The sequence below is a fragment of the Empidonax traillii genome, unplaced genomic scaffold (assembly GCF_003031625.1).
Source record: "Empidonax traillii isolate 1590-97213 ecotype Southwest subspecies unplaced genomic scaffold, ASM303162v1 scaffold558:size415862, whole genome shotgun sequence".
Classification (NCBI taxonomy): domain Eukaryota; kingdom Metazoa; phylum Chordata; class Aves; order Passeriformes; family Tyrannidae; genus Empidonax; species Empidonax traillii.
The window spans coordinates 22447-93319 of record NW_020955751.1 but is presented as its reverse complement, the minus strand read 5'-3'; the positions used below and the strand labels follow the sequence as shown (position 1 = coordinate 93319).

Sequence of the window (70873 nt, the reverse complement as noted above, 5' to 3'; positions counted from 1 at the left end):
ATTTTTTTTTTTTTTTTTTTTTTTTTTTTTTTTTTTTTTTTTTTTTTTTTTTTTTTTTTTTTTTTTTTTTTTTTTTTTTTTTTTTTTTTTTTTTTTTTTTTTTTTTTTTTTTTTTTTTTTTTTTTTTTTTTTTTTTTTTTTTTTTTTTTTTTTTTTTTTTTTTAACTAGTCACTCCTAACAGTGTCTCCTTGAAATGCTCAATTCCTCCTGTGGTTTTGTGGGACCTGGACCTGAAAAAAAACACAGCCGAACCCAGCATGATGTAGACTGTGTCTTAAAGCTCATCCTATTCAAAAATTTCTGGCTAATGGAAGGGGAATCCCATAAGAGCAGAAGGTAAAAGGATGATGTGCCCAAATAGAAGTGTGAGCACAGAGGTGCAGTGGGCACAAAACCACAGGCACTGTTACAATGAAAAAAAGCCCCTGGAAGATAAAGCCAGGAGAATGTGGCACAACAGTCCCACTACTGCATATCACAACACCCTCCAGGAACGCTCAGGGCCTGTATCAGGCTCCAAGGATATCACTGGCTGACTCTCCACCGGGCACTTCAGTCAACAAGCCACATTTGGGAAAAGTACCATCTTTGGGTGCTTTCAAAACAAGAAATATAACAGCTGTAGATCCCCTAACTGTAGTCATGGCACAAATTGCTGTGGAGTCTAGTCTTGCATGTAAATGGCAGTTAGGTTCTTAGATCACTCGGGTTAGAAAATTTCACAGTGGACCATCTGTAACATGCAGGAGCAGTAGTCCTGACCAGAGGCCACAGATTCTTTTGTATACCAGTAGAAATTTAGCTGTCTGGGAATAGGGCATCTCGTGCTACTCTGTATGGAAAAGCTGCCTGTGACCTCACATTCCTGGTGATGACCTCACGCTGGCTCTATACCAGTAATTTCTATGGGATGATTCCCAGTTTACCACATTGTAGAGAGGACAATCTGGCTCACTGAGATGAATGTGTGAAAACTGGCAACTCTGGGAAGATGCCACCGTGCCCTGCCACCTGCATCTCCTACGCCTGAGAGACAAGCCCTGAAGAGGAATACCTGCCAAAGAGCCTCCACCTCACATTATGCACTATAATAAAAACTCTGATATTTATGTTGCCAAATTAACAGAAATGATCATCACAAAACTATCTTGGCAGTGTCTAATAACAAGCCTTTTAGAGGCCTGTATTTTTTCCATAGCTGCAACTCTTCAAAAATGTAATGCTTTGTTTTGACTTGACTAAGGGCTGGGGTGGGTAGGTGGGTGGTCTGAAATCCATATGGGCCACTTTAATTACCTTAGTCACACCAGAAGCTTCAAGTTACCACAGCATCCTCTCTGTTTTTCCTGTTAGCAATGACAGAACCTTAAACTGAAATTAAAAAATAAAAAATTCCAGCTTAATTAGCTACAAACCACTTTTACATCGTGTTTCCCTTTCTAGTGATACTCAGCTTATGAGGCGTTTGCTGCCTGGCGGCTGGTTTCTCCAACTAAGTTTTTAGAAATAAAGAGCTCAGCATGTTTCATTTAGTTATTATCTCACTGACTTGAAATAATACTTGCTTATTTATTCCACTTTTCTGTGATTTTGCTTGTTCATTCTTACTGAGTTCCACTTGTCAGTATTGGGATGGGAGACCTTAGAGAAAACCCTCCTCGAGGGTAGATCCAACGCTCTCACATGGTATCCTGCAGTCTTACACTTCCCAAGATGCTTTCTGATGCAGTGTAAAAGCAACAAGAGATCAACACTTTAAAGATGCCTTTTCTAGAGTGTCACTATTGGAAATGATGTACCTAAATAAAAATTCCTAGTACTTCCTCCCACCATGAATGTCCTAGCAGCATCTGCTTGACAGTTTTCTTTTTCCTGAAGCAATTTGGTCTGTCATGATGTCATGCAATATCCAACAGCTGCTGTCAACCAAGAAGTAGCTACAGACCCATGGTGGGTGAAGTTTCTTCAGCCCTGGAATCTCCACATTCTTGCAGTCCTGAAGAGGGTTTCCTGTTCTCCACGATGAATCACTTGCTTTCGATTACCGCACCCAAACTTGTGCCAGGCAGGTAGCATTTTAAGAGTCCAGAATTGCACAAACACCATTTGGGAATGTTTAAGAACAAAATATAATTTACTTGGGTATAGTACAGTCACATTATTCATGCAAATCCACTGCCAAGAGAGTCTTGTCATAATATACTATCTATTTAGAAAGAATGAAATGAGTTTAAAAGTTCATCCTTCTCATAACGGGTGAGACATTATAAATCCTGGGTTCCAAGAACTTCAGCCCTACACTGTAACACTGCTAATTTCTTTATGCCTTCTCTCTCTTTACTGAGACTTCTATATTCCCACCAAGTGTTGTTTCTGTGTCCTTCTCTCCAGGCTTGAATAGATGCACTCGTCCCTCTTTTCTCAGTACACCTCTATACTCTCTGTGGTGGCAGCCCTCAAGTGCACCAAGGGGAGCCAGAAAAATGCCAGAACAGGCCCAGATAAGCACAAGGAGGGAAACAGTGTAGATGGCTATAGGGCTTGAGTCAAGCACATACCAAAATGATCATAGTGCCATGATATAGTAATTGGAGTTGGATCAGGGGTTGGACTTGATGATCTTGGAGGTCTCTTCCAACCCAATCTATTCTATGATTCTATGATTCTATGATTCTATGATTTAGAGCTGTCCTCATATTACCTTTGGGCTATAAATCAGCTTTGTCTCAGTGATAGAGCCTCTTTATACCATTTTGTTTTCTGCCGGTGATCCTAAGGCTGCAGACCATGTGAAATACAAGAGATGCTGTTATTACTGCACTGCAGCCTGTGAGGTGTGGAAAGAAGTCACCAGTGTGACCACATGGTCCTGATTACAGCCTGTGTAGGTGCCGCTGTGATGGAGACTGCACGTGGTACCAGATAGCCTGGGGAATTGTGTCCAATGGGCTTTTAAGATAAATGCTTTTAATTCTAATAATCTTTCATTTCTTCCTTGCCAGTGGGTCTGGTCTCCTAGCTGAGCAACTGCATCTATTTTTATTGCCCAGTGGGTTTAATTTCTAGTTTTGCAGACTGCACAGGAGCCACACGCTCTGGGTTCTTGGCAGATGGGGAGTATTTGACATGGGCCTGACCATTTACAGTGATCTATGCACAAGCAATGAAACAAGAGAGTCCACTGCCTTGACTGTATTGTGGAACAAGAGAGGGCCACAGGGAAAGCACACACAGAGGACGTACTATTTTTGCACCCCTGCTATTCTGGGCAGTCCCTTCTATTGATTATATTACCCTACACTTCATGTTGCAAGGAAGGACCAGGTTTCATCAGCCTTGTGCTCGGAGGCTGGTATGTTTCTATCCGGAACCAGATGGAAAGGGAAGAGGAGCCTTTGAGAACCTACACGCAGGAGAAACAGTAACACAGCAGTCAACTTGCCCTTGCATCAAGGGCAGCTAAGACTGTGTTAGCAAAAATAAGAAAGACTCTGCTGGCCCAAGTGCCAAGTCCCATGCCTCCACTACCGAGCAACCCCCTGGCCGACAGCACTTCACTCCTGCCCCAGGGCTCATGGCTGAGCACTGTAGCATCAACAGGACAACGGCCCCTGGGTTGCTGGCAGGTTGCAGGCAGGCGAGAAGATGCTGGCTGCTCCTGGGGGCTCAGGGGGACTGAGACCACGGAAGTTCCTGGGTGCTGTCTAGATTTACAGGCTGGATACATCAGGCATGATGGATAGAGCCAGGACTGAAGCTATGTGCATGGTTATTGTTCTGTAGTTGCATTCCTATAATCTGTGGTGTAGCTTGTAATAGCCAGTGGGGTGCTTTCACAGTGAAGGCTCTTACAGGTTATTAATGAATTGTGTTGTGGTAAAAGCAACAGTAAATAGAAGTTGCTAATTTAGTCAGGAAGTATTTTAAGCTCTGATTGGTTTTGCTACAGCAGCCAAAGATTAATTTGGGTTGGACATTGCTGCTTGTCTGGAAGGTCAAGCAAAAAGCCTGCATGTGTGGAGCGATGTTGCTGTGCGTTACCAGGGGCCTCTGCACGAGTCAGAGGCAAAGGTGACTGGCGGGCCTGGGCAGCACAACTTCTGACACAGTGTCACAGCATATCACCACATTTTAAGGCTTCTTTAAAAGCTGGAGGTGTGTTAATGGATGACAGGGCACATGTGCAGTCCCAATATGATCCCTTCAGGCAATGGGAGAGTTTTTGTCTGTGCGGATTGCCTAATGCTAAGAAGCCCTCAGCTTCACTTCCATTAGTGAGTTACTTTTGTGAAGTTTTTCACTGATTTTGGCCACTCTGTTTCAAAGTGAACAGCCCTGGGGAAAAAAATACACTGAAATAAATTAACCTGACAGTTTGTATTGCATATCTCTTACCTCAACTATCTTAAAATCCCACAGAAATTTTATTACACAAATACACTAGCTACCATCTCATTTTCCCTTTTCAGAACCTCTAAAAAGCACAATCTGTTTAGAAATCACAAATAAGGCAACTAGTAATTACAGTATTCATGTAAAATTATTTTTCAAAAATATGGAATTATTTAAATTTTTCCCCCTTGGCTTTCAAACATCTAACTTTCATATTTTAAAGCCCTTCTCAGCAACCATTAGGAAAACACACACTAACTCAATAAAAAGAAAGCTGACCTTTGATTAAGCCCAAAACTCTGATATAGAACCTCTAACTACTGAGAAACTCACACTAAATTAAGGAAATCTGAAGATAATTGCCATAGTTCTTGAGGAATCACACACACATAGAGAATATTCTGAGTTGGAAGATTCAGAAACTGGCTGGCCTAGGAGAAATACTGAAACAAAGATAACTTCATACTAGATCTAAGCCAGCACTGAGTTTCAAACTGGTCTATAAATACAACAGGAAGAGTCTGTAAAGCTACTTCCTGATGAAAGAAGACCTTGTCCTTGAGGGCCTAGGATATCTCTGTAAAGCTGTCTCATTCCCTAAATCTGCCTTTGCTGTCAGAAAGATATACCTGAAGTCACATAGCTTTTGTAGGGATTATTCAAATCAGAGACAAGAGTTTAAGGAATTTAAAGCACTGAAAAAATGTTACTCTTTATAAACAAGTTTGGGAAAAGGGTTTGGTTTTAGCTTGCTCTGGTGCTCAGGGATCCTAAAGAAAAAACCTTAGTAATATCCTCCTCCCCATCTCGATCAAAAGGTAAGAGGAATGTACAAGGTATTCCTCTCCAAGGCCTACAAGGTGGGCCACAGATACATCTTCCAAGGCGTGCTCCAAGGTACAGCCGGCTCAACAAACACATCACCAGAGGCCAGTAAAAATCTGTCTTTTCAGCACCTCTCAGTTTTTTATAGTTTCTTTTCCTTTCCCTAACTAACTCACTAACTTCATTCCTTCACCCCATTTTCTCAAACCTTCTCATCCCCATTCCTTTTTTCCATTAATTTTCTTCACTAGATCCTTCTCTAGTGTCCTTCCTTTAGTTTTCCTCTCCCAATCCACCTTGTTCCATTCCATAACTCTTATTCTGTTCAGGATGTAGAAGAGTTGACCCAGCTTTTGATCCTGAAACAGGACCTTACAGGATCACATCCTTAAACTAATTTTTTTTTCCTGGTACCCATTTATACAGGGCTTTACCTTCCCGTTGATTTCTGGCAACATAAATCATTCTCAACAGCTGATTTAACTTGGGATTGTATGGCCCAAGAAGAGTCTACAAATAGGTATGTCCTACTGAAGAAATGTCTCTCTTCTGCATAGGCGCATATTCTCCCTTCATCTCCCACCTGACTTCTGTGGGCTGTCTGTCTTGCAGGAGTGGCTTCCTTTTTTTAGACACCCCCCTGTACAATTATAGGAATTTTATATATAATTTCCAAGTCAGACATTAGTTTGCTGCCGTCATCTCCTTTCCAAACACTGTCAGGCATTTGGCACTTCTGTGGCCTTCCAAATGATGGCACATAAGCCCTCTGTCATGAGGGTTATGTAGCTTGATTTAGCTTATCTCCTCAGGTCTGTGTCAGCATAACTGAGAGCACATCTTGACATCCTGGGTGAGGTACACAAAGTAGGTTAACTATCTGCCTTCACTTACAATGCAGCATCTGACAGTGAATGTTTAGCACCTGGTGTTTATCCACTTGAGGCTATGCCAGTTATTTGTAGCTCAGACCAAGGGGTTCATGCTCAAGGGACTGTGGTAGCCTCTGCTGAGTCAAAGCACACTAATAGAACAGGACCAGCAAGAAGCTGTCAGGATCAGTGCCTGGCCCACGCATGCCCTAGGCTCCACTCCTGTTCCTGCTTAGGGATATCATAATAGCACCTAAAGGCTCATCCAGAGTTAGGGCTAGCAGTGCTAGATGGCACACAAAGATACTGTTGAGGTTAGTCTGTGCTGCAAAAAGTGGAGCACTGACACAGGGTAGACAAAGGAACAAGAAAGCATTACCTTCCCCAGATCAAAGACAGGAACTGAAACAGTAACTGTGACTTGTCAAGGTCACACAAGAATTGAGCAACAGAGATGAGAACAGAAACTTTTATTTTCCTGAGTCGCAACTCAATGTCTCAGTCACAAGACCATCCTTCATCTCTCACTCTTACTCCAATGGAAGAACATGTCATTCCTATTTGCTTACCTAGCAGCAGTCCTATCTACAGGCACTAGGGTCCTTCTGAGTGAGCACGGTACCAGCAAGAGTGGAGTCCGAAGCAATAGGAACACACGAGAGCTTGCCTCCCTGCTGGAGGCACATGACACAGCTGGTGTGCATTACAAAGGCTGCCTGATTCCTACAGCACCCTCAGATTTCGTGCCTCATGAAGCTGACGCAGACAAGGAGAACTCACAGCCCGATCCCTCTCAGATTAGGTTTCTGAACATTTCCTTTATGGCATGTGGAGAGAATCTGAAGGAGAGCTCAACAGCACAGATATTTTCCTGGCAAGGGGAGAGCTTTGAAACTCTCAAGTGGTCCCAGAATAAACTTCATGACTTGGGAATGAACACTATGTGCTGACAACATCATCAGTTCACGGCTTTAAAGGCAACCTTCAGGGCAGCTTTTCTTGGTGCTCACTGCAGGGCTGTGATCCAGCCAGATTTTCTGGAAAGAATGCAAAGGGTTGGGGGGGATGCCACCGTGGGATGCTTCTGTGGGCACGCATGGTCATTCCCACGGACATCAGCTGGGGCATCAAGGAATAGTGGGGACACTCCCCCTTGAGAGGCAGATGTGAGTTGAAGCTTTCTGGTAGACCCAATCCTGATAGTTGCAGTGTCTCTAGATAGGTTCCCCTCAGAAACTTGGAATCTTATTACAGGGGGAATGGAGAGGAAAGGAAACCATTGGGGCACAATCTGGGAGAGCAATTGCAATAAACACACTCTAGGCTGGTATGACATAACCAGACAGGCTATGGAAGGCCTTATGGATATCTAAAATAATCACAGAATGAAAAAGCTCATATTAAGTGTTTTTTTGCAGAAGATGGACAGGAATTTAAATGAGAGGAAGGCAATGGTCAGGTAAATATTTCGAGATGTACAGTGGCTAAGGAGCAGTTTGGAGGATTAAAAAAGATTATTCTATGAAAGTAGACGTGGGGGCAAAATTCTGGCTTCATTGAAATCCAAGACAGAGAAAGGCTTCACTGGACTCTGGGTTTAGTTGGGGAGATTGGCTATGCTTGTAAGCCTGCAGGAATTGGTTTTGCTCATAGTCACAGTATGGTGCATGTATGGTGCACTTGTATGCCATCTAGACCTGTTTATGAGAAAAACTGCGGGCTAGAAAGCATAGACTTGTACTTATATCATACACTCCATCTTCAAAACTTTTGAAAACTTGGGGGGCTTATTGGCTTCAGACAGAAAATCTGAGCAAGCATAGCTTCCCCTGTTCTTCCATGTTGTCCTGTGAACTCTTCCTTAAAATCTTTAAACAAAGTTGGTTTTCTGCATGAGGACAGGCACCAAGACTAATTTTCATAATCCACACTTCTACTGTAATGGAAGTTTTGCTTCCTACTCCTACCAGGTCTCAGAAAGAGGCTGTGCAGCAGAAGCAATAGCTTAGGAACTATGGCTTGGGGAAGAGTGGCTGGAAAACTGCCTGCTGGAAGAGCCTGTAGGTGCTCCTTGACAGAAGCTTGGCATGAACCAGCAATGTGCCCAGGTGGACAAGAAGGCCGATGGCATTCTGATCTTTATCAGAAACAGCGTGGGCAGCAGGACTAGAGCAGGAATCATCCCCCTGTCGTCAGCACTGGTGAGGCTGCACCTCGAATCCTGTGTTCAGTTTTGGGCTCCTCACTTCAAGAACATTGAGGTGCTGGAGCATGTCCAGAGAAGGGTAACGAAGCTGGTGAATGGTCTGGAACACGAGTCCTGTGAGGGGTGGTTAATGGAGCTGGGGTGGCTTAGCCTGGAGGAAAGGAGGTTCAGAGGAGACCATATCACTCTCTAAAACTACCTGAAAGGAGGCTGTGGTGAGGTGGGAGTCCGTCTTTCTCCAAAGTAACAAGCTGATAGGCCAAGAGGAAATAGCCTCAAGTTGCACCTGGGGGGGTTTAAATTGGATGTTAGGAAAAGTCTCTTCACGGAAAGGGTTGTGAAGTACTGGAACAGGCTTACCAGGGAAGTGTTTGAGTCACCATCCCTGAAGGTGTTTAAAAGACATGCAGCTGTCGCACTTAGGGACGTGGTTTAGTGTTGAACTTGGCAGTATTAGGTTAATGGTTGGTCTTGATGATCCCAAAAGTCTTTTCCAGCCTAAAGGATATAAAGAGTCTAACTAGTGTCTCTCTGCAGAGATATTCCTGGGCTCAGGACATTTTCTAAAAGTGAGGGACCAGAAGTAGCCACAGAGCAAGACAGTCTTTCTTCAACAGGGAGACTCACTCTGCTCCTCACCTTGCCCAGTGCTCTTCCAAGCTGAGACCATTTTTCCTTCTTACAGGGGGAAGAAGAGTAAAGACATTATTATTGCCTTACTCACATCTGCCCCTAGTTCTAGGAACAGATCAGTTGCAAACAAAGCTACAAGCAAAAAGCTGGTGACAGCTGGATAGGTTTCATAATTGAAAGCGAGAAATTCTAGAGTCTCCCCACTGAGACCGACTTTCACCCTTGCAGATTCTCCCACCTGATGGAATGCAGTGTAGGAGACCACCACAGAGGAGCTACACAAAATTAAAAGCCCATACAGATGTTGTTGCTGCCTGCCACCATATCCTTGAGCAGACACAACCTTTGCTGGAGTTTAGTTCACCACTTTTTCCCTTTCTGTTTCTTATGCTGTATCCCCATACGGCAAGGTGATGCATTGCCACATCACCACATACTTATTAAAGCCTGCGATGACAATCCCAGAGCCAGTAAACTCCCACAGGTACTTTAATCACAGGTCAAAGAAGGGATAGCAGGAAACAAGCTGCTGAAAATCACTGACACAGAAGGGGATGTGACAGTTAGGCAGCCTGATGACAGAGGCCAAGCAGGAATACACATGCAGGCAAGAGAAGATCACATCACAGGAACATTGGTTTTGACCACTGAACCACAGGGTTAGAATCTCGTGCTGTTATCATGATGTGATGCCTCAGAGAAAAGGCAACAAACTCACATCAGTCATTTAGCTAATGGGGAGGAGGAATCTCCCTGAACAAAGCAAAAAGCTGTGCGTGAAGCTTTGCAAAGGAGCAGCTGAAATAAGAAGTTGGCTTTCCTTTAATTATCTTGGCAATAATGAAAGTGATACCTCTCCAGGGGGCAAGACTGAAGTGCAGTAGTGGAGATAGCAAGATCTGAGCCCTGAAGTCTTCACTAGAGTGTGTGAGCTCCTTAGTTGGAAGAGAGGATGGAGGGAAGAGGGACATAGTGGGACAGAACTGTGGCCTCAGCCTTGTCAGAGAGTCTGTGGTTCAAAGCAGGCAGAAAGCTGATCAAAAGGATTGTGCTGAGGCAGAGTGTAGCACTGCTTCTTAGCAATCCAGTCTTTACTAAAAAAAAAAACAAAACAAAACAACAAAAACCACAGCTCGCTGCTTTTCCTTTATAATCAACTAAATATTAAACAAAAAAATTGCACATGCCTTTATTTTTTCCTCCTATTTATATAAATTAAATAGCTTTTTTTCTCCCTCTCCTTTTTGTTGTTGCTTGCAAGCAGGAATGTAGGTGTGTATTTTCTTTAGGTGTGTATTTTTACAGTACTTTGTAGAAAACCTTTAATGCCTTACCAAGCACCTGTCGTCTCTGATAGCAAGTTCATAAGCACTGACATGAAATACACAGCTTTATGTCTCTTCTTTCTCTTGTTATTTAGAATCAGGTAGGGTAGAGCACATCTAAATCTCTGGCCACTGTAGCAGTCTCCAAGGGACATATACCAGTGGCCCAGGTAGCGCAAACCCTAAACTTCTTCTAATAGCATTATCCTTGGATCTGTTTTAATCTTCTTGGAGGATGAGAGTTTGGTAAAAATGGATAAAATGTTAGCTTATGTCACTTTTCCCTCACACTTATTCTAAGACAAATATTAATTCATTTGAAGGTCTGGTTCATTAAGATTAATAATTTCTCAAAATACTTAAAGGCACTGAAAACGTTTATATGTAACTAAGTAATTTTTTTATTGCAAGCAATTGCTGCAACTATACCAAAAGTTACATCCATGTAAATAGGACAGTGACAGGAAGATTGTGAAAGGCAAGAATCTCTTTAACTGTCTGTACAGTCAGATATCATTTTCACCATGTCACAGTTGTTTTTGAGACTCCCTACTTGAAAAGATATACGTATTATGAGAAAAATCTTCATTCTCATCACAGCCTAAACACATAAAAGTCCTGATTCTTCAGCGAAAATCTCCATACCCAAACCACCAGGTTTCCACAGGCCTGCTCACCTGAAGGCCTGCAGCAGCATTGATGGACACTTTCTACACTGCACATAAATTTCAATTCTGAAGACTGCTTTCTTCTCTGATAATCCTTTTTTTCTCTTCCATGCAATTATATTGGTGAAGTTGCATGTGGCCCATTGGCTCACTTGACAGCATGACAAGTTTGTGTCCTGCTCTGTGGCACTCTTGTCTCCCCAAATGATCTTCACTGGATTACTTTTATGCTCACCAGCTGTGCCTGGCATGGGAGGGTGGCGAAGGGGAGACAGAGGTTGCAATGCTGCAGAGAAAACACAGAGCAAAAGCCACCTGCTGCAAGGACCACAAGGTGGGAATTAATTGCCTGAGTTTTGCCCTAGATGAACAAGACCTTGCAAGTGTGTCATATTAGCTTCTATCCACCGCATAAACCAAAAAAAATCCTGCCGAGTGCTCTTCCAAAGCCCTCTTCCCATTTGTATGTGTGTATTGCCTCAGCTGGAGTCATAATAACTCATTTCTTCTATGTTCATCCTAACCACCCCTGTGCTGTTGCTGTGGTGATCTACAACCATGACAGCCCTGAGAGTGATGGAACAAATGGAAAACCATGAGAAATCAGAGGGCAGAGGCTGCAGCAGGGCATCTGAGCCATGGGCTTCAGCTGGCGAGAAGAAGGGAGTGAAGAGGCCATGCAGGAGCTTGACAGAAGCAGACCAAATGGAAGGGGAAAACGAAACAGAAGAAACTTAGCATAGACACTGGTTTTAGGGTTACATAGGGAGTAGGGATTTGGTAGACAATTTGTTCTACTACATACTTCACAAACAACTTTGGGCAAGTCATCCCATCAGTTTGAACATAAGTTTCTCTTCTGCAAAATGTTTCTGTGAGATGAACTGTCACAAAATGTCCTGGGGAGTACAAATACAAAATGGCAACCACCTCTCGTATGTGGAAAAAACAGTCTGAACAATATCCAGGAAAAAAAATAAAAAAAGACGGCTTTCAACAGTCTCAGCAAAGTCAAAGTTCATGGAAGAAAGCAAAGAGAAAGAGACAGGAAGGGAGTTCAATACGTTTCTGCTTTTCTCACGATGGATCTATACAAAGTGTGTGCAATTGCTGTACTTTTAGGAAGCTCTTTTGGCTCATCTCTTGGCATCAGCATTGCAGGGCTATATCCCCAATTTGCAAATGTGGTGTTATCTCTTGTCCCTCAGTACCAGGGAAGGATAAGGGCTCTCTGCTGAAATAGTATTTTCATTTCCCTGCTGTCATTCTCTTCCCAGTAAGTGTTTTCCAGTGAATCATTGTTTTGAACCCTGAGTTGTACTGGTGTGGCTGAAAGCATAGACTTTAATTTAGATAAAGTGGAGACCTCTTGGAGATGGATGCTGTCAAACTGATTTGTGATTAGGCAAATATAGCCCTGGAAACCTCTCAGTCACTGAGTGCTATCATAGGAAGCCACAGAACGAAATGTCTTTCATTTGAGTGAAATCTTTTTAAAGCATCTGGCCTCTTTCCTTGCCTCTCCCATTAGAGACTGTTCCTGAACCTAATTGCTCTGATGGCTAGAGGCTTTCTTTTAATTTCCAGGGTAAATTCCTTTATGGTCATTTTATACCTAGTTGTTCTTGGGATGTCCTTCAGCTTTAATAACTTCCTCTTCTGATTTTTACACTCAGATACATTTACAGAGGGGAAATCCAGCCTCTCTCATCCTTCATTTTGCTGGCTGGAAAAGCCAGTCTCTCTTAGATTCTCCACATAGGCTAGGAGTCTCCCTGGTCCAGCTATCATGAGCTTACTCTTCACCTGTTCCCATTGGATCTCATATTTCTGGGGAGTAGGCAACAAGAATTGCACACCATTTTTCAAATGAGATTTCTCATAAGTCCTGCATACCACTATTCACTCTTCCTCCTCTCTCTGGATACATTGTAGGATACTATTTTTCATGTTGGGGCTCACAGTCACTCTGTGATGACAGTGCAATATATTGGTGAGTGCAAGCTTTTGTCCTTCTTTGGCACTTCCAGCTCTTGGGCCACAACAGTGTTGCTGTTACAGATGCTGATACATTTCTGCGTATTAAAGCTAATGCACTAGAAAAGTTAGCTACTGAATTCCATTCTTCCAAACTGATACTTTTCTGTAGAACCTGCATTTGTCTCCCCATCAGCCAGCTCTTTACCTACCTTCTAACTTTTCCATAACTTCTATTTTATCTATTAATTACAAATATGTCACAGTGTCAAGTACTTTATTGTAGTCTGGACAGATAAGATCTCTACGATTTCCCCAGTCCAAAATAGTTGTCTTAGCAAAGAGAAATATTGAGTTATTCTGGCATGCTCTGCCTTTGATGAACTAATATTGCATTGTACCTCACTGTTGATTTGCCTCCATGTTTTTTTATTATTCCCTCCTACAGATCGGCTCTAAAGCTGTAGGCACTGTGGTGGTCAGGAGAATGGGTCTGCATTTCCCTAGATTACACCCTTTTCCTTTTCTTAGAGATAACAGAAGTTCTGCATCTGTTATTTTGCAGTCAGACAGTGCCACCACCAACTTGACAGATTAATTAAAAATCCGCCCTGTAAGATTTGCCATTACATACGCCAGCTATCTCAATATTCTGAGATATTCTGGTCCCTGTCACTGGAGCTGATCAAAATGCTTACATTCCTGTGTCATCCTGCATGCAGTCATTTCCTTCTCTATACACACAGTGCTTGCCCTGTATTCTCCTTTGTCAGAATTACTGAAAATCGAGAGTGTTAACTCAATTACTTCATTGTTGTACTTGGGTCACACCTATGATCCCCTCATTGCTTTCCCCAAACATGAACATGTCCTTTCCACATCATGTCACAAAGGAATCATCTGTTGTTTCTTCTACTTGCCTTCACAAGGTGTATCACAGGTTGGCCTTTAATCATTCTTAATTAGTCTTTAGAGCTTTAGCCCTCTTGGCCCCCAACATACAGCAACTGTTGCTTACTTCTGGCACAACCTGTGCTTTCCAGGCCATGGCACTCTAAAGGACATTGACAGAATAAGTTTGGAGCCAATGTAAAAGAGATGTCACACTGGCTGTCCTGGGTTTAATAATAGCCGTGTTCTAAGCTGTTAAAAATGAAACTTGTTCAACAAGTGTGTGAAGATACACCCTAAATCCTTCACTGAGATTTAAATGAAAGCGTTTCATGGCCACAACCCAGTTGCTTTGGGTCGGGCAGAAAGAAGCATTTTTCTCTCCTCGCCTGTTCTACATGTTCACTTATTTTCTAGATTGTCTCTTTTGTATTTTTAGAAGTGGATGTTGCTAAGGCAACCAAACTAGCTGAACATTTTGTTTCCCCAAGAACAATACATGTTTAAATATTCAGGCAATTTTCCATTGTTCATCAGGAATGGTGAGATCAGTCAGATTATCCAGACCAGAGGAGGAAAGTTTAGGTTGGCTTTCTATTATATATAAAAGCCTTCAGTGTGCTGACAGGCATTCAACAGCTTGGTTCAAGGAGGAACAATACATGGCAGACACATAGACCACCCTCCCTAAATGGGAGAAATGTTTAGGTTTATTCCCCATGTATCACTCCCCACAATGAATTAAAGTATGTATTTCCAGGTAGCTGAGTTACACTCACTTCTGTGTTGATGCTGACACAGGGCCTGCTCGTGCTCTGAAAGCACAGCATCAGGTGACAATAGTATCATACAGATCAGAAGGGGCAAAGAAAATATCTATCCACTTTATGAAATCCTTCCTTCTTACTTAATCTGAGGCTTCCAGGCATATGCTTTAAGCATCTGGAAAAGATTTGGAATATTCTTACCTAACCGGCTGCTTGTTGTTACCCCCAAAACTGGGCTGGTGATGGAATCCTGTAAATGACTCCCACCTACCTATCCAAAGCTCACCAGTCTGACTTCCTGGCTGACCTTGTACTGGGAGCAGATTACAGAGGGGCTGGCACAGCCCATCCCAGTGGCTGATCTGTGATGGCAGGAACTGCCGCCTTGTAAGTGGCATGGAGCAGAGTGCAGTGTTCATACCCCGCAAGGGAGCCAGAGCCATGCACGAGACTGAGATACCCTGAAGTGTGCTTCTGATTTTGACACGAATATTTCCTGTGTTGATCACCAAGTGTGCTTAGTTTCACTTTTTCCCACTGTGAAAAAGTGCATTGTGAGATGGCTAAAACTATAAAAACTTGAAGAAAACATGATTATGGCTTAAGAATGCTTTTCAAAGAAATGCCAAATACTATTATAATGCTGAAAGCAGCAGGAAAGGAAAAGGGGAGGAAAGAAATAAAGGAGATTAAAAGTATGGAAGTGGTCAGCATGTGAGACGGCAAAGGCATAGAGGCACAAAACCCATGGCACAGTTAAGAAAGAGGATGATCCAGAAGCAGGGAGCAGCCTGATACTAGAGGATGGAAGGTGCAGAGGAGAGTCACAGTGGGAAGTTAAATGAGGAATACAGGTCTGAAGCTGTCAGTGACAGCAGAGATGCTGTTCAGCAGAGCAGGCACTCCTCCACTGAGTGACACACAGCACACACCTGACTGACTAGTGTTACTATGAGAGGGAGCTACTTATCCTTTCCAATATCTAGCTCCAGAAATGTGCAGTTCCCTCTTCCTTCTAAATATCTTGTCAGGAGACATGAGCAATAGACAAGTAACACTGATTGCAAGTCATCCATTTGAAAAGAGAACTTTAGAAACCTTTTTGGTTTTCATAACTGGGTAGTTTCTGTGTGTATATTTGGGTTCTTCTGTGTCCTTCTCTTTTTAAAGTGAAGCACATCACCTAGAGCATTCAAATACTTTGGTCTAAAAGTTAATCAGTGCAAGGAGAGTTATGCTGTTCAAAGAAGAATAGGAAAGTCTCCTAGTTTTTCTTGGCCAGACCCAAGCATACCAAAGAGTGAGTGTTCTAGGATTGCTGAAGATACCAGGTTGAAATGGCAGTGTTGGCACAGAGCATTAGTTTTCAGGAAACTAACTGGTTCCTAGGATGATGGACAGCTAGGCAAAGTCTGAATAACTAGAAAAGGCAATGAGTCATGGGTTAGCCTGACATAGCCATGGGAGCCATAAAAGAGCTATACAAGTCACAAAACTCCTAGCCTCAACACAAGCTTCTCTGTTTGGCTCTTTTGCATCCCATCATTTTTGCTGAAAGATAAGACAAACTGTCAGATTAGGTGTGGTCCAGGATGGTTACACGTCACATCACAGGTAACTAAACTGCTGCCAAAAGCATTTTTTCGGATGATTTCCACTGTCTCTCCTTCTCAGCCCTCATTCTCTGTGCAGACCGGACTGCCTACCTGACCAGCCTCCTCAAGCTCAGGGCCTGGCCAAGCTACAGGACTAGGAGGAAGGTCAAAGTCCAAAATGGGCCTCATGGGGAGACAGTGCTTTAGTCAGAGATAGAGGTCTTGCAGATGCTTAGACCTAGACAGATGAAAAGATGAAACTGTTGCTCCAAAGTCTAGGAATGAGGCAAACTGGTGCACCCCTGTCTCACAGAGAGATTGGTGAGAGTCGTGATCCCTCACACTGCAATGTATCTGACTGCAAACAAAGGTGATAGTTTCAACTTTTGCCTATGATCTACAGAAACTTTGATACAACCAGGGCATGGAGCACCTGAGCTTAATGCTCTCCCAAGGAAGCCATTGTAGGGAGTAAAGGAGGGGGAGAAAAGAAGTGGAAATTGCAGATTAGAGTGGATTGGGAGGGGATGCAAAAGGGATGAGGAGCAGAGGAGAAATACAAGGTGTGCTGGCTCTCAGTGCAGCCTATTTGTGGAGCATCAGCAACTAACAAAGCCTTTGTTTCATTCCTACTGACTCTTTACATGTCACTGTCTCTGCTCCTGCCAGGTGTTACCTATAAATAATTCTGTCACCCAACTAACCAAATCATGTGTCCAAAAAGGGAAGAGTGGGCTGAATAGGACTAAAACCCAGAAGGGATTATTTTAATTTAAGAAAGAGCAGCTACTGTGTAAAGAATCAACTACCTGCTCACCACAGACACCCTGAGGAGAAAAAAAGGGGAAGGACCCCCAGCAGTACTGTTGGACCAGAGCCAAGACAGTGATGCACTCACAGTGCCAGCTGTGACAGATGTCTGCAGTGAGTCTCCCTGGGGCAATAGGAGGAAGCCCAGGGATGCTGCTGCCCAGTTTACTGCACATTTCACAGAACCTGGCCTAAGCCAGGATTAGTTTCAAGACTGGGCATTGCCAGCGATATTAGTCATATCACTTTGAGAAAATCACTTGCCCTCCATCTGTCTCGGTTTCTTCACCTGTGAAACAGAGCCTGACTGTGGCTTTGCAATGCATGACTGCTTTTTTGGCCCTGGCCTCTCTGCCTGCTCTACAGCTGCTGGCAGGGCAGCCTGCAGGTGGGTATGCTTTCAAGTCTGTAGCCTTCAGGGAGACAGCTTTTGCTATGGGAGACCATGGCTGTATGAATATATGAACAGAGCAGTCAGTGTTACCGTGATTATTACGGACAGCAGTAGTGGCTGATACAACTTTTCAGAAAAGGTGATTATAGCTCACTCAGAGAAGGCAGATGGTGCAGATATAGAAGACATGCATGTCTACCACTTTAAAATCTTGTTTGCATTCATAAATGTGAACTCACTGCAAGGTGATTTACCCATACCTTTCAGTTAGCCAGCTAAAATATCCTCTCTGAATATGGCACAAAAATACCTAGATAGTTCTCTTGTGACCATTCCCCAGTGCAGCTGCCTAATGATGAGGCACTGTGGCCTCTGCACATGACTGTCAATGCTCCACCTAACCTGAGAGAACCCCCTCTGTCATGCACAGCAGAAAGGACACCTTTCATAAAGGAACAACCAGAAACTGCATTGAGGACAGACATTGTCCTGTACTGAAGAGTGAGCCTCCCAAATGATTTTTATTATCAGTCTTCTGAGGACAGCAGCTTTATATTTAGGCGATATAAGAAATACAGCCACGGGCTTAGGGAGTTGTATGGATGAGATTACTTCTTTCTCTTTTTTTTACACACCCGCTCTTCCTATTACTGTTCTTTATAAGCATTTGGGGAACAGGAGGTAGGGGACCAGGAGAAGAGGGGATGAAACAGACAAGCTGAAGGCAGATGCTCATGTTAGTCTCCTGAAGCAGCTAATCAGATTTTCTTTCTACACAGTGACTTGAATCTTGCAATGCAAAACGAAGAAGTTTAAAATAAAGCTGTCACCTTGTTGTTCCCACCAACAGAGCAAGCTATCTGCAAATCACATTTTAAAAAATGCTGCAAACTCCAACGTGAATGAGAAGGTTTTCAAGAGGGAGCAAAAGGGAGGTTTGGATTTTACTCCAAATTTCACTAGTTCCTCACTACACGGACACTACACCGATTTTGGTGCCATGAGTAAGACGCGTTACATAACTATGCAAAATGCCAGAGATGTGGGGGCAAGAATCCTGTCGGGGCTCAGGTATTAGACTGTGACTCTGAAAATATTGCCATCATTTCCATAGCGAATCCACTGAGTCATGGAAATGTTAGGGATTATTCACGCTGTGGGAGGAGCCAAGGGAACACAGATCTGGAAGGAGAACTTTTGCACGAGCCAGCATCTGCTTAAGGCAAGCAGAGAGCACTTTCTGGTGTACCTGCAAATATCCTATTTCAACTATTGCATGAACAAATGTTTTTACACCCTCCCACACCCAGCACATCTTAGGTACCTGTGTACAAGGATTCCTTTGGGATTACCCCATATTCAACCAGCTTGGCTCTCACAGAGCTTTTGTATACTACACAGATGCAAAGAATTGGCAGCATATTTATCCTTACATTGGCCAACCTGACTGGAACTTCTTGACAGCAGGCCCAGAGCTGAGGACACAGAAAGATGAGAAAGGAGGATCTCCATACGGGAGGGGATCTCCACACAGGCTTGAACAAGCAGCCTTTTGCTTTGATTTCAGAGTGATAATAATCTTCTCTACCAAATGACAGCTTAGGGCTCAGCTGCTGCGATACTGTTTTTGGAATCAAATTACTAGAAAGGTCAAAATCATTAACATGTGCTTTAGGAAGAGGGAAAATACCAGGCAAAACCTGTAAGCTTCCGCAGCTGAAAGATGCCCCCTGGACTAGCAGATGCTATTATTTGCTTCCTTTCACTCTAGGCAGAAAGGTGTCTTCTCACCAAGGGAACAGAGAAGGAGGTCATTCTGCTTGGAGGTCTTTCAAAAATGTGCATAGCAGGAGGAGTTTCTTGTGACTTTTTATAATTTAAAAGACACAAAACTGTGTTAGAGGGAATTAATAGATTACATTCCTCTTACCTGACACGCCCCTAACCTGTACACTCTCTGTAGGGCCCCCTTGGCATTGTTGGGTACAGTTGTCTTAGTGTTAAAAATGTATGAACTTACTCTTGCTCCCACATTCAGCAGGAGAAAATTATTATGGAGCTGGTGCTACACCCAAGGGACAAGACCTAAGAAGAGAAGTTTGCTAATGCTCCCATTACATGTGTTGGGGCATAAAGATAATAATGATTTCATGATTACACTACAGTTCTCCTTCCACAGCAAGTATTAATAAATAAGGAAAAAACCAAAAACAAGCAGATAAAGGTTTCCACAACGTCTTTCTTGTTTACCAGACACCTCTGTGAGGCCACCTGAAGACACCAAGCGTCTCAGCATTGCATTAGTCCTCAAGGCAGATCACAGCAAGGTATTTTCCTTTTGAAAGCATTCAAAGAAAAGCTAAAATCTCTGTCTAGAAAAAGCATAGAGTTAATAAAGGAGCATTGCTTTGGATGCATCATGCCTATTTTGCCTCTCTGAGCTGGGCCTCACTAAGTAAAAGCCAACCTTACATTCTCCCGTATATGTCTAAGACAACACCAAACACAAGACAGAGAGACATTGTGTGCCCTAAACTTTTAAAGTTCGTCATGACAAACAGTGTACATAAAGGCTTCTCTCCCACTGATGCATTCAGCCATCTCATCCCATGAAAGTAAGACGTCTCTACATTTCATACCCCAGTAGTGCTTTCGTATTTGTCATTTGTAGCCCTGGATGGATATAGGATTCACCTTGATATGGCAGTGCCAATGCCTCTGAAGTAATCTGGCCCATGAAAAATCATCTTTCTAATCCTTGAGAATGTCATGTGTATTAGCTGTAGCCTTTCTGGTATGAATCCTCTAGAGTGGATTCAATTTCACACAAGTCATAGCAAGACAGACCATCCTAGGCTAGGAATTCATATCCTTCATAGCCTCTGCTCTTCAGAGAGGTGAGCAACCACTGCTTTTCCCATGGCACCCACCTTTAAACCCATATGTAATTTTTTCTTCCTAGAGCAGGGAGGTTTGATCTTGGAATTTTGAGTTCAAATGCTTCAAACTGTCTTCCCCATATCTCCCTTTCATATTTGTACAGCTTTATGTGAAACGCTGCATGTTCTCATTCAGTCTTCACCTTCAGCTGCAGCATTAAGCTAAGCTTTTCCACAGCATTTTTCCTTATCCATTTCCCCTTGACCCACAAAAACCTGTCACCTGAGTTTAATGAACCATTGAACTTGGCTCAGGTTCAGATTGTTAGCCACTGTGTTCAAACCTGTTTGTTAGTCTTCCAGTGCTTTCTCACTACTTCCCTTGGGCTGCATATTCCTGGTCAGCTACCTACTCACGACCTCTCCATCAGAAAGGATCCCTGTCGAGGGTTTGCTATGTGAAGACAAGCAGACCACCTTCCAGCTCCCCAGGAGAAAATGGATCCCTTGGGTACTGCAGGGCTGAGGACCTGGGAGGTGCTTGCAGAAGTTCTACAACCTCACCTGAGTGAGCACACTTTTCAAAGGGCACACTCCAGTACATCTTGGCACCTGTATTTGCTTGGCCTACCTTAATGTGACCCAAGGTCACGCAACAGCAAAAATGTCCCTTTCCTGGGCTGTGCTTTTGTGAGGTGCACCTTTGCTGTATGCTTTGTATGATCCCTGTTGCAGCTGCCACACTATTATCCTTACATTCATTACAGATCACTGTGGCACGATCTTTTTTCTTTTTTTTTATTACTGCTTTGCATTGCACTGCGTTGGTTAAAGTACTGCTACTGCAATCAAGTATTTTAGTTCACAGCTGAATAAATGTTTGAAGACATGAATATTTACCCTAATTTACACTTTTAACCCTGCACACAAAATGTAAAGGCTCTTTCAAGCACCCTCTCTGGAGAAAATATGTCAGAAACAGAAAAAAATAAGGGAAGATGTTGCTCTGTGCTCAGGAAAGGCAATTCAGGAACATGGTCTAGAGGTCACATTTAGTTTGCCTTCAACATTTGGGAAGGAGAGAGCCTTTAAAACTTTCATGAGCAGGTACCTGCCTCAGTACAGTGTCTCCTTGGCTCCACTCTCTCCAGTGGAGACCCCTCACTCTTTAGACCTGGACAGTTGTTTGGAGCAGAGTGAAATAGCTGCAGTCATGACCTTGCTCTAGCCTTTCCCCATTACTGCAAATTTCTTTGACAGTAGTACTTTTGTGGGCATGAGGGCAGTAGGAGGATCATGTCCATCTGGTGATGAAGTCAGGACCTTGTCTTTGTGCAGGAATATAACAGATGTAATGAAAACACAAATTCCCTGCTCCTCTTTTCTCTCTGGGGACTTTGGCATCCAGCACGTCCATGCAGAATTTCCTCAAGGAACGAAAAGGGCTCAAAAATGAAAGAACTGGCTTCAGGCCAGCACTTGGTCCTTTGCTTGTTCAGGCAAACTCCTGAGATGCCCTATATGTGAAATGAATTGCAGACCTCTGCCTCCCAGGGAATTAGAGTTAATAGCTTAATGTTCTCACAGGGAAAAAAAAAAAAAAGCCATGCAGGCATTTTGAGTCGCCTCACTGCTATTTCCTCCTTAATGCAGTTTCAGGAGAGATGGTTGTTAGGGAGAGGGAGAGAGGGAGTAGGATCCCATTTTGTATGCAGATTTCAGTGCCGAATTGAAGGTCTTACAGTCTCATGATGCCAGAGCAACAGCAGCAGTAACTGGCCATTCATTCTGCAGTGATCATCAGATGACCTTGAGATTTACCCAACTGGGGCAGTACGGTTTCTATAAATATTACATTTTCCAGGACTGTGTTTTCAGCTGTACCAGAGACAATCCTAGTGAAGAACTAACTCAGTTGGGCATACCCTCCCTTCCTTCTCACCCTTTCCCTCTCCCCCCCGCACCAGCCCTCCCTTACTCTGGGTTGTAAAAAAAGCCTCTGAGATTTCTCTTTTAGCACTGACCTTCTGAGCTATCTAATGATGAAGATAGGAAGAGGCTGCAACCAGACAGTGAAAAAAGAAAACCCTTTTGCTAGCAGGGAAATGTGTGAGTAATATACACACTGTTGGACAGTGGCCAAATCACTCTAGTAACGGCTGTTAGTTCCCCTTACCAAGAAAATGATCAAATGAGAAAGAGAAGCTGCAGTCGGGTGTCAGAAATGCTGAGTCGCAACGGGAGAATGCCGCATCCGATGGAAATTTACCCAGGAGCCAGCGACCTTCACACACTGGGGACGAGGACTGAGGGCTTGCAGGGATATCCTGCCCTCACTCACACGCTGCTGTACTTCCTCCGTGTCACCACCCAGCCACAGAACACCCCGAAAAAGGAGGCCAGGAGATGAGCTTCAAGACAGACTGGGCTGCCAGGACAGGCTCCATGGCATGAAACAAGGCACAGCTTATAGAGTGTGCAAGGGTGGCTGGCCCCACAGCGCTGCCTCATCTATGGGGATTACTTTCCTCAGGTAATTAATTGCTGCTCATCTAGCCCTTCCCCTGCTGCTTTGGACACATGGTCTTGAAATGAGACAGCTGGAAATGGTCCTGCTGACCCATACCTGGGGCTACCACACCTTGAGACAGCGTGTAGCAAAGGGGATTTCACAGCTCCCTGCTTTTAGGGCTGATGGACTGTGCCTGTGTCAAGGTCGATCTTCTCCAGTAGCTGCTTCAGCGTACGCCCTGTAGTCATTTTCACATTATTTCAGGCACATACCATACCAGAATGCAGGAATACTCTGGCTTCACCCTTGTCAGAGGGTCTTAGGTTTGGGATACCACAAGAATATATCCTCCTCTCTCCCAAGTACTGGGACATAGCCAATGGTTTTGCCTGCAGGTTTGCAGCCTCTCCATGAAAAATGATGAGGAGTGGGGGACAGAAAGTGCAACAAAGCTGAAGGACAAAGGATTTAAGGCAGTAAATAAGAACTGCAGCTGAAAACAGAGTACAGCTACTTACGTAGAGCTCGAAGATGGAAAAAAGTGGAGGAAGAAGTAGCTGGTGCTGCAATGATGGGGATGCTGGCTAGATGGTGCTAGCACATACTCCTGTGCTTTTGTCATGGACTAATATAACATTATTATGGCTTTTCTTTTAGACAGAGGTTTCATTTCCATTGCAAAAGCTGGAGAAGTTACCATCTGTCGATGGTACTGCTAGTAGAGAACTGGGAGTCCCTAGTGAAGTTCTTGCCTTTAAAAGGCAAAGGGCTTCTGGAATATGAGAAAGATAATGCTCTCCTTGCAGTGTAAGGGAATGATAAGCAGCCAACTGTCTCAACCCAGTACCCCTGCCTTGGCTAAACATGACACAAAATATGATATCTGCCTCACGTTACCCTTGAAATCACCCCTTCTTGTGCTGTGCTGTAAGAACTTGTTTTTAATCCTCTGGACTACACTGGATTAGGCTCTCCTGGCTGTGCTAATAGCGCCAGCTCCAGTCACCAAGGCAACAACAGGCTCCTCAGCCCCTGAAAGGAGCGTATCCACGTGGTGAGGTGAAGATCATGGCTCAAGCACACCCAATCCCACGATCCACATGCTTTCCTTTTGTATATTGCACTTCTTGTGTGGCAGTATCCTGTTTGTGGCTGAGCATCCATACAGCCCTTCAGATGATACAAGTCCAGGTATGAGAGATTCTGTGACTACTGTGCTGAGAAACCAGTGGGTTTCTGGGACACCTGCTGGTGGATTGGTGCTTGGCACACCAGGTCCTGAGAAGTTCAGGCCTGCAGAAGGACTATATCCAAACTCCAGAGCTTGGATTAAATGTCCTCTAGCCCTCCTAGTGAATTTCTGGGGTGAACAACGAAGCTTGAGGGTAAACTAGATGTTGAAAGAAGGCTCAGACCCAAAACAAACTCCCTATATAGCTATGGCTTACACAGAGCCCAGCTACCACTAGAGGGAACAGAAGGACACAGTGAATGACAAAATTATAAGATTGCTCTCTAAAATGAATGCAGTCAGCGAGAAAATACTAGCAGATATTCTCCATTAAAATTGGAAAACATACCTGAAATAGATGTTTCCTGATCTGGGAAGAGGAGGAAGTGGAGACTAGAAATGGAGAGCAAGTAGGGATATTTGTATTTTTGCATGTCCTCCAAGCCCCATCACCAACTCCTCCTGCAGGCAGGGGATTAAAGGCAGACACCTTACATGCAAGTCTCCCTGCTGATGGGAAATTAGGCAAAGTTGCAGGCTAGGACAGGGTATATTTTGTGGAAGAGAAGATACCACCTTTCTCATATGTATCGGAAAGATCCTATTAGCATCCCAAATCCTCTCTTTGCAATAGGCATAGGATGTTGCACATGGAAGCAGAAACAGAGGTGTTTGCTGTCCCGGGCTCGCTTCTGGATGCTCTGTGAAAACATAGCTCTGCTCTTGGCTTCACTGTCCAGCCAGCCTTGCCATGTACACACAGTGGGAAAAGAAATAACCAACATGACCAGATAGAAAGCTCACATAGTAATTCTGTCTCCTTCTCGTGTACAAGTTTTCCTATAATTCCTGTTGGTGCTGCCCTGCATGGCCCAGAGTGAAGCACTTCCCGTCACTCACACAAGCAAATCCCATGCAGCACTGGGCAGGGGGTATCAAGCACCTGCCGGTCATACTTCGGTGAGAAACTCAGTGCAGAGGCCACCAGCTGAACATCAACCCCAGCACAGCTCCAAAGCTAGCTATGGTTCTTTTCCACTCCTCTCCTAGAGGTAGAGGATTAAATATGGCTACAGTCACCATGGCTGCATGGCACAGAAATCAATGGAATGGTACGAAATCCAGTCCAGTCCCTCTGACGGCACTTCTCAAGTCTGAACTTGCCTTTATCCTTTCCTCCCCCTCTGAGGACCAGTCTGCCTTCTTCTGTTGCCTGTCAAGCACAGCAGCACATTTCTCAGTCAGCAGCAAGATTTTCACCCGCAGATTCGCTTAGATGTGCACACACACAAGCGTTCCTGACACCTGCACTCAGGGCCTGCCTTCCTCTCCATCTTCAAATGTCAGTCTCACAGAGGTTCCGAGGCTGACTCACTCAAGGTTACATGCTTTGGTCTGACCATGACCTGCACGTCTGAGCAATTCTCCTGGGCCAACTTCATTTCAGAGCCTGGCAGAAATTGTATGTCTGGAAAGAAAGCACAACTCCCTTGTCATTGACAGGAAGGCCTCTCAGAATCCTTTGACCTAATGCTGCTGGTGAGATGGGCTGATGCCACAAAACACAGCAGCAGGAACAACTCAGAAGTCAGGGAAATGCCAGCCTGCAATTTCAGATCTTCTATAGGGAAATAATTATGGTTTGCCTCTATTTTGATCCCAGTTCAGGCTTGAAATCTGAACCATGGAAAAATAGCAGAGTAGCTGAATCCCAGATCTGGGATTGGGTTTCTCCCTAATCTTTTCAGATGGATGCTTCAGGATTTTTCCATGAGACCCCATGATGCCCAAAGAAGAGCATTATGGTCTCATCCCATAAAGCTGTAGATTCTCTTATCAAATGCGTAGTTAGGATTCATTCTTGACCTGTTCACCATGGGAAGACCATTTCTAAAGCAGAAGGTGTTTTCACAGCACACAAGGCTAAGAAAAAAGATTCTTCTGTATAGCAAACTATTAGCAGTCTAGAAAAACTTGTCCTGTCCAGACTTCAGTCATTTCTAGGAAGTCAAATTTTGTAACACTTCAACACCACAGATGTCACTGGGAATTTTGCCCTTGATTTCTGTGGGACCAGGGTTTATTTTAAGGGCATAATTAAATACCAGAAGCGCTTCATACACTCTGTGCACATAGGCATTACCTAGCCATTCAGGGAAATGCTATCTCTGTAGAATGACCATGGGCTGGCAAGATATCCGCATGCATATAAAAATCACCATGTCAAGGCTCTAATTTTTCTGAAGATTTTTGCCTCCAAGAGCTATGCAAATTAAGCGGTTCGCCTTCTCTTTCCTCTGGTGGAAAATAGGCTGAATCAAGAGGGTACTTACAAACAGGACTTGACAAAGTATGTCATTCTTTAGAGCCATTAGGGCCACAGCACGGGATAGGAGATGTGCACCTCACCACTCTTCCCTGTGTTCATGTGTTAAGATCTGCTTGAGAAGTTTGACACTGACCTATAAATAAAAAATGGCTAAATCACTTGAAGCAAGCAAGGGCCAAACAGAAAATGAACTGTCTCATGAGCCAGGTCTGTAACTCTTAAGCCAACCTTCTTTTCCTGGAGCCAGTCTGATGCCAAGATATTGCCATACCTTTGGCAGGAAGTCACACCCAAAGAAAGGAAAAGGAAGCTGTGAAGCCATACATTACCTTAGCACAACCATAGTTATGCAGGTAAGGATTAGGGATGTGAGGAGCCCATGCCTTGAATATGGAGAGAAACTTGCCATATGCCCGAGGGCCTCACAACAAAACAGTGCACTTCAATATCTGCACTGCCAGTCTCTAATTTTGTAGGAAATATGAATTCATATCAAAATAGGGAGAGGGATATATGATATTTTACTAAATAAATAACTTTTTGCACACCTGTTATCAACAAAAAGTTGTGGCTGTCTCTTTGAAAGCTTCTGTTAGACAGCTTTCTTCTCTCCATTATGTTACAAAAGCAGGGCTGCTGTGGGCTGCAGGATGATGGTGGACCTCAACAAGCCACAAGATAGCTCAAGCAGTGCAGACTGGTGATTAAGCATTAACAAACATCAGTACAGCAAAAGAGGACATCGGAGAGCAGCAAAACATGATCCTGCTTCAGAGCTCCACTCCAGTGAGGTACAGAATATGTCATCTGACACAGCAAGTCCTTTTCCCTTCCTACTCTTGGCAAATCCTGTCCTCTCTCCAAAAGACTTTTCTCTGCAAACAAACAACAGGGGTGAGGTTTACACAAGGGGAATTCTTGAGCATGAAATGCAGAATGCGAAAGACAACATCAGCTGGAGGAGTCCAGCAATCCATTAACATAAGCTTGCATGAGCCACATTTTCCATGTTTCCACGTTTCTAAAACACAACCAAAGTAGCTAACATCCCTTATGTGGCGGGAATCCAGAGAAACAGGCAAGCCAAAGCAAGACTGGGCAGCCCTCCAGCAGAATGGGTTAGCTTCAAAAGCTGAAGTGCACTTAAAACTTTAAGGGGGAACAAGAGGCCAACTTTACACGCTGCTCTGTCAGCCACCCATGGGTTTCCAAGCTGATGTAAAGTTCCTCTCTTCAGATGAATACTCCACCATTAGACTATAGTTTCATAGATATGAATTACAACATTTAAGTAACAGGAACAAGTTTCATCATTCCGTTGCACCATGGCTGACGCTGGCTATTTTCAGTATACTCTCTGCTCTACACACAGGACAACTGTCCCCCCAACACAGTAACTACTACTCACTTTGCAATAGTCCAGGGTAGAAAGCAGGGAGGATTGCTTCTGTAAATGAAGAGTGTTTGGGAAATTCTAAGACAGAGTGTAACTAGCATTTAGCAAGAAGTGGCACAGACATCCTAACAGTCTCTACTCTTGTGGAAAACAGCATAGCAGGGAGCTAATTTCTTGTCCCACCTGAAAAGTATCAATTCTACCAGTACTAGACCATCAACATGAGGCTGCTGATTCACTTGGAACGGACTAAAACCTTTGAGACTCTCCCAGTCGGGTTGTTACTCCAGTTGCTGATACCTTTCTTGAGTAGAGCTAATTGGAACATGCTGGAAAGTCAGATCAACTAGTAGCCAGCTTATCAGCATGAGGCTACTCTTTCTTATCACTGTTTGGCCATGACTTATTCATATAGATAACTGGTGGGTGATGTAAAACAAATGAGAAGAAAAATAGGTCTTTAAATCAAGATTTTTTTTTCCTCTGAGCACATGCAGATGAAAGACAGAGTTTCAGAGATCTTGTGACACTTTTAGGAGAGAGACAGGAATTAAAGGCATTTTAGGGGAGCTTTGTACAGCCAAGTAATCTCAGCCTTAGTGATCTGTAGTGTTTAGGTTGCATTGACCAGGGGAAAGGGGAAAAAGGCTACAAGCCTGCTTATATCAGCCCACTGCAGAGAGAAGAGCTACTCACAACACAAAACCACTGTTGTGACACTTTGCTCTGCTGACAGCCTTACTGAAGGGAGCAAAAATTGATTCAGTTTGGAGACTGAACTCCTACCTCTATCCAGGAGTGAATGTGAGGGAGTAGGAGCACTAGAAGAGTAGAGGAGTAGAAAGGGAAAAAAAATGTTCTTCTCTTACTGAAAATTGGCAGACAGCTTCCCTGGTGTCCTTATATTGGCAAAGAGCCTCCCCTACTCCTTAGCAGCTGCCCCTTGTTTCAATGTATTAAAAACAAGAAAACATCTATCCAAAAAAGACATTTACACAGTGCCTAAAATACAAAGAGTGCCCACAGCAATAGGAATCAGAATTTTTGAATTGGCTACTCCTACTTCACAGAGTACCTTGCCCAGAGGTTTTTCAAATAACCACGTGCAGAAATTGTGTGGGTTTTTTTTTTTTTTTTGAGAAGGATGAAAAGAAAAAAGCCACCAAATATCCTCTCAAATCCTAAACACGCCCCTTTATCCAGCTGCAGTGTACACAGATGACTGCGGGTTTTTTTGGAGTGCACTGCAGGGCAAACACTGAAGATTTCATTCAGGAAGAATTTGTTGTGTTTTTGTTTTTTTTTCAATTTGGGAATACTGCAAGAAAATTTATATTAGGAATCCTAGTTGAAATACAAGCTGAGAAAAGATTGGAACTCATCCCCACATATTACTGCACATGGAGATACAACAGATACTGAGTCCGGAAAGTTCCATGAAAATTGTTCCTAAAGTCTACACATACTGCAGGCTCCACAATATTTCAGAATGACCTGTTTATAAAGGAAAATACTAATGGCCTATAACACAAAGTTAAAAGCCAGCACTATAGTGGGCCACAGGAAAAAAAAAAAAGCAGGAGAGATGAGAATTACTGACAGTATCCAAGGTCTGTGATATAGCTGGGAGTTTGCTATGGAATTTCCTAGTTGTTAGCAGGACTGGCAGTGTGTGAGTGCTGCACAGCATATGCATATTTGAAAGGAGTGTTTGGGGATCAGATCCAGGTTCACAAATATGGAAAACAAACCTCACTTTCAGGGATAAGACCTGCTGAAAGAGAAGATAAGGCATTGGCAAAACGGTAGCAGGAAAGGAAGACAGGAGGAAGATTAGACACAAAGAAAGGGAACTGGGAAAGAACTGCTGGTAAACTGCTGGGGTTTTTTAAATGCCAGTTTTGTTACAAACTCAGTGCAGGATCTTGATGACAAGTAAACCTCATCAAGCTTTTCCTGAGTTCCCTCTGTCTGTGAAATAGACACAACATTTCTACACCTCAAGATTCTTAAATGGAAAGCTCTAGAAAGCTTACAAAATCTTACAGTGTAAAAAAATATCACAATGGCATAAAAAAGAAAAGCCAACTCAGAAAATAATTACTGGTATCTGCGGAAAAATGTAATTTTGGGTGCCATAAACAGCTATGCTATTTATATTCTTAAAATGGGGCATGGCTGACAAAAACAGCACTCTCTTCTTACTATCACTGTGTTTCCCAGCAGACCTTCCTAGTGAAAGAGTAGACACTGTAAACAAAAAAATGCTGATGTGATGGTGATAGTGACTGATGAAGGAAGATCAAGATCTCATTGTGTTCAGCATCGTGAACACCTAATGATCCTTACTCAAGAGTCACATATTTAGACTGCAAGCTAGAGACAATAATGGATAGAGTAAGCTGGTAAGAGATGTACATAATGCAGTGAAATTGCTTTTTCTAATTGGGTTTCACCTTGATGAAATGATAAGTGATCCCATCATCTGAGCTTCATGTTTATAGAAATCTGGGTCTGTCTGTTGTGCATGAAGACAGCCAGCAGTTCTCTGCTGGGGAGGGCAAAGACTGTATCAGGCAATTCATAACTATATGAAAATTATTATCTCTGCAGCAAAGAAGGAATTTTGGCAACATCCTCTCCAGGTTTTTTGCTTTTCCTCAGGGAATCTCTGACTAAGTGAAGGGCACTTAGGAGGTACATTATTTCATTATTCCTGCAGCTTGGGCACTATCTTGCCTGCCGTGCTGCAGGGATCTTCGCATGCAGCTTGGAGTTTTGCCAGTCAGCTCACTGGAGTACTGAAGCGAAGCAATGAAGCCAATGCAGCAAAAATGCTGATTGTACTACAGTCTGGGAGAAGTGCTTTCATATTCAACTCACGTCAAAGCCTGTTACAACGTCATAAATCCTCAGTAGCAGCAAGAGAGGGACAAGGGAGAGAAGCCTGCTGTCTCTGCTTTTCTTGCACAGTTTATTCTCAGCACTGCGCATCATGCTCTCCTTCATCACTCTCCATCACTTCTGAATAGTGCAGGAAGATTCTGAGATCTGCATTTGCAGGGTTATGAGTTAGCAAAAGCTGTTTCCACCATGATCCAAAGGCCACAAAAGCCAGGGATTTTCTTGCTGTCGACCCACATGCTTCTGCTCTGAGTGAACTTGGCATAAAAAATAGGGAGCCCCCATAGTGCCAATATTAAAAACAATTTTAAGAGTACAACACCACTTTAAAAGGGAGAAAAAGATCCAAGGCTCTTGAAAAAAATAAAAGCAGATGTAAATGTCAAATTCTTTTAATGTCAGAAAGTCATGTATCAAAAAAGACATGGTCACAGCAGTTATTATAACTATTGGCTAAGAAATATTTTTGTGTTTTCTGCTGAATATTTGGTAGCTTTTTTCCCATCTTCTTCCACAGCAGCACAAGACAGATGCTCTTGATGTTCCCCGTGAAAAGACAGAGCAAGAAGCAAGCAACAACAGTTAATAGCTGGAGAACATGGGCATTTACTTGGGGTTGCAAGACATCAATTGTCAAATCCATAATGAGACAGCCACTTAACAAGTGAGTTTAAAGCATCAGGCCAAAAATACCAAAAATGAGCAGAAAGCTAAACAGGAATATGGAGAGTCAACATGTCAGCTTCAGCAGACCAAATAGTCAAGTGGCAGAGCCAGATCGAGCTATGACTAACCTAGTGTGTCAGGATTGATTAACCAGGACTCCAGGATTTACTAAACCAGCTGAAGTATTGATATTTGGAAACTTCCAACAAAAATATTGTTGGAAGGAAGATATATAAAAGGTTTCAAGCAATTAGCACAGTTCTTTTATTGGGTTCAAAGTTCCCAGGGCATCTGGAGAGTTGCAGCACTACTGGGCTAGGGATAGTAACAGTTTTCCAGGCAGTTAGTCTGACCTGTTGCTAACATAAAGAACACTGATGTACACTTTTTAGCTGCTGGGTTTTGCATCCTTCATAAAAATAACCAGGAGAGAGCTGGCAAACGTGCCTAATATAGGCTGAGACCCAGTCTGACTTTCACTGCATGTGTAGTATGCATGTGCAACCACATTGCTAAGTATTCTAAGGTCACAGAGGCAGGAAATGTCTCCTAAAGCGAAAAATATACCATTTTCAATCTCCCACTTTGAAGGATGTAGTGCTAAAGACAGAAACAGAGCAGAGGAGTGCTCGAGTAGCAGAGTAACAGCAGCATTGATTCTGTTACCAAGTTCCTCTGGTCACAAAGGTACTGCTTCAGGGTTATATAATTTATACTTTCAGTTTGCAGGTAGAAAGATGAGAGGCTGTACATTCTCTGTCCTTGGAGGTTTTCAAGACTGGATACAGCTGGAAGCAAGCTGGTCAGATCTTCAGCCAACCCTGATTTGAACAAGAGGTTGATCCGCAGACCTCCAGAAGTGCCTTCCAACTGGAACTGTGCTGTGCCCATCGCAGCATAAGGAAGGTGAGATGTTGTTACCAATGGATTCTACTGAACAACAGCTTCTGGTCTTTATTTCCTTCAGCTGGAGCCAGGTGTTTAATGACTACTGAAGACAAACTCTTCCATGCTTTACCAGAAAGAGTCACTGGGTATGGCTACAGAGACAGTTCAACCCCGTAGTGCAAGACTTACTCACATACATTTCTAGTTAGCTTAAATTGTGAGCTCCTGAGCCAATGAGTGCTGACATTTCACGCTGCACTGCACTGCATGGACATAAAATTTAGCCAGGCATTTAAGTAATGAGCAGAATTTTCTCTTAATCTTGTCATATTCCCTTGAAGGCAGTCACAAAATACAAGTACAAACTATTGCCTAGTGCCTGTCATGCCTGCTTTTCAAATACCTCACCTTATGGACAAGCCAAACACGTAACTTTGTTTCCAGAGATTTTCTAGAGTTCTGCTGATTCTTCTTCCTTCTTCCTGTGTTTATCTTTGCATTTACTGGGGGGTTTTTATATAATTATTTTACCTTTTTTTATATTACTATTTTCTCTTCATTTATGCATATAAATCACGTAATAACACCAAGGTTATGCACTCTCAAGGCTGCTCTTCCACAGACTCACAGTATTTTTTGATGATGAACAGTGGCTAAAGGTGAGAAGAGACACAGGGAACCTGCTGCCCTAACATAGCTGTTTGACCTCTCCATGCAATAAAATAACCTAGAGCATAGCACAAAGAAAAGGAAAGAATGCATTATTCTGTGGATGTAGTTGACAAACCATCACATTACTGTGAAGCTTAAAGCAGTAATAGCTATGTAGGCATTTTCCTCCTTCTTGGTGAACACAGTTACTGCTGGTATCTAGTGCCATGTCAGGCACACCAACAAAGTACAAGAGCGCTCACATAAATATGGCCTGCCATGAGGAGGTATAAGGCACGATAAGCTGTGTGGTGCAAAGGCAAATATGCGTATTTGAAAGCTGAGAGTAGGCTCGGGAACTTAATGGCTTAAGTAAGTAAAGACCAGCTACTGAAATCATGTTTTAGGGACTCTCAGTTACGCTTCTTGTAGCAATGAGGAGCTGAGGAGGAGGAGATGATCTGTCCTAGACTCACAGACAAGTTAAACTAAGACATAGACATTTTGTAGCAATGTGCAACTGCTTGCAAGAACAAGGTGGGCGGCGGCGAAGTGCTCATGAATCAGCACTAATTACAGGAGTGTGGAACTACTGCAAAGAAGGAGTATGGCCTTATCCTAAAGGACTAATGGATACCATTTTTTGTGAACTTCAGAGTAAAAAAGCTGTATCCTAACAGGATGGTGCAGAATAGGTTAAACAAATATATTTTGGTTATATGCAAACTTTATCAGAATGGTATCTCAACCAGGGCAGTGTCAAATCTACCTGTCACACTCACTAAAATAGCTTATCACTCAGTTGAACTGCAGGACTGTCAAGACCTTTGCTACTTGACTGGGCTCTATTAGTCTGAGCAGATGGAACTAAGTCTGAGACTTCAGAGATTGGGTGCTAGATATTGTTGCACTTTCATTATTCCATTATTTTGTCTGCAACCCTATATATTTCCCGGGGGAAGGCAACCTTTCTTTGAGTTGTCAGCGCTGCTACCTCTGTACAGTAGGGGAGCAGGAGCTGCACCTAATTAGTTATACTGAGTAACAACAAGGATGACCTCCAGCCACCCCCTGCTTACAAGACAATGAAGTAAGATTTGTAAATGCCATGTAAAGAAGGCCTTGACAGCAGAAGTTGCCAGTCACATTTGGAGAAAGTCTATAAGCCCTTTACAAAGGTAAGAAATTTGTAGCGTGAGAGGCAGATTTGACCTAGCTTTCATCCACGGGCTGAGGTATCCACAGCAACAAAGACAGACTCTTATACAGCAGCACAAACCAATGGCCACATAAACAGGCAGGGACCCCAATGGTTCTGTAGTCTGTGATGCTGACACAGGGGAAGGAGAAGGCCAAGGAAGAGGGGAAGAAGAGAAACATGCACAGAAAAGCAGAGTCTTTCCTGAGGCTGAGCAGGCAGACCTCAATTGGCACAGGCACAGAAAACCACATTTATCATCCACCCACAGACCTGGGACTGCCAGCCTGAGTGCTCTCATTAGCAGCTTCAGATCTCAGAGGCAGCAAAGAGGGGTGGCTTGTAGGGAGGAAGGAGGGTGAAGCAGCCTGGGAGCTAGGAGGACACAAGGACAACAAAGCAGGGTGAGACAAGGCAGCTAGTTTACAATAGCAGGAGCATGGCATTGTCTCAGTGCAAATGCCCAGGAGCTACTTCTGGAGCAGGATAATCTGTCCTGTAATGACAGGGTTAATTTTAAATTGGCAGAGAGCTCCCGGGACTTTTTCACTTCCACTGTCAAATCTCTGGGGCTGTCAGTTGCTAATTACAATAATATGAGGTGACAGTCACATGAGGAGTGATGGATGGCTGAGCGGGGCTGAAAATCCAGAAAGTCAGATCACAATGAATTAAAGTAGCAGGATGCAGAAGCCCCTTTCCCAAATTTTGTCTTCCTCTCTCACCACATTCTTTCCCATACCATCTGCAGCACCACAAAAGCAAAACAGTACAGAGAAATCATTCTCATGACTAGAATGCAAAATGGATGGAGGGCACCGGGAGGTGGGTTTCAATGTCTGTGCTGTCACTCCAACTATCCAAATTCACAAAGCACATGGCCAAAAGGGACCAAGTAAGCATCTCATTTCAGTTCCCACATAACATTGGCTGCCAGATAGCATCTGTCTTTAGTGACTGTTAAAGCAAGATCATTATGAACTCTTAAGATTTTATTTTGACACAAAGAATCCTACACAAAGAAAGTACAAAACTGGTATAAAACACTACGAGCTACAAGCGTTCCCACTCAGCATTCACTTTGCACGGGCCTGAAAGTCATGCAGAGATAGGGTCTTTTGAATGTTAAACTGAGACACTTCTAAGTCACATTTTCAGCCCTTTTTTCCCTTATCTAGCTCATAGAAAACTGGCTTTGGCTCAACCCATTCCCATGACCAGCAAGTGAATTACAGCTACTGCCATTCTCACATCAAAGATCAATTCAGCCCTGACCTCAGACTTACCCCATGGGTCTGTGTGGAGTTATTATGAGTGATTAGCTCAGATTTTCCTCTCCAGCATTTCACAGTGATGCTATGAACTGTAGGTCACAATCTATGCTAGAGAAAGCCATGTGAGAACTTTCTGATGATACCAAAATTCATTGAAGGAGAAACCTGCTCCCCAGCCACAACAGCTGGTTTCCATGGCAGGGACCACAGCCAACTGATCTCTTAATGCTGTTCAATCAGACAGCTACAGTCACCCCCGTGGGAAACGGTGGCCCATATTAAGCCCCAGGTCAGTAGTCCATGGATTTTGAAAACGCTACAGCTGTCTGCTGTGGCCATTTCTAAAAGGTTTCCCATGGATTAAACTGAAGTAAAAGGTAACCGACCCTTACATGGAAACAGGCTTTGTGTTAGACTTCAAAAATAAAAGAAATAGGACTGGTGGTTCTTTTGTATTTCTTTGAAGATTATGGAGAGTATCTTAAGAATACTTTGATTCCTTTTTATAACTTCTGCATTCAAACATACATTTTTCCTATCTGTTTTATCACAACAGACTTTCTATATGCTTCAAGAACCACATGAAGCTATAAATTTTGAGGTCAAACTTAGAACAAGATGAAAGAGAGAGAAGGTAATTTATCATAGATCTATACAAGACTCCTCATGTTTTAAGTTTAGTAGAAATTTCACTCAAATGTCCAACGAGACCACTGGAGAAGAAGTCTTTTTCTGAAGGACTGATAAAGTTTTAGAACACTTCTGTCTCTGCTGATCTGGTGATGACTGCTCTTCCAAGAAAGCTCTCCAGCTGTATCAGTTAGAAACCAACAAAAGCACAGAGATATCCAAGCTTGAATTTAGCTCAAAAACTAAATCTAAAGCTATTATGTTAGAAAAAAAAATCCCTCTCCACACACACACATCAAAAAAAAATATGAAATCTTTGATGAAAAGGGGGATTCAGTTCCTCAGCTCACGTATAAAAAGGTCCTGGTAAAACGCTGTCTGCTAAATCTGTGAGGAGATTCAGCACTGACTCAGCCTGAAGCATCTGCCTCTCTCCTGAATCAATGCCACCTGAATTTCCTGTAGCCTCAAGGCTTTTTTAATTTGTTTTGGCAGCTTCACCTTCAGACACTGCACCCTGCCTGTCTAGGCTTAATACGGGACTGTAGCTAAAGACTTGTTATGGATTTCAAGCGTAAATGCTAAAAGAAACAGTGATAACAGCTACTGCAATGAGAATAGACCTTTTTTAGTAAAAAACACTAGGAAAAGACACCTAGCCCAGAGCAAACCCACAACACTAGCTTTTAGCAGTGACGTGTTTGGAAAAATACCATGCTCTGTCCTGACATTTGACACTGTAATAGCACACACTCATCAAATTGGCTTTCCCTCGTTGTAATGATCCTGGAAGAAGATCACAAAACCTGTAATCACAACAGCTCTGTAATCTCCAACAACTTTAGGGGATTAATTTATTAGCATAAATGGTACAAGTTACTAGAACAGGGCAACTTTTTGAGCCTGAGGACCAGAGTAGGGAAGAACAGTTATACCACTGCTCTGACAAAAGCCTGAATTTGGTTATGATGAAACCATGGAGGAGGTTCTTCACTTTTAGCAGATCTGCACACAAAACAAACAAACAAAAAACCCCAACCAAAACAAACAAAAACAAACAAACAAAAAAAAAGGGCACATCGATTTCTGTTCATAAACTGTGCATGACTCCTTACTATATGTACATAATAGTCAAGTTACTGAGTATGCCCAGATTTGAAGAAAGGCTATATCAGAACTGGTTAAATATCCCCTAATAAATCCATTTGAAATTAATTCTGGGGAGAGATCTGTGGAAGTCAGTAATGATGGCAATAGGCTCCGTGGAACACTAGGAAATTCTATGTAGCCATTCTAGGATGTCTGCACAAACCCTGAAGTTGATAAGGATGCCTCCCCTTGCAGAATTTAGCTATTTTCCACTCTCCAGCTTTTCCCCACTCCAAGCTTTACATGAGCAGGGCAACAGTTTCTCACAAAGGTTTGAGACTGTTGCTTTTGAGCAGTCTTTGGGGGTAATCTGATCTAGCAATGATGATCAACGTATGAAACAGTTGTTCACTGATTATTTGGAAACTGAGTTTTCAAAATAATAGATTTCAGAGTTGCAGAAGAAGAACAGTTATCACAGCATCTAGACAGTTTCCCAGACCAGGAAAATTTGTTTCAGTGCTTTCTTTACTAATGTTTCAGTGCAGCTTTCTTACCCTTTCCTCAGAGACTTTACGACTTTAGTTTTGCTTTTCCTATTTGCTTCTATTACTTAATCCTTAATTTAATACTACACATGCAGGCAGGAAGCTATTACAAAAGTAATTCAAAGGCTTATGTTAACTTGGAAAAATAGCACTGCAGATAGTGATTTTCTTTCTTCACAGCAATATTCCATGCGGTATCATACCGGAATTTTGTACAGCTACTTCCAAGAAGAAAACAGCTCTGCAGTATCCTACAGTATCACAGGATCTTAAGTAGTAGTTTGCCTTTTACAAAGAAAGAACTACACAAAATAGAAGCTGAACCAGAGTCTCTGTAGGGAAGTATCAAGAAGAAGGGGTTAGGAAAAGATGTGTTTTCCCAGAACCAGAGTCTAATTTTAAACTGGTGCCTAGATGCTGGAGTTAAAATCAGTTTCTAGCCCTGAGGTACTGGTAGACAGTAGGCCTACTGTGTAAATTAATTTTTTTTCACCTTTCCTATTTTTCAAAAGGGTGGTTGAACTTAAAGTACTTTGAGAACATCAAGGGAATGAGGATAGAAAAATATCATTAATAGTAAACTTGACAAATGAACTCCAACCTTCACCACATACATTACTCTGAAAGGAGACAATAACTCTGAGCTAAAAATTTGACTAGGATATATCTTTATCCCTTATGAAGCATGGCCTTCTAGCAGCTTTGTCTTCCATAATACCAAGGCTTCTGTAATGTCATTTCAAAAATATAATAAAGGAACCCCAAATCCTCCAACTTTTATAACTACTGACAGTGTAGAAAGCTTATACATATATATATAAGTCATGCTGCAAAGATGACAGGGAAAAGTAATCAGTAATTGAATTCAATTTACAGCTCCCAGATCATGCAGCCTCCCTGACTCATCCAAGCCACTCTGCTTTATCAGAATTGCCAGCATCACACTAAAACAGTATGCAATAAAATATGGAAAATGTGTTCACAGTGTGCAACCTCAGTGTTGCTATGAGCTGACATGAAAAACACTTTCTTCTCTCAGTGAAATGCCACGATGTGGCCGCATTAGCTTGAAAGCAGATGTAAGTTGCTGCTGCTACTGTCACTGCTCCTGTCACACCTGTTTTGCGTATAGGGGACTTCAGGGCTCAGGATATTCGCACTCAGCCTCCTTCACTGGCAGAAAATGCAAAGCTTCATTTCTGGCTATAGCCCTGAATAATATGGGATGTGCATCTAAAGGATAAAGTGCTGTGAGGTAACACGTTCATACACCCCTTCTACGCTCATAGTGGGGGATAAACTGCCTGCCCATGAGCCAGACCTTGCAGACACAGATATTCCAACCCAAGCAGCACAGATATTCCAATAAAATCGCATGACACTACTTTCGTGCAACTCAGTTTTGTGTACACAGATCTAGTTGTACCTGTACTGACCAAGTCTGAACCCTTGCTTTTCTAATTGTAGCTCTAGCGTCTCAGTGTTTGCCAAACAATAAATAAAGCTTTACCATTCTTGCTCCTACTTTAGTATAGAGCTTGGGTGCTAAAATAAAACCCATTACCTGGCTAATGTTATTCATTCAAGAAGTATTACTGCATCTGTGATTTTAGTTCAAAGCACAGCAATTTCTCTCCATTTCATGGCTGCAACAAGGCACTGTAAGAGAACACTGCAGCATCTCTCCTAATGGCTCTAAAGCAGGAATAACACCTGCAGCACTAAGGAGTGCTGCATCTACAGCATCTTCAGCAGGAGAGAAACACAGAATAATTCAGGTTGGAAAGGACGTTCTTCTTAAAGCCTCTAGTCCAAACTGTGCTCAAAGTCAAGCCATTTCCAAAGTTAGACCAGGGAGGGGAGGTACCAAGTATAATCACTTTTTTCTCTGACCACTGGGCAAGAGAGAAAATAAATATTTCTTTGCGTGGATTAAATGCAGCATTTCTAAGAACTGATCGGGAATAAAATTACCAGTCAATATAGGTTCCATTTCCAATGAAAGATTGGTCTTACCACCTCATATTTGCTACTTCACTGACACTTTCTGCTTTTCCAAAGATTGGATGTGCAAGGCATGCAGCTGTTGTTTTTAAAGTCAAATTAAAGGACAAGTAATTTCAGTTGGGAACTGATTTTTAAATATCAGTGTTTTCTCATAGTGAAACCGTATCTGAAGCCAACCAAAGTCCCCAAGATGCAGACTAGTTTGCAGCTCTTCTAGCCACTGGGTTTTGAACTGTTATACTTGATTCACTGGCCAGAACAGAATAAGGCACAGTGGTTAACGTGTGAGTCAATGGAAATGTAGCAAACATTGCCACTCTCAGCACTAGCAACATCATTGAAATTACCTGGATTGCAGCAATGGTGTGAAACGCTAGCAGAACGTTGCTGGTAGTCTTATCTTTGCTCCGTGACCAAGAAGCTGTGAACAGCAAAGAGGAATAAATATAATTCAGAAACAAAATTCACATATGCACACTATTCTCTTTTTTTAACCCCTACAGGAATTTTCAAATCACAGTTCCTCACACTCAGAAATACTACCCACCTTCAAGGTGCCTAAAAAGAATCATGTGTGTCCTGTAAGAAATTCTGCTCTCTTCTGGTTTTCTTAAGTTCAGAGAGAAACATGAAATTTAATATTAAAAGTTCCCAGAAAGCACTGGATCCAGAAACATAAAACTGTAGATTTTCAGTCAGTCCCTGGTCATGACATGTCTACATTGCCACGACTGCTACAGAGAGTTGTTGTTTCACATGTGCCATGCTCACTATCTTCCTTGCACAGCTTTTTTCCCCCCGCCAAGCTACTTCTTGATCACAGTGAAGGATGAAAGAGCCACAAGTGCCACCCTACTCACTAACTGGTATCAGGCAGGGTAGACTCTATGTAAGAATTGACAACAGACTCCTCAAAGCTTCCCAGGCATGTCAAAGGTAGGCAAAATAAAACTGCGTCTACTCTCCACAGAGCCCTCCTCCCCACTCTTGCCCATAATTTTATGGGTTATATAAGAACTTTCTTCCCAGGCATGGTGCTTATAAAGGGTTATGTGAGGTGAAGATCAGTTATATATGATAATGTGGTTCTTCCTGCTAAAACTTCTTCCAGAATGCCTCTCAGGCATATACAACAGTGTGTAGTGCTCCCAGATGTGACTGTTTCTAAGGAAGTAAGAGGGAAAAAACACTCTAATGAGTTAGCTGAAAAACCCATGTGAGATTATGCAGCTCATGCACTCTGGTGCCCATTATTTAACTATGGGGTTTTTAATCTTAAATTTCCACTCTCTTTAGACTTTGGCTACCTGTGTCCCCTACTATTACCTAAGATCTAGAGGAAGGCATTTCTAAGGAAAGGGCTCTTTTCTGTTGTCTCCATAGCCCCTTTTCCCAGCCATCTGGGGCTGCTGCTGCTACAGAAGGTGAGGCACTGAGCTATATCAGCAACTCCCACCTGCCCAGGTGCATATGGATCTGCACTGGCTGTGAGCACAGACAGCCGAGATATTACTGCACTGTTTTTCTGGAAAAGAGCCAACTACCACCTATAGTTTTGTTAAACAATGCTCAGCTACAAGAAAAGCCATAAGCTAAAGGCACAAAAGCACCTGGCTGATGAGGCTGAAGGGAGCTTTTGAAATTCAAGGTTTATTAGTAAAGGCACCTGCCTCCTGGGATGCTTATGCTCCTGCAAAGCCATGACCAGGTGCAATGGGTTTGGAGATGCCTAGAGAAGAGCAAGTCGATTGTCACCCATCACAGGTCTTTCTGTCAGTACCACCAACAGAATAAAAGCTCACGGACCTTTTTTGTGCATGGGCCAAATGGGGAAGAGAGGTAGTAAAAAGAGTGGAGAAGAAACTTGCAGCAAGAAACAGTCTCTAGATCCTTTGACTTTGGACTGTCTTAGTTATTAAAGCATACTCAAGTCTCAGAGTTTTCTGTGGGTCAAGTACACAGTTAAGTAAAGCACACCATTTCACTTTCCTGAATAAAGTAGGTTCCCTATGAAGAAACAGCCCAAGGATGTTGCATATATACGCTTTCCAAGAGGTAAGTCAGATTTTGAATTTGCAGCACAACAGTTCCTCAGCATGTTCCTATCCTATGATAAAATCGAGGTAGCTTAAAGGATCATGTTCAAGGTTTCAGTAGGCTCCGGTCATACATGAAGGTTATCTCATTGTAACTTGCATATGTGCTTTATCCTCAAATCAAAACACCTGCCAAGTCCACAGTTTCATGGAGCTCACATACAGTCATAGCAAAAATCAGTTCTGCATGGAAGGAGCCAATGCCCTACTTCTCAGGGTGGGCTCTTTATATGCCAAGACAGAGTCTCAGTCACTTGGGCTCCACTTTCCTTCCAACCACACCAAATCAAAACTTCTAAAGGAGTTTTTACAACAGGAATGGTGCATTCCCTGCCCTTGCCCAATTCCCTTCCTTCTAGGCACTGGTAGCATCATATCACACACATCTAGGAAAAAAGGGTGGTCACACACACATGCATGATCACAGTTTGTCACGTGTTACTAATCATGGAAAATGGCAACTTCAAATAGAGTTTTAATTTCAAATAAAGTAGTTTTCAAACTTAACTGCTGTCTTGAGGATAAAAGTGGGATGTCTGTGACAGTTGTACTCTGATGTGTAGCTTGCTCTATACAGTAGCTCTGCACTAAAGGATCACAGATGGTTTGTGGTGGTGCGAAGACCCTGATCTTAGGGACTGCAGACTCACTGTGCTTGCAGAATTCCACCTTAAGAGTAATTGGACGTCTCTGTAACTCAGAGAAGGTTTGCTAAGCAATGACACATTGCACTTGGATGTGGAAATATAACATCTGGAAGCCAAATGTTGGATGCGATATAAAAGGGCCAGCCCAACAAACCAGCGGGGCATTTCTAAGACAGGAACATCCTCAGGATGGACCTTGTCCTTCTCTGTGTGTTCCTGCCTCTGGTGACTGTGGCATGGGGCCAGTACAGTGACTATTACTATGGTCCCTATAATTATGGAGATAATGATGAATGGGTCAATGTGTACCGGCAGGGTTTTAACTTCCAGTGCCCACACGGGCAGGTGATCGTGGCTGTCAGAAGTGTTTTCAGCAAGAAGGAAGGCTCTGACAGACTGTGGAACTATGCCTGCATGCCAGCATCCCAGAGCCTCGGTGAGCCGACAGAGTGCTGGTGGGAAGAGATCAACAGGGCGGGAACCGAATGGTAGGATACCCCCAACCATCCCTGGAGGGTACTGCCCCGTTAACTCCTGTGGAATGCGGGTTCTAATACTGTGGCCAGAGCAATATAAATGCATATTAATGCCATGATAACCATCGGCTTCACTGCCATGAACAACTGCCTAAGACTCATTAATCACGATGCATGGATGGTGATCAGCATCATATTTGCCTTATCTGTAGCCTTTTCCTGCTGGAGGGCATCAGTGTGATTCACAAACTCTGTGTCCTTTGGTCACTCAAAACCTCAGCTGTAAAGTGGGTCAGTCCTTCTATTGTTTCAAAGATAAGGAAAATGAGTTAGGAACCCTCAGTGAGGAGAGGACAAAGTCCCTCTTCTAAAATCACACTGAATCAGTGGTTAAACTGGGGAACAAACTGTAAAGCTGTTCATTCCATCCTCATGCTCTTATCACCAGAAAAAACAATCTCTGTATTGCACTGGCTTTTTGCTTCATGTTTTTGTTGCTAAGCTTTTTGGCTTAGGCTTAGAAAAGGCTGTTTTCTAGTTGTCCTGTTGTTACAGGAGCCAAAAATCCACACTAACAAGCAGTAATGGTGGCATACTTATATGTACATGATGATAGCAGGAGATCATGTTAATTCCCTAATACAGTCAGTTTAACTGGTTAACAACATGTTATGTTTTCCATAAACGCTGGAGGCAAAAGTCACAAAAATTTTTGGAAATATGTATAGTATTTCATGTTTGGACAGCATATACCCAGTATTTAATTATCTCCTGATTATTTTTTTATGAAATGTGAAAAAGAGTTTTGGAAAACTCTGAGAGTGAAATATTCTTTGGACAGAATGAAATGCATGCAGGAATATTTTCAAATACTTGAAATGGTTTTGTTGTAGAAATTGCAATGTGTTGGTTTTTTTAGATTTTATGTAGGAATAGGTCAGCAATGAAATGTGAAGTTTCTGCTTTTTAAATGATTCAAAATTTTGTTCTGAATTATTCATACTCTTTCATTTACCATGTGATACATGCCTATGGCTGATGCAATTGCTAAGGGAAAAAAAAAAGACTGACCCTATACTTAATTTTGGAATAAGGACTGAAAAGAAAGGAGGAGGGCTGCAGAACAGGCAGAAAGAAGACACGGTGATAATCCTGGATGACTTCATATTTTTTACATTGATACAGTTTCTACTTATTTCATATAATTTTAAATTAGAACTTTCTTTTGTTCAAAATAAAATTGTTACTCTCTTTCTAAAAATCCCTGGCAGAAATTGCTCAAGTTCACTTCTCACAGGCAGGATACCATATAAGTCTATACAGAACATTTTCTTCTGCTATCTAACCATTCCTCACCATGCTCCGTATGCTTAGCACGACTACATCCACAGTGTATTATCTCATTTCCTTCACCTCTTAAAAAAATCCATCCATGTTGTCCTCTTTCTTGCCTACACTTTTTCCTATAACAAACCCCATCTTTTTTCAAATGAATTTCTTTTCCAACCCTTCTTTAATGTGTTTAACTCTGTTTCTCTCTCTCTTTCCTAGCTTTTGGAGTTATTTTAGCACATCTTCCTTAGCTCACCTTCCCAGTCCAGCATCCTCACATCTACATGTCTACGCAGCATAGATCTACTTCTTTCTTTCTTCTATTCTACTTCTTTCTTTCTTCTATTCTGGGGCGAGGGGAGAGTTTTCTGCACCCAGAGTTGAGCTAGTTGTATCTACAATGCTTCATGGAGAGAGGTTTGCTCTAAGACAGAACATCCTTCATCATGCCAACACTGCCAAGACTGGAGTGCAAGTATAGGCCGGCAGGCAGCCAGCCTGGAGCATCCAAGTGCAAACTCAAACCTCAAATGAATGTGATGGCACAGAGGTAGCCTGTGGGACCTTTGAAAATCCTACTTACTCTCTTGGCATTCTTACTTCTCATAGCTTCCTCTCTTCCCTCTCTCTCTTCCATGCCCAGCTCAGTGCTATTTGGAGCCATCCCCAGTTCTAAAGAGATTCACTCAGTAATCAAGTGGGACTACAAATGTAAGTCACCACCTGTACTATTAGTTCCTCTTTAGCCAGCTCTCTTCCCTGCTGAATTCCCAACAAACCAATCTGTTGGTGAGCAATACATCACTCTCATGTCAGCTGACACAGGACTCTGCTGGACTTGATAGTTCATTTCCCATCCCTGTAGGATGGACTGTAATATTCTTTCTTCAACTGTTTCACAGGGTATTTTGTTTCACCTTGCACATTGCATCCAGGGAAGATTCAATGGCTTGTACCACCAATAACTACAAATCTGACAAGTTTTTGCTAAAATTTCAGTGACTCATAGAATCAGTTAGGTTGAAAATGATCATCGAGTCCAACTGATGACCAAACACCACCATGTCAACTAGACCATAGCACAAAGTGCCATGTCCAGTCTTTTCTTAAACACCTACAGAGACAGTGACTCCATCATCTCCCCGGGCAGTCTATTCCAATATCTGACCATTCTTTCTGTGAATTCCAGTGTCTGACCACCCTTTCTTCCTAATGTCCGACCTAAACCTCCCATGGTGCAACTTAAGAGTGTCCTCTTGTCCTGTCAATATTGGCCTGGGGGGAGAAGAGATCAACCCTCACTGGTCTACAACCTCCTTTCAGGTATAAGAGTGATAAGGTCTCCCCTGAGCCTCCTTTTCTCCAGTCTAAACAAGCCCAGCTCCCTCAGCCACTTCTCACAGGACTTGTGCTCTAGTTCCTTCACCAGCTTTGTTGGCCTTCTTTGGACACACTCCAACACCTCAGTCTCCTTCCTGAATTGAGGTGTGGCCTGACCAGTGCAAAGTACAGGGGAAGAATCACTTCCCCAGTCCTGCTGGCCACACTATTTCTGATACAAGCCGAGATGCCATTGGCCTTCTTGGCCACCTGGGCACACGCTGGCTCACATCCAGCTGCTGTCAAGTAGCACCCCCAGGTCCTTTTCCACTGAGCTGCTTTCCAGCCACTCTGTCTCCAGCCTGTAGCACTGCATGAGGTTGTTGTGGCCAAAATGTAGGACCTGGCACTTGGCCTTGTTCAACCTCACGGACTTGGTCTTGGCTCATAAGTCCATCCTGTCCAGATCCCTCCGCAGAGCCTTCCTCCCTCCTGCAGATTAACACTCTGACCTAACTTGGTGTCAGATGCAAATTTGCTAATGTAGACTCGATGCCCTCATGCAGATCATCAATACGCATATTAAACAGGACTGGACCCAACACTGATCTAAGAGGAACACCACCAGTGACTGGCCACTAACTGGAGGCAGCACCACTTACCACCACCACCACACCCAGCCAGTTCTTAAAACAGCCAATAGTGTGTCTTTCTAGTTTTTCCAGGAGCATCCATTGGAGATGGTATCAAAAGCTGCTACTCTGCTGCAATCGAGGCTTTTTATTCCTTTCTTTACCTTCACTGAGTAATGTGAACAAGTTCCCTGCATCCTTTTGTAAAATCTCTTTAACTTTATAATAGGTAGCAGCTATGCCTTTCCCTCACCCACACACTTTCTCCCATGCTTTTGCTTTCAGGCTGAAACCACCTCCATTACTCTAGTTCTTTGGAAATTTTATATTCCAACAAGTACTGATCATATCTACAGCTCTTCTCTGAATTCCCTCCAGTTTCTCAGCCATATTTCAGAAGCTCTAGTTTGGCAGAAACACCAAAAAAATTACCTTTGACAAATTCTGTTTATGGCATTTCACAAATTACCATTCTTGACTACTGTGCAGCTGCACAACAGAGCTAAACCCAGAGAGGTTTCTTTAGAAAAGACAACAAACCAAGGAAAGCTTAAGAGGGAAAATGAAGTGGGAATATAAAACAGAGAAGAAAGAGTCTCCAACTCATAATTCTCTTTGGCCTTTGGTCCTTGGGGAGAAATGGCAGAAATGGATTTAGAAAGCATAGGGCTGGGAGAGTTGGGAGGCAAGAGGGAACCACTGACAGAGATTCCTGGTAAGTTTGCTTCCCTGAAGTTAATCATATATGCACATGCACTTCTGTGCTTTTGTGTTTTACTGAATGCTCATGAGAAGCTCATGAACATGTTACAAGATTATTAGGGAAAATTTTGGCAATTGATTGAATCAGGTGACCAGGGATACATTCTCACCATCATTAATCTGTGAACACATTTCAAGTTAAGTACATGTAGAAAAGCTTTGTTGAATCTGTCCCAGCATCTTAGTCCTTCAGAGGCTATCTGCTAACCAAGATGCTATTCAATAGAGAGAGAACAACTGGGAGCAGAACCAGTTCCTGAATAATTTGGAAGTATTCATGTCAGGAGTAGGGAAAAGTCTTCAGGACATGCCCTGATTCTGCAGCCCTTCTAATTATTTATATGCTGCAACATCTCAAAGAATCCATCTTTCAGGGAGCACAACATTTATGTTCTTAGCTCGAGTCATTCTGGAGGAACTGTGACCTCATATAAATATTTCACCACCTAAGGTCTGAGCGATTGCAGGTGAGACTGCTCTTCACTGCCTTGCTGAATACTACAGATTTGTCTCTATAGACCAGTCTCTGAACAGGGCACTTAGGAAAAACTATTTTTCTTGCCTGAAAATAATCAGGCCAAAGGACACAAACAAACAAACAAAAGCTTGCAAGGGAAGACAAGAAACTCTTCCTCCTAGGAAAAGATGTTTGTTTTACACCACCTAATAGAGATGAAACCATGCCATATCCTCAATATACTCCCAGTTAGCTGTAAAGCACAGAGCAGAAACATTTCCAGCTAAGTGCTGTTTAATCCATGTTTATTGCATCTTTTCCTTGTTTAGACTTCTGAGAAAGTGGTTAGATGAGACTTGGAAAAAACAGATATCTAGATTTTCCCTCCCCACTCCCATTCTCACGCTCCTTTGCCCACAAATTAGGTGCAAAGGCAGACTAATGAGCAAAGTAAGTGTCTGTAGGAGCCTCCTGTTCAGGCACTAGCAGCACAATTCGGTATATCTGTGAGGAACTGCTTTTGTTCTCAGTCTCTGACCAATCCCAAATTTCAAATCTGAGGCTATATTACCCAAATCCAATAATCCAGCTGACCTTTTAAATGCTCCCATTTGTGCTATGTACACAAACAAGTTAATTTTCTTCAGAGCCCTAGGTTTATGTTAAAGGACTGGTGCTACAAGCTTCTAGCACAGCTGCAATGGACTGCGTCCAGTGGGAGCATTTGAGGAGAAGAGGAGTGTTTCTGTAGATGAGGAGGCCTCATCAGCTACAGTCAAAAAGAAACCATCAGGGTGAATAGGTCCTTGCCTTCTCTTAAGTCAGGGAGAAGAAAATAAGCCATGACTGATGCCTAAATGAAAGAAAAAGATTGCTGAAGATGCTACAGAGGTTGCCTTTGGAGTTTCAGGTGTCCTGAGCCTTCTCTCAGCCTCTTATGTCTCCCATCATGCAATTAACCAAATTACACTCCATAAAAATAACTCGGGAGAGCAATATATGTCCTCTCCTCCACAAGGGCATGGAATGACACTCTCAGGGTGCCCTATTGTAAGGGACAAATTGCCCTCAGTGCAGCATGACCCAGTGCCTACTGAGCTGTGTGTCAGGCTCAGAGAGCTGCAGGGAGCTCTGTTGCAAGCACTATCATGAGCTGTGCAGCAGGGATTCAGTATAGGCTCTAGCAGCACCACTTACTGCACCTTGACTTGGGCTTCCCTGAGCATATTTACAGTGAACAGACTTCCTCTTTGGGCTGTCATCCTCAGCATAAATTGCTGCTGATGCGTCAAGGGATAGGGGGCCGTGAAAGAGGTTTACCACACAGCACCAGCGTTGGTGTGCACACCTCTCTCGGGCCCTGTCTAGCAAAGAGCAATAATAGGATGCTGGCATAATTCTGTAGTGTCATCATAACTGGTGCCATTGCTCAAAACAATTAAAACAATTATACTATTGCAAGCAATAGTTGTCTTCAGTTTGGCAGGCAACTGTTGAGTCAATTAGGCACAAAGTTGGTCACTGAGGCTGTATCAATGTTTGCAAATAAGGTGGCACAAGTGCACCTGTAGGGTGAAACAGGTCATGCATGGACCTAAAATCCACATATGCATTTTGAGCAGGTTTATTTCAAACCAGTTCTAGTTTGGTCTCACAGATAAAAGCTCAGCAGTGAACAATGAGAACAGTCCTGACCTGAACTAAATCAGTAACATGGATGCATGCTTTGGTTGCTTGCTGTGACAGAACTCATTTGTACAACACTCATTGACCAATTCAGAAGATCTGGCACAGGAGAGGCTTTACACAGCAATTGCAGTAGGCCAGGAAAGTCTCAGATACCACATCCCTGTTACTACACAAAACTCCTCCCAGAATAAGGTTGTAGAGTTTACTCACTTTCTATGAAACATTTCAGACATTTCCAACAGCTGTAGACAAGGGAAGGGAACCTTCCTATTCAAGAGCACCTGATCCTCACCACCACCAACTTTCCCACTCCCTCACCAGCTCACCTCCTCTTCTCCCAGTACCAGATCCAAAAAGCAACTCTTTGTGCATTGCAATTTGAGCCAACTAGAAAAAGAAAACAACCAACTTTAGTCCCCCAGAATCCCATCTGGTTTCTCATGTTCTTCTGCATTCACCCTCTAAGAGGTTTCTTGCTCTCTTCTTAGCAATGTCAGGGATTGCTATGACATTGCTATGACAATGAGTGAGGAGAACCCAGTGACATCAACTCTGAATACTGAACTATCCTTTATAACAGCAGTGCCAAAGAGAGGGTCTAGTGAGAAAGGCTTTTCTTGACTTGGTCATAAATCAAAGTTCCTGAATCACTAGCTTTTATTCACCCTACTCACTTGCAGGAGGTGCTGTGACAAGAGTAGTGAATTCAACAGAGAAGGAAAAAATTCTCTCATATTAAGTGTTATTTCCCAATTAATGCATAGAGCATCTGACTAAAAAGGTGTGTGGAGAGGGGTTGTCTGTTTCCCTTGAAGAATTACTTCATGCTTGTAGAAAAGAGGCCAACTGGAAAAAGGAAGAAAAGAAAATACGAGCTCACAAATGAAAACTCAAATTTCTGAGAGTATCTCTTCATTTTTGAAGGAATATTTGTATTCTACTTGAAAATTAGAAAGATCAAGGAAAAAATTTTATGTTACCTCAGAACTAAAAAAAAAGTACTTCAACACAACTATTATCTTTCTTTCATTGAACCCAATATCAAGCTTGAATAACAGATTACACATCTTGGTGGATGGGACAGAAGCAGAGAGAAGTGGACATGAACTTAAATGCGTATTTCAAATTTTACTATGAATTATTTCAAAATAAAATCACAGTATACGGCATGACTTATGTCCAGCTATACCTTCCATCTAAGAAGCTAATTTTTAAGGCAACTTCAATTATATTTTTTTAATCAAATTTATGGTGACAATATAGAATCAGGATCAAAAATAACCAAACCTTCCTAAAGTCTGATGCCCTAACATGTACGTACAAGTGTTATTCTAGCTAGATTTGTGTTTCAATTCCCTATAGAAAGAAGAGTCCATCAGTGACATCTCTCTCAAAATTAATCTTTCCATCAAAATTGGACTGTATTGGTAGAGGTGTCAAGAAAATAAAATCTGTTGTAGGGTAAAGACAGTGGGAAAGAGGGCAGGACTTCCCAGACTGAATGTGAGTAGGTAGGAAAAGAAGGAAGAACCTCCCACAAAGACAAGTATGAGCAGGAATATCAGGTGCTGATCAGTGGGTATGAGAAGACTGCAGGGCAGTGCTGAACCTCTGAGAGGAAAAGCAAAGGAAATAGAGAAACAAAATGCTGTCTTTATTGCAGCTACACAAAAGAACTAGAAAATCTCCCAGGGGCACAAGGACTGGAGCCGTGCAAATGCATGTAAATGGGAAGTGAAGGGATGGGAAGGCAGAAGAAGAGGCGGAGTTTTGGTTCTATTTGACACAGTTTAATCCTCATCTTGCAACAGGTACAACCCATGCCTGTATTTCTGTGTATCAACCATTCTTCCACCAGGATAACACCAATCATCTGCAACTATCCAATATGTTTACACAGCGTCTTAGCCATATGTTCCTATGGCCTATGTGCCAAAAATCAGAGCAACTTCCTATCAAAGTCCTGCTGAAATCCTCTGAGTGAGAGCCAAACTGCCTTACTTGGTGTGATACCATAGCAACTCAGAGTCCCCATCACCACTTAACTCTGGAGGTCCTTGAAAAACTCTCAAAAAGCACAGCAAGTACAAGTGGCCCCAGACACGTGGGAAATGCAGGGATACAAACAAATGTAAATACTTGTGTCTAAACAACAGAACATAGTGGAAAGGATATAGGGAGGAGACCCCTGGGTTCAAAGGTGGAGGCTGAAAGTTAGGCAGAAGAATTCATCCCTGCTCTGGTCAAAATTGATCAGATTTTCAGCTTTTACATACCAACACTTGAGCCTCACGCTTTCTTTGCAGGCACTGACACCTGTATGCACAAGGGAATGACTTTCCAAACACCAAACTCTCCCAGGTGATGTGTTTTCCCTTCTGGGAACTTCAGCTATTTTGAAAAAAGACTACGAGGTCATTGAATGAAACTAAGGGAAATTTTTGGTATTTGTTAATCCTGTAGTTACTTCTGAAAGGGTCTTTTGGATATATAATTGTGATCTAATTTATGGTATTGCAAAGAAGGTTTGCTGCAGGTCTAGGCTGCCAGTTTTCCTTGATGAAGAGAAAAGAAAAGAAAGCAAATGGAAGGAACCAAACTCCTGTAATTTTCCCAGTAGGGAAACAATGAAGCTAGGAAGGTCCTTGAGAGAATGAGCACTCAATAGCTGAATTAATGACCTGTTTTCATGTTCTGATTGTCTTTAACCTCCAAAAAGCAAGCTGTTCAGATTGATTATCACTTGAATTACTTTGGGTAACAGTGTCCAGGTGCTTGTAGGGTCTGCAGACAGAGAAGCATGCATGCTTTGAGACTTATGTCTATTCTATTTGAAGGCAGTGATTCACATGTATGACAGAATTGCCAAGGACACAGAAAGCATGAATCCAGTCATAACATTTATGTGAGTCTTAGAATTTTGTAAAATCTGAGTTCCTGTTTTCCTTACGTGACTGCTATCAGATCATGATTTCATCACAAGTCTATACATTTTTATTTAAGAGTCCCTTCTCCTGGAGACAGGTAATTGTGAAACAAACAAACAAAAATAAATTAACTTCTCTCATGAAATAGTTTCTAGGGGTCCTTTTTTTTTTTTTTAATAGAGAAGCAGTTGAAGAGATTATTTAAGTAAAGCCCAATCCCTCAAATACCAACAGTCAAAGACAAAAATATTAATAAACTATTTTGAAGTCAGTCTCATGATTTGTAAATAGTTGAGAATATCAACACCAGAACAATCTTCTTGTCTAGTTAGCATACTAGAATGATTAAATGCTTTAAACCAGTTTAAATAGTTTTAAGTGCAACATAAATGTTTAGATGTTGGCTAACTACTGCTGCTTTCTCATACAAAAGGTTACTCAAGACACAGTAAGTACAAACAGAGCTTCTCAGCACAAAGCCAAACTCTTAGGTTCTACACTGTCTCAAAATTTTTAATGCTGCTTTCAGAAATGCTTGAAACCATGAAGGAATCTAATATGTTCTCCTTGTGTTCTCTCTTCTTTCCCCTTGTTATTAGGTATCAAACCTGCTCAAACAATGGGCTGGTGGCTGGTTTCCAGAGTCAGTATTTTCCATCTGTGCTGGACCGTGAATGGCAATTTTACTGCTGCCGCTATAGCCGGAGATGCCCATATTCATGCTGGTGAGTTCAAGCCGAAACCAAACCTGTGAGCCTCTTTCCCCCAACAATCTCTATAAACCTCTTTGGCTGCTTGGCCTTCCAAAAACCTTGCCTGAAAAAAGTAAACTGTGTTTTATGGGGCTAAGCGTGTTATTTCCAGTCTGCTACAGGACTGTGAGGATCCATGGCTGAGCAAAGAGAATGAGGGCACAGTTACACTGAACAGCACAACAGTACCTGGCCCTCAGTGAACAGGTTTGGGTATCAGCAGCAGCCCTAGCTACGCAGGAAGCATGACAGAAGTCTACAAAGTTGAATAGTATTTTCCCATCATAAATCCAGCACATTTGCAGGAGTAGGAGCATCTCTGCACTACACATTTGTGCCGCATAGACTTGCAAGAGTGAACTTAGACCTGTCACCTCAGAAAGAAAATATTTGTGGTGCATACAACTTGCTTCCTCTCTCAAGGCTATTTGAAGACCAAAGTCAAAATGAGCTACTGATCATAAACCCTAAAAAGAAAGGTGGTCTCACGTCAACACAATATGACAACTGGTGCTGACAACTTCACAGAGGCTGTGGAAAAAACAAGCTACAAACCCTAAGCTTTCCTCTGTCTGCAGGTGTGGTTTCTCTAAATTAAGACTGAAGACAGCAGCAGACTGTAGAGAAAGCTCATGCTGCTCCTGTCCATTCTGTCTAGCAGAACTCACAATTTCATGCTCCAGGGTTACAGTCAGGTTAAATTAAGCTATTCTCAATGATACGAAGAATAATCTGCCTGCATTTAAAAAAAAAAAAAAAGGGGGGGGGGAGGAAATCTGTCCTTTAGTCTTTGTTTCTAGACCTCAGGTTTGAAGTAAGCTTCCCATTGAGATTCATACAAACTGTTTAGATGCCTCCTGGTCTAATACTTGGCTGGCTGACTATTGTCCAAACACAACAGCAGTCTCTTATTTTTCACCCTTCAGTCTCCTTGCAGCCAGGTAGAAATGTTTTTATTATTATAAAGACTTCAAATTACAGAAACTCTGTAACAAAGTCTTTGAACATTCTTTTGAGCGTTCTTCTGTCTTCTTTCCGGCTGACACTGCCTATGGATGTTCTCTGTCTGGGGGCTTATTTACATACCATACCTCACTCTGACTTTTAAGCAGTTCTTCCAATCTATCTTACTCCTCTAATATTGCATGTATTTTCAGAGACAAGAGAAATCTTCTCTGACTTCTTTTGTTGGCAGTTCTGCTTCCCTTAGACGTTGTCTTGACAACAGGGAACAGCTTTGTCTCTGCCTTGCAAATTGGCATTCAGCATAAGGCAAATCCTAATGTAAATGTTTGGGGTTACTGAAGCCTTCAGTTTCCATCCCAGCTGCACATGGACTCCTAAACTGCCCTTCTATTTCCAACAGTGACAACACCCCGTTTTTATGCTTGGAAAAGAATGCCTTATGCAATTCAGCTGCAGTTCCATGCAGAAAAGGCAGCATTTCAAAGGCAGGTGAAGCATTTCTCCCTCTAAGCAGGGTAGAAATCCCACGTGCTGACAATTCTTCTGGAATGGGAGAGCTGCAGAACTTATGGACAGACCTGTCAGCTGGCTTGTGAAAAGCTTCTGGTGCATAGTTTGTGATTATGGGTTCATTATAAAACCATCTTGTACCCTGTATTACCAGACTCCGTCACTCACCAGGAGCCCACTTTGCTCTGTTCAAGGTACTGGTCTATCTCAACACTTCTGTGTCCACTCTTGGCCTGGAGGGTCTCTCATACAGTTTCTCCTACTTGAGAGTCTTATTTGACCTTACTCTCTTGAAGTGTCTCCTTACAATATATTTCTTAAGATTTCTTTCACGCTCTCATTCTGCCTTTGGAGTTAACAAGGTGGATATAAGCTCTTTCTACATGCATTTATCCAAAGTAGGATGTTACAGTCTGGATGGACATACAAATACGTGGGTTTAACAGGCTGCGAGCGTAGCGGTTCAAGGGTGATACCCTCCTGGGTGCCCATTAGGAGCAGAGAACTGTAACTAATGGTCTGCCCTGGGACCTGTCCTGCTTAACATCTCTGTCAACGACCTTGAGGAGGAAACAGAGCACATGCTTGCCAAGTTTGCATAAGATTCCAAACTGAAGAGAACATCTGACACTCTTGAGGGCAGGACAGCTGATCACTGGGATATAAAGGAAACTTTTTCCTTTATGGGGACAGTGAGAGAGTAGAGCAGGTTGCCCACTGAGGCTCCTTGGAAGTTTTTAAGACTGAACTGAGTAAAGGCCTGAGAAGCCTGGTCTGACCTTGTGGCTGAGCCTGTTTTGAGCAGAGGACTGTCGCAGAGACTTGTTGAGGTCCTTTTCCACCAGAGCTATCCTGGGGTCCCTCATAGGAGGATTTTTTTACTTGGAGGATCCACATTATGCAGATAAACCCTCCCCTCCAAAACAGTGATCTCTTTTCTGTTGTTTTTTGGGAACTGTTTCTTTTCTGTTTTATTTCCTTCACCCTGCCTAGACAGTGCACTAATACTCTGGGTGAGTGCTATTGTTATGCTAACATACAAGCAACATGAACTGCAATGGCGTAGTGTGAAACCCCGCCCTTTAGGCCGATTTACACTACTACGGATGTTACTGGGCTGAATTGTTAAACTTCAGTGTACAGCAACTAAAATTCCCATTCCCTAAGCCCTGGAGATCTCACTCACTTCCACTGGCATTTCCAAGTTATTGTCACAAGATATTGTTCACACTGCACACTTCTGTTTAAGGTGCATTTGACAGAGAGAATATGTTTTCCAAACAATCTGCAAAGCAGTTCTGGGCCATGGGTAAGGCCTCAAAATGTATACGCATATAAGATGCAACAAAAATGTGCATGTATACAGGATCATTATTTATTGTAGTTTCTGCCCCAACCTATAATGGCCTTTTTTCTGTTCCAGAAACTAGCTGTCAATAAAGTAACTGTGGAAAAATGATTATTAACATGCTACTGAGTCCTATTTCTTGGTCAAAGCAACTTATTTTCACGTGAAAGCATCTATTAGTAAATATTCCAAACTGGAAGAGTAACATCAAGAAAATATGCAAAGATGGTGGTGCCTTGTGGATCATGTATGACACAGAAAAATCCATATTCAAAGACAATCCATGCTGCAGAATTTCTCAGCAGCCTTGAATTTTAGTGTGCAATGAGTTCTGAAGTATGAAGCCCTACGTATGGGCATGCTACGTATGTGGTATGCTACCACAATAAAATAAACTGTGTCTTGACTAGCACCATAAAGGAAGCAGATTCATCACAGATGCAGAGACAGTGTCACTAAGTGGTCCCATTAGAGTTTAGACTTTTTTCTTTGCCAAGAAATGAAAGCCTGACTCCATACTCTCAAAAGCAAACACATGTCACAGTGCAGCCCCAGGTCTGCACAGACTATTTATGACTGTTTCCCCTCTCCAAACAACCAGCAGTCCAAATGCCAGAAGGTCTGTCTGGGTCTGTGGCTGCTCTCTGTCATGGTGACATTGTCCAGGCAACAATTACATTTTCCAAGAGTTACGGGGTTTAAAGTACTTATTTGTTCTCTTGACTCAACCTGCCACACAAGACATATTGAAACTGATGTGATCCTATGCAGGTTTCTCAGAGATAACCAATAGCAGAGATGAAAACCAGGAGTTGAATTCAGAATAGATGTGGTGGAAACATGCAGTTCTGGGCAACCCAATTCTCCTCCCTTCCTTTTTTTCCCCTTTTTAAAGGTATTTAACAGTTTGGGGTTGGTTGGTTGGTTTGTTTGTTTATTTGTTTTTATAACCCATCAAATACAACCTTACAGTTCAATCTCCAGGACCATTTCCCGCAGACATCTTAGAAGAAACACATTTGACTAACATTAGAAAGCTGGTTGATACTATTTTAGACATGTCTTTCTTAAGGAACAAGCATAGGTTGCCCCGAGCGCTCTGCTGTTGTATCTGTATTGCACTAACTCATGCAGGCCTTGAGGAAGAACTGTGGCCCCACTGTGCTGGCCTCACGGCTCCCCAGCCCTGTGAGAATTCGTGATTTTCACTACAACAGAGTGCAAGCAGAAAAGAGCAGTGATGTGTCTAGGTGAATCTATGATCTTAGAGCCTGAAGCTTGAGCTCAATCCTGAAAACACACATCACATGGTCACAGAAGGAAACTGCTCATCTCTAGAGGAGCTCCAGGACAACTCTGGTTCCCTGGCAGCCCAACAATCTATACCGGGAGGATTTGCAGGAAAAAAAATCTGTCTTTAGGAGAGCCACACTCATGAAGCACTTATAAATATCTGAAACAATAAGGTCGTTGAGGAGACACTCCTTATCCTCAGAGGTCACAAAGTTAATGTTAAAGCTTGTTTTCCTCTTGAAATGTGACAGCTTCTTCTTTTGGCTGTGGCATTGCCAGAGGAAGAGTTCAACAGCAAAGAGGAAAATAAAGGTTAAAGAGGAACCATTCATCTTGTTAGCACTGTAGTTGCATAAGAAGTAAAAAGTGTAGGCATTCCAAAAAAATGTACTTACTAGCAGGGAATAAGTATATTCAACAGCTGGAGCAAGAAACTGTGAGTTCTATCACTGTCTTTGATATTTTAAAAGACTCATTTCTTTTGTCTGCTTGATATCTGAAGGCAAGGCATACCCATAGTTCCCACTTACTTCTTAAATGAGCAGGGTGTACATACTAATAAGGCCATTGCTGTGACTTGATCTTCTTACGGGCAAAAAATAGACTCATGATAACTATTTCTGAAGTCAATTGCTAATAGAGTGCCATGGATCACTGTAAATTAGTACAAAACATTCTTCTCGGTGCTAAATGAGTAACTGTGTTTCCTATTAATCTCTACCATAGCAATTCTTCACCATGGAAAATAAACACCACAATGATTTTCAGGCTAGAATAATAACAACAGCAACCCTGGTAAAGATTTCATGCATTTTTTCAATACATTTCCTACCCTGACCAAGATTTATAGGATTAGAATGAAATACAATAGAAAAACATGGGAATGGGTGGGGCAATGCAACCCACTCAAAAAATAAACCACTCCACATCAAATCTATACCAGCTAAAGAAACCATTATGAAAACACCTTTTTCTGTCAGCAATTCCTGCGCTCCCACACGCAGGCCAAACTACTTACATCCCTTCTCACAAGATTTCCTTTCCATATCTTTAACATAGAATTACCTGCTCTCTCCTCTCTGGACAATGCCACTAGTGCTTTAAGTCTCTTGTGTCCAAACACCAAACACTTTCCTAAAATGGATTTGAAAAACAATTTCATAAGACCTATTTTATTGCAAATGGATCATACCGACTGAAAAGACTACCACTTGTTAAAGGTCTCACAGTACTCTTTTCTCTCCTACAAGTCATTCCCCAAACTTAAAAGCTATGTGTACATCTGAGTTTAACAGACAATTCCACTAAAATCACCCTGATAGCCCCTACACAGATCCCTACAAATGCCCCTTGGCATATGTTTGGCACCAAATTACCCAAGGTCCTATGATCCATATAACACACGTTTTCTCACAGCTGCTTTGCAAGTCTCTCTTCTAGGGCCTTTTGTGAGGTACCCACTCAGGCACCACAAGCACCCCAGCTTGGTCCTAGAGAATTTGTATAACTCAAAGAACAGCAGTAACTTTGTCTGAACACTTGGCAATTCCCAAGCTTCTCACTGCTTCCCTAGCCAAGTTTTCTTTGCTTTAAGTTCTATGCCATAAGTGCTTACAGGACACTATGCAGGTTACTGTAGATGGCTCTTCCCAAATGAGTCTTGCCCTTGGGCTTGGTCTCCTTAGAAATCTAAACTCTCATGAACAGGCAAACCCTCGCTAACTAGGGCAAAAAGTGTCTCTCACTGGTTTCATGACTTCTCTCAGGTACAAACCATACATTGCCACATCTGGCTTACAAATGCTACCATGTTTGTAAATAACTTACATGTCTGTAAGGTCCTGGTAGGTGATTCACAAGTTGATATGCATTTTGTATGCATTAGAGAGTAAAATACACAACATTTTCATTTGAGCATTCAATAGTAATGTTTGCATTAAACACTAGAGCATCTCTCAGGGCACACATTTTGTGTGAATTACCCCCAGGATTCAAAAAATGAAGATAATAATAAAGGGCTGGGTCACACCACAGAACCCTGCTACACAGACAATCAACTGCATTTCCTTCTAAAGGATACAGTGCAAGACAGCTGACCTTGAGATGCACGAGCTCAGAGAAAGAGTTTCATAAATGAGCACAGCAAACATCAAAGAGAACTGAATTAGACCACACAGGCTGAAGTGAACTTGAACACTGCTGCCATAGCACTATTTATAATTTTTCTCTCCAGAACAAAAGGAGTCCGTAGGCATCTGTCTGTGTTACAAGACACACTTCAGAGCAGCTCAAGTCCCCAAATCATTTATTTTCGGTAATTGCATATATTTGCTTTTTGAACATTTCTTAGCGGAGGAGCCTTAAGAGGCTGAATGGTAATGTGGAGAAGTTAGTAGAGAGGGAGGAGGAGATGACAGCAGTCAAAAAGAAAAGAGAGGGAAGCTAAAGGAAGACTCCCACTGTACTTCAGAATAACACTGCATGCTTCTGCAAAAGGCCTGTGAGACCCTTCACAGCAATTCAGAAGCTTGTCATCAGATTCACTTTTCAACTGGGAGGCTCATGAAACACATTCAAAGAACTGACTCTCAGTTATATTTATGAGTGGAGCATCAAGCAGCTTTTTAACCTTGTGTTGTGCACTGTCTCATCTGCCCAGAACATACTGTTGGTCAAGACTACAGAACATTTTCCTTGCAGAGTGCCAAACAGATGTTATGAAACAATTGGTGGAACATATATAAACACACATCTTAGTGTTTTCTCATAATAATTGCCAAAAAAAGCCCCAAAACACTGGAGTTGATGGGAGAAGGCAAAATTAAATAATGGTCCATAGGTGGTCTTGATACAACATTTTAAAACCTTCTATGATCCAGTAATTTTTGAAGATGTGCTATCAGGCAGCAAATTAGTAAACTAAAAATGGGGACTGGCTGAGGGAACAGTGGACATGGTTTCTTCTATTTCTCCTAGTCCAAAACAGCTGCCTGTAGGAACTCTGAAATCCTGCTGAAATTTCTTGCCAGCTGCAAGAGGGGGCTTTGCAAATCCATCTGTCCTCAGTCAAAGCTCTGACAACAGATGCTGTGACCAGGTCTGATCTTCCACTTCTGAAACACACTTTGGTGTGAATGTCCTTGTATTACAACTCAGAATGTGTTTGACAATTGCCATGGTCAAAGGACAGGAGGTATGACCATGAGATATGCTCAAAGTTGACTGGTGAGATTTAGGGATCTTGTAAGGCTATACTTGGGTTTCACACTCAGGTCTGTTTTTCATTTGTTGAGAAATAATGATTTGTTAGGAATTATGTTCCAACTGAATGATGCTTTTCTTTCATATTCAAAAGCTGAAAATGACCTGGAAAGCAGCTCAGTTTTCAGGTAAACTTTTAGCTTCTGAGTACTCCAACAGTTACTGGTTAGGGCTCCAAATACCCCAAAGTATCTCCTTATAAAAACTCAAAACCATCCCAATAGCTATGTTCCTAATGAGTAAAATATTTAAGCCTCTGCTTAAACTCCACTGATTTAACAAATGTAAACATGCACATGAGTGCTGGTGGGGTGTGCTAGAATCACCTTCAAGCATCATTCAAGTACTGCTCTGGGCTGGATTCAGTCTGGAAACTGGTTGTCAGGATTTCTGTGAAGGTGTCTTAATTCTGTTAATCTCAATAGGAACTGAGTTATTTCCACTGGGACAGCATCTATCTTACAGGGAACCTCATTCTTCCTTTTGCTGTTTCAGAGTGAAGCTGACACACCACCACAAGCAACTCCTATGTAAAATGGTATAATACAAGGAAAGACAGAGTGCCAAGTTTCCACTCCTGACCTCTAACATAATGTTGACAGAATGTATTGGTTGCAGTCCCAGCCTGTTCCTGAATCTGTTCATTATCTGTAAAATGTAGTACAGTATTACTTTTCTATTTCCCAGGAAAGTAGTAATCACAATTTGATTAATAATTGCAGAAGCACTTTGAGGTTCTTAGATAAAATAATCTGTACAAATATTGTCCAGGCCCATATTTTTATGTTATAAATTAGGGCGAAAATGGAAACAGCAAAAAGGAATGGATTAATTGTCACATTCATCTAATATGATTCATAAATGGATAAATGCTTGTAGTTGTTTGGCTTGGCAACATTTACTGCACTCTGCAACAACAAACCAAATAGACTTACAAAAGGCTGGAGCAAAACCCTGCAATAAAGATATAAGTAGTAGACAAGCTTTACTTTCTTCTCAGGTTGCTTTTATCCCAGATCTGCAGAGGTACATACATATAACACTTCAATGTCCTCTTAACAGTTCTCAAGTTATTGAAATTTATTCGAATAGCTACATGAATTGGTTGCATAGAAGAGAAAGGCAGTCTCATAAGTGAGACTGCATCTTGTGGTGCTGTTAAGAAACAAGAATTTTTTAAGAAGCAGGAAAAATCAACTAATTGAATTGTATGCAGTCAATTGGACTCTTCTATAAGATGGTAAATTATATTATCTTCTTTTTCTTTAATATAAAGGTTAACAACAGAATATCCAGGACACTACGGGGAAGATATGGATATGATGATGTACACTTATGACTATTACATCCGTGGGGCAACCACAACTTTCTCTGCTGTGGACAGGTTTGCTTTTCATCTGTTTCATTAGAATTTTTTTTTAAAGTCTTTCTTTTCTATTCCCCCCCCCCCCCAACAGTCCATGGCTACACATCTTCTGCTGTGGTCCTCAGCATCAGACTAGTCCTTCTGAGAACCAAAGTTCACAGCCATATGATTCATTGTCCAGGGTGGTGTATCAGGAGCAAGGCATCTTCATGCTCAAGGGGATCATTTGTCATGTCCATCAGAGTAGTGAAAAATATAGCAGTGGTAGGTTTGGGTCAGTCTGAGCTCCACAGAGGGTAACAGACCTTCAGTATTGTTTCTCACCTACCTCTATTTGGACTACATTTCCCTGAGGTCAGTAAAAACACAGCCTGAACATCCTGTCCCTTCAGGGGACGAGCGACTTCTTTTGGTCCACTTTTCTTTGAAAAGAAGCAGGGAATGTGCCAGACACGATAAGACCACACAAACTGCAATGTGAATGCTGTAAACTGCCCAATCCACTTCAACACAATTCTAACAGGTTTGAGACCATGTCAGGAATTAACATAATGCAGTGCACATTAATTCCTTTCCAGAAAATGAGTTAGCTACTTTTTCTTGATCAGTCCCGGTCAATTCTTGACATTTACTAATGCTCTTGTGAGAGGCCCTATGGCTACTGAAGTTGCAGTCAGGCAAATAAATGCATAATTTTTCTGCTCAGATAAGTAGAAGTGTCTCTCCCTCTTTACTATGCCGAACCACAAAGCTTTAAAATTTGGACAGTGCCATTTACCCTGGACTACAGAGCAGGTTTATGAAGAGTGTAAGCAGTCACTGAAACCTGATTGTGGGAAAGAGATCTTGATTCTTTTGAGCTGACCTCTAATACATCAATTGTGAGCTATTTCTTTGCTGGTATCATTTATCAGACACCTCAGTCCAGCATATGAAAGCATTTGTTATCAAACACAGCGCAGACAGCAAGACAAGGTGTGTTACACTGGTCTGCAAAGACTGGCTATAAGAGAAGGGTGAGAGAAGTGAGAATTTAAACACACCAACATTTCAAGCTGTCTCTAATAACACTCAAAGCAGTCGAGATGCTTTTGTCACTGTAATACTCTCAGCTTGCTGCTGTTTACTGTTTACTGGGATCCCTCAACCAATAGGTTATCCAAAACAAGGATGCTTTGCCAGAAATTATAACACATTGTAAGACTGATGCAGGTCCATAACTGTAATTTCCTATCTAAAATATATTGTTCTGTTTATTATCAAATGGAAGCCATGTGTGCAAATTGTTCCTACAAGTGGAAGAATAACTTTCCCGGATACCTGACTCAAAGGTATCCATTTATCCCTTTAGATAAAGAATTTACAAGGTTGCAAGAGACAACCCTGCTTTGGGCTTTTTTTGTTAAACATTCCCCACCCTTGTTCCTCATGGTTGTGGTAGAGAGTAGGGGAAATAAAGTAGACAGTGTGTTCCCCTGCAGATGGATTCCAGACACCCTCACATGTAGACCAGAGTAAAGTCTGGAATCACAAGGACAAGCCTGGAAAACAAAGCAGTTGGGGTAACCAGTGCCTCTGAGCAGATTTCTGTCCATGACTGCTGAAGGCTTAACACAGCCTCCAGAATGGGGTGGCAGTGGGAGGACTGGTCAGGAGTGGAGGCAGCGCCATGGGATGTACATCGGGAGTACAGGTCCTCACAGCTTATGGGACCATAGCTCCTGGAAAGGGAAGAAGCCACCAACACCTTTGTCCTACCACTGCTGTGATGGCAGACATGAACATGCAGTAGTAGCAGGTGAAAACTACAGAGAAAACATTTTATCTCACATTAGAAAACTTTTCTGTGCCAATGAACTCTCTGGCTCTCAGCTTCCAGAATGACTAAAGCCTACTTGTGTTCCTGAGAGTATGATGTGAAAAAAAATTCCTGCTATCCCAGTTCAGAATTCAAACTCATGCTGCAACACTCCTCCTGCTCACAAGAGTCAGCAAAGTTTGTCATCCTAAATGGTTCTTTGCAGCTGGTTGAGGCAGAATAGGAGAAGAAAAAGCTATTCCAAGTCTCAGCCTGCCAGGAGCATGCAGTCGTGGGGTACGTCTGTGTAAATTTTGTTATAGCTTTTCATTTTCAAGCACATTAAACTTGTATCCACATTATTTAGTCCACGATGGGTGATGTTCTTGAGCACAAAAAAAAACCCTCTGAAGGTGTTTCAGTTTAAGCTTTCCCAATCACTTCAAATAGCTAAGTATTTTTAGACTTTTTCAATAAACTTGCAGAAATCACATCATCCCTTCCTGCTCCCTAAGACATTGCATTACTGAGTTCATTGTTGATACACAGATATTTGAAATGGCATGTGATGTTTGTGGTAAAGGATGTAGAAAGTTTAGAATGGTGGTATCCCCACCTCCTTTTCTGTAATCATTCTCAGTGAGTTTCCATGCCTGTATATCAGGAATGAATGAACGAGTTGTTATTGATCATCAGGGGTTTTACCTGCTTGTGTGTGGAGAACAGACTTCAGAAGTGGTTAACCATGTTTACATTTTCCAGTCTTATTCTAAATGGGTCAAAAGGAGTAAACAACTGTCTATAAAGCAAGACAGAAACAGCTGCAAAGAATTTGCAGAGGCCTGGAGTATCTCTGGGAGCCCATTCAGGAGCATGGTAATAACACTTGTGCAGACAGGATGACCTAAGGACATAAGTAAGGGAACATTTGCAGGAAAAGAGAGTATCTTTTGTATGACAGACTGATACAGCCAAGTTTCAGAGAAGGGCATGGGGCATGTGAAACAGGCTGTAAACAACCGAAACTGCCCAAGTAGTAAACCCTCGGCAAAATACCTTGCAAAATTAAACCCAAGGAAACAAACAACAAAACAGCTTCAGCCTGAACCCTGAGACATGCTAATTGATGATCACATGGCTTCCTCATGGAACGCTGTTATGTGGCTGTGGTCAGGTTGGATCAGCCTCTCAAGCCCACAGAGCACCACTGGAACATTCACTGTTCACTGCAGTCCAACCTGCAAGTGAGTAGCTTGGACAGGGAGGTGGGGATTACCAGGCGTGCTTGGTAGGTGCCACAGCTTGTCCACTGCTACGCAGTGTAAAAATAGCCCATGCATACTGTCATAAGCTCATTTCTTTCACAAAACTGCTCTCTGCTCCACATATTTGGGTGATCTGAACAGCCAGTTACTTCTTAACTGCTCAGACATCATCACTGAAAGATAAATTGAGACCCAGATACTCCAGCATTAAGTGCATCTGAAATGCCTGGACAAGCTGGACATCTACCAAGCTCAGCTGAGCTAAATTATAGGGTATTTAAGGTCCCTAATAAATCTCATATGAATAAAGAGGACTTTGTGAAACTCAGTATCAACAGGAATTCAGAGAATTTTTAAACTAAATTGGAAACAGATTATTCAACAATATTTGGAGATAAAATATATTTTCCCTGCACATCAAAAATTTAAATCTGACAGCACGTGAGATCTGGCATGCAAAAGTGACAGTTTAATATTGATTCCTCAAGCCAAGGAAAATGCATGGAATTAGCAGCTGAGGGGGATGACACCTACAAAATGGTGTTAAGGATCTGCAAAGGCAAGTTCAGATATATTCCAGAGTATGCCACATTGGGAAATTCCTGATGGGATCTGTACCCCCACTGGTAAACTTGTAAGGGGTCTACAAATCGAAATAGGATGATAACTATTGAATTAAGAACACAGCAGCAATAGTACAAAGTAATTGTCTGCATCTTTAAAAGCTGGACGTGTATATGCTTAACTTTAAACAAGTAATGGGGACAAAAAGGTAACAAGCCATTAAATGTATCAACCATGCGCATGTATGCTAAAGGGTCCGCAAGTACAAGCTTAAATAAAAACTTTAGAAATAATTCTGTTCCAGTATTTCAAAGCGTGTTATTAATTCAGGTGACTAAATTACACTTATTTTAAAGAACTTGATTTTGAATTTTACAATATTCTATTTTAGAAAAATTACTTGATCTAAGATTTTGAGCTAAAAGTCTCTCTGACAATGGGTGCCAGTTTAGCAGACCTTAATTTTGACCATATAATTCCTTTAATCCACATACAAGTCCTCTTTATTTTTTTATCTCTCTTGGTAGCTTAGTGACCAAAGGAGTAATAACTGTCTTTGAAGAGCATGCACGTAGTCTAAATGAGGAATTCTTAAAATAAACCTAAAAATGAATCTTGCATTTCATAACCTTTGGTAACAGTTTTATGAGGAAATTACAATTAAAAAGCATCTAGGAGAGATCTAAAGAAAACCAAACTCAAACATTATGTAACATCAGACTTGCTGAGAAGCATGAGACCCAGTTCCAAATGACATTCAGCACAAACTGGTGAAGTAGCATAGTATATTTCCAATTAAAAGATCTCAGTTAACAAAAGCTGAAATGGGAGAAATTAAGCTCTACAAAGAGCTTAAGAGTCAAGTTAATCTTATTCCAGTATAGAGCTGGCCAGTCAATGAAACCACATAAGCACAGTTAATACCAAAATCTGGGCTCAGGTGTCTCAGTACATTCCTGAGAGTACATTCCTGAGAGGTTTGGCACCAGTTCCATCTCCAGAAAACCAGTACTGTGCGAGTGTCTCAAAGCAAGCTCCTATGGAATCACACCAGCAGCATCACCTGTCCCATGCCTCTGATTTAGGAGATCACTATTAGTAGAATCCAAACTTCCAGAAGCCTCTTGGAATACTACCCGTTACCAATTTAAATGGTGGGTGCCATCTGCAAGAGCTGCACTTTTTACCTAAATTCATGTTAGCCGGTACGAAGCAGCCTAAATTCAACATTCCCTCCCAGCAGGACATTATTGGAACATCTGAACTCATGTCTTTTTGTCAAAGGAAAATTTACTGCACAATAAACTAAGGTGGAAATTTGCAGCTTATTATTTAAGGTGGAAATAGCCAATGTTGCAGCTATTGGACACTAAATCACAGGTCTCCACTTTTGAATCCTGTTTCTTCAGTCAGGTTTCCTACTAAAAATTGTTACAAGGTTTCATATCAGTCTCCTGAGAGAGAATACAGACATCCACCACTCACAGACTGGGAAGAGCATAAACTATCCTTACACTTATAAAACTTACTCTTCCTCACATGTGACTTGTGGAGATCAAGGATGAGAAATGAATTTAATTTTTCTCACTATTGATTCCTTCAAATCTGTAATACAGGACACGAGCTAGAAGACCTAGTAATGAAGGATATATATAAAAAGAAGTTAAATTTGCTGGATGAATAACTCCTCACTTAAAAATATAGGCTTGAACATCACCCAAGTATTTTACTTTCTACACATTCCTAAGCAATATATCACATGACAACAACTTTTGACAGAATCATCCTTTTCATCTTGGTCTCTGATTTAAAGTCGATTTAGGACTGATCACATCAAGATTCATTATTTTCTGAAGGATACTAAGAGGTGTAATTATTCAGAGAGCTGATTTTCTTACCCTGTAAGGGAGCATGAAGCAATTGTAACTATCAGACATATTTAATGTCCTTCCAGCCCACGAAAACACAAAGCACTCAGACAAAAGTCAGCTAATAGCAGACAGATGTTTTTGTTGTGACAATATCTGGTATAAAGTTATTCTTACTTATATAGCATCCTTTGCAGTTCTGACTCACTAATACCTATCTCTTGTCTCTCTTTCATGCAGGGATCGTCAGTGGAAATTTATCGTCTGCAGGATGACAGACTATGACTGCCCATTTCAAAACGTTTAAAAATGAGGAATGTACCCCATTTGGAAAGCTTGGGGACAGACAGGATGTGATGAGGATTAGTCATTACAGGAGAAGGGCAATTAGGCTACAAAAAAGTACCAAGACCCATCAGCTGTCTGCTGAAGATGTAATTCTTTCCCTCTGGAGCTAATAAATAAATTGCCAGCCCATGTGCTTGCAACAGCAAATTCAGAGGATTCTTTAAAGCTGCACTGACAGTTGTATCCCCCAATAAAAATTGCTTAAGACATACATGTTAATGATACACAATTCTATGGCATATGCACAATTACCTTTCTTATATATACATATAGCCATTCTGAACACAACTTTCTTTCACATAGCAACTCCATATAAATTGCTTCCCAGCACAGTGACTCCAAATGAGTTGGAAACATACTATAAGCTTCCCAACATACATTAGACTTTCCTGTTTTCTGCTTTGTGCTTGGAATTAACCAAGTGATACCTACCAGCTTCCTACCATCTAGCAGCTGGAAGTGTGCTGAAACGGTACCAGGAGGTCTCTGATGTAACTGCATCTGGAGTTACCTATTACAGACCTCAGCTTAATTCCACTGCAACAAAGGTCTGCCAACACAAGGAAATTCCAGGTCTTTACAACACTGGAAGACATCAATATCTGATAAAAATGAGAGTAGACCCATCAATAAAAACAGAAGCCTAACCCAGCTTTATTGAGAGTCTCTTTTATATCATCTTAAAAGTCTCTAATAACGTGAACAGCTCGGAGCTCTGCCTTGGGCAAACCCAGGAGTAGGTCAGACCACTCACACCCCCAGTAAATGTGGATATCACACTCATCAGGAGTTTGCTTTTTCAGGTGAATTGGGTTTCCATTATGGGTGCCTACACAACATCCATCTGTCCTTGGTAATACATTCTTGGTTTAGAGCAGAAAAATAAAGCTAATGACTTAGGTGACCTCGGTTCCTCTAACTTGCAGATCCTATTCCCTGTAAAGTATAAGCTGACCATGTTTCAAGACTGCACAGCACTTGTACAGCTGTAATCCAACAAGATTATTGATTTCTTTCAGGAAGGTCTGAGGTAGGATTTTCACTCCTGAACAATCCAAAATTTAGGGCTCAGTTTCTTAGCTTATTAAGTCAATGGTAAACTTAGCAGTGGCTTCGATCATGCTGGCTCAAGGGCCATGATGACCCCATGTACCAATTTAAGGTTACAAAGCTTCATAGGAAACAGTGGTGTCAGCCAGTTAGTTTCCATGTTCCAAGCGTTTTTAACATATTTACCAGCGTACCCTCAAGCGTGAGCATTAAAACCTGTCCAATAAATGAATAATAGGTTTTGCATTGCTGTAGCCTTGTTCTTTATTGATTTTACTTACACCAGCTTATTAATTTGCACACAAAGAAACCCTCTGTCATTCTCAGAGGCCATAAAGGTGATTAGAGAATTTCTGCGAGAGCAAGTTGCTGAAACTCTCTGTCATTCTCAGAGGCCATAAAGGTGACTAGGGAATTTTTGCGAGAATAAGTTGCTGAGACAGGTAACAGTGAGAAAGAGAATTCAAGAGGCTTAGGGAAGCTGGAGAAGCTTGTTAGCTGACACTGGCAGACAGGCAAAAGAAGCCAAAGGGGCTACAAACAGGAGAGCACTAGAAGAGAAAGCACTTAGGCCAGGGAGCTGGTGGAAAAGGCTGGGCACTAAAACTAAGCATAGAAGGATCGTCTCTGAGAACACCTGCTCTAGATGGACACCCATCTCCCACATAACTGTATCTTGACAACTTAGGCTGCTCTCCATTCTCTGTGCATACCAGGGGCTTATGAAGGCATTTGAGGGGACAGTGCAGTATCATCTTAAGCTTATTTAGACCCACAGTGCCACAGACAGGAGCAGTTTTGGTCTCTTATCCTGGAGCTGCAGTGTCATGTTGTCCCATATCACAGCATCATAGAATCATTAAGGTTGGAAAAGACCTCCAAGATCACTGAGCCCAACCTTTGACCGAGCACCATTATGGCATCTAAACCATGGCACTAAATGCCACATCCAACCAATTCTTGAACACCCCCAGGGACAGTGACTCTACCACCTCCCTGGGCAGCCCATTCCAATGCTTAACCACCCTTTCAGTGAAAAAATTCTTCCTGATGTCCAACCTGAACCTCCCGCTTGAGGCTATTTCCTTTTGTCCTATCATTAGTTGCCTGGGAGAAGAGGCCAATCCCCATCTGGCTACAACCTCCTTTCAGATAGTTGTAGAGTGATAAGGTCCTCCTCGAGCCTCCTCTTTCCTCTCCAGGCTAAACAACCTCTACTCCCCTAGCTGCTCCTAATAAGACTTGTGCTCCAGACCCTTCACCAGTTCTATTTCTCTTCTCTGAATTTGTTCCAGCATCTCAACATCTTTCTTCTTGTAAGGGGCCCAAAACTACACACAGGACTCAAGGTGCAGCTTTTCCAGTGCTGAGCACAGAAGGAAAATCACTTCACTTGTATTGCTGGCCACACTATTTTTGATATAGACTAGGATGCCATTTGCCTTCTTGGCCACCTGGGCACACTGCTGGCTAATGCCACTTTTCTCCCTTATCCCTGCCCCAAATGCTTGTTTCTGCCCATGCTCTGTTCCCAGCCCCACCCTAGCAGTGCATCTGTGTAGGATACATTTCACAGGACTCCTCTTCAGAAGGTTAAGTAATTCTCAGATGAGGAAAGGCGTGGGTGGGAAACAGAATGTATCTTGGAGGAGGGTAGAAATGGGATATGGACCAAAAAAACCCCAAAAAGCAGAACTGAGGAAGTGAAAGAGCAGTTCCTGTGAAGTCCTAGGACAACTAGTTAGCAAAACTAAGGACTGAAATTAATTTTTATCTAAGATTTAATCTAAGTTGCTGCATCCACTTTAATCTTCAGGTAACCTTTGTGTGGGAAGACATTGCTCCAAAGTTGATTAGGTTCCAGCCCTGTCAGGACAGAGTAAGGTGATGATGAGCCTGCTTTGCAAAAGTTTGCCTGCTTTAAAACCTGATCAAGAGAGCTTTAACTTTCCTAAAACCATCCTGGATAAGAAAGCCTTTCAACCTGCTCAGGACATCCTACTGAACATGAACCACCTTTCCCTCATGCAAACAAACCAGACGGCAGTGCAGGGAAATGAACAGAGTTGTGCCCAGTCAAATCAAGTACAACTGAGCACAGATGCCCAGTACAGGGAGGCCACAGCACTTCTTTATTCTCATTTGTTCCACAGCACAGAAGCACCCTACCTACACTTGTAAGTACTTGAGTAAAAGTCACCCCTGATCTGAGAGCCAACACAAAGCTTAATATTTTAAATAAGCCCTTATTTTTAAAAAAATAAGATATTAGGAAATAAAGTTCTATTTATTTAACAACTAACAACAGCAGGGATTGAATTCAAACATCTGAGGGAAAAACATTCCTTCGTTAATGCTGAGCATTGCCCCAACCACGATACAAGGGCTGCTGATGGCATGCTGTCAGCAATTTTTTAGATAAACTAGGGCAGGGTAATCTTCACATTCACAAAGGGAAATTCAAAAAACAAGCAGAACATTGTTTTTCTAAATCTAATTAAAACTGGTGAAGTGGGGTGGCCTGGCAGGGGAAGAGAAATACCAATAGCAACTCCCTTTGTGGGTCTCCTTTAAGTTGAAACTGGGCA

The 70873-nt window shown here is 42.2% G+C and overlaps 1 protein-coding gene across 1 annotated transcript; it reads left to right on the top strand.

Annotated features, from left to right (window-relative positions):
- The first annotated feature begins 42459 nt into the window (after positions 1-42459).
- Positions 42460-68276, top strand: DPT (dermatopontin). The gene is made up of 4 exons (XM_027897765.1): positions 42460-42789; positions 52496-52621; positions 61303-61410; positions 67128-68276. Exons 1-4 carry the CDS (start codon positions 42491-42493, stop codon positions 67192-67194), a joined length of 600 nt encoding a protein of 199 aa, XP_027753566.1. The 5' UTR covers positions 42460-42490; the 3' UTR covers positions 67195-68276.
- Positions 68277-70873: the final 2597 nt, after the last annotated feature.

Bases quoted from the DNA above. Each gene is read 5' to 3' on its own strand.
- DPT (XM_027897765.1), top strand. From the start codon at position 42,491: ATGGACCTTGTCCTTCTCTGTGTGTTCCTGCCTCTGGTGACTGTGGCA. The intron at 52,622-61,302 runs GTGAGTTCAAGC...TTTAATATAAAG, and splicing joins AGATGCCCATATTCATGCTG to GTTAACAACAGAATATCCAG. The intron at 61,411-67,127 runs GTTTGCTTTTCA...TCTTTCATGCAG, and splicing joins ACTTTCTCTGCTGTGGACAG to GGATCGTCAGTGGAAATTTA.